Source organism: Chelmon rostratus, chromosome 16 (assembly GCF_017976325.1).
Source record: "Chelmon rostratus isolate fCheRos1 chromosome 16, fCheRos1.pri, whole genome shotgun sequence".
Lineage (NCBI taxonomy): Eukaryota > Metazoa > Chordata > Actinopteri > Chaetodontiformes > Chaetodontidae > Chelmon > Chelmon rostratus.
The window spans coordinates 21,463,434-21,535,522 of record NC_055673.1 but is presented as its reverse complement, the minus strand read 5'-3'; the positions used below and the strand labels follow the sequence as shown (position 1 = coordinate 21,535,522).

The window sequence follows — 72,089 nt, the reverse complement described above, 5'->3', positions numbered from 1 at the left end:
AGTCAAATCAAACTACTGAACCGACATTCAGGTGGAGAGGTGAAGCTTTTGGTTGAAGTGGTCGCATGGAGTGTTGCAGCGTCAAAGTCGGTCACATGACACGCACTGGTCCTCATTCCCAGATTACAGTTATGCATGATCTCATTAAAAGCAGTTCTTTAATCAAAAACAAAAACCAGTAATGTCTTGATGGAAACCCTTTATAATTAGCATCAATAAATGTCCACTGTTGCTCTCGAGCCATCTCTCCTCCTGCACATGCATGCCCTAATCTATCAAACTGAAAGACTTTTAGCATATTTAAAGGCTCTGAATTCCCTCAAAGAAGAAAACTTCCAGTTGTCAACATTTATCACACAGTCAAACTGCTACAAATGTGGAAAACTTGCTCGTCAGCAACTTCTGCAGCCAAGTGAAAACCACTTTGGGCAGTCTATCTCTTCATCCTGTCATTGTTATTTATGAACAGAAATAGAGCCTTCCTCTGATTAATGTTTATTTAAGGGGTTCATTCGAACAGAAACAGCTAATTGGTTACTAATCTTGTTTGGTCTTACTCGCAATTTTTTATTAATATTGCTCGCCAAGATCTTCCATCTTGCCTTCGCCTTCAGCCTCAACATCTGGTGGCTGACAAGCACTCACTGATTTATTCATGGCCACAGCGGAGAGACAGGCGCAGGATGTGGGTGACATGCTCAGAGCATATGCAGCAATGCAAACACGGCACGCGGTGGAACTGTTTGCAGTGTCTGAGCCAGGATTGGCCAGGAGAAGGTCAAATACAGCCGGTACCTTTCTAGGAGGTCACTGCTCCATCCATGAGACCTCTCTGTATTCAAATCGACCACATCCAGCACTGACCTCACCCTGGGTTTTCTGAGGGACAGCTGGGAACAGGAAGCTCACATTTGTAGGACATGTTATGTGCTAAGTGGGGGTCATTGTTGCAGTGGTGCGCTCTGGATTTAACCCTGAGTTTTCATTCTTTCAGACTGAAGTTACTGCTGTTAAATGCAGGAACCTCAGCACAAAGAGCCTTACTTTCCACATGAAAACCATTTTCTAAAGAGCCACTGTTTCATACATTATGTCTCAGGTCTGTTAAAAGTTTGCTTTTCAGCAGAGATTCAACATCCTTGTAGCTTTGCTCTGCTCTATCATGCAATTACAATTTCCCAGGTTTGTTACTGATTGATGCTTCAGCTAAGATGTACCTCAATAAGCGTTTTGATAAAGTAATTGAGTTTAAAGGTGAACACGCTCCCTGAGACAGCTCTGCTCCAGCCTTGTATCCTTTCAGTTTGCTGCTGATTAATGCTGCGTAAGACCATGGAACACAAACAAATCCTCTCACTGCAGCAGGAAGAAAAGTGTCATTAAAATCTACTGTTTAATATAGATCCAATACTGGAGCAAGATAAACACAAACATTTCCTTTGTCATTAAAGGACAGATGAGAGCTGAATGTTAATTTACTCAAAATCTATTCAGTGATCGATAGAAAAACTCAAAGGTCAATCAAATTAACTTGCTTGCTTGGAGCTGCTCCATTCCTCAAAAAGGATATAAATGCACAGAATCTACATAGGTTAGCTAAGCTAAGCGTCTGCTATTTAATTAGCAGAAATGCCCCCGCATGCTACCGTCAGTATTTGGTGAGCTGGTGGAGTTTGATGCATGGGGCACTGACACCAAAGAAAATCTGATCTCACCTTGAATTAAATATGTTATGCTGTAACGCCCAAAGCTTTATGGCTCCAGCAAAAAGCTGTGGGCAGTTTGCATCCATTAACACATTTTATTGGAGGGCTATGCATATGTATTATAGAATATGACTGGATTTAAGTCTGGCACACTCAGACGACTGCTCCACAACTCCTGGCATCATTTATGTACCATGGCGAGGACTTATAAATGATTCATGACGCTTGATCAAGCCTTTGATGTTATAATGTGATTTGTGTATCACTGAAGGTCATTCTCACTACTATTGATACTGTGTAGATGCCTCACTTGTTAGGTTAGACAATCCTTTAGCATATTCTGTGTTTTTTTCTCTCAAATTGCAACGACTGTCGGAAGCAGGAGTCTAACACTGCTGGCGTTTAAAGATAAATGAGCGTACCGGGACGGAGAGAGTGTTTGGGAGTCGTTATTTGTACATGAAAGCAGGCAGCATTTAGTGTAAAGCATGATGTGAGATTTCTTTATAGCACTTTTGTTAAAACCCTCGTTGAGCCCTTTGAAAGGTTTTACGTGTCAGAACTTTGAGAGGGGAAAGAAATCAAATAGGTTTTGTTACAATAACTAATAAGACAGGCTAGCACATTCCAGAGAAGGAGCAAGAGCACCAACAGCTCTCTCTTAAAGATACTGTAGAGAACCGAGGCTTTTATGGAAAATGTCATACTGATTTACAGCCTGGAGCTGCTCCGCTCAGTGGAAGACTGGCTTTTGGGATTCGTACAATGTTTGTCAGGAATTTGACGACCAAATGAGTTTTATAATGCGCGAGATTTATCAGTTCTGATCCAGTAAATTCCGCCCCCACCCGTCGTCAGGTCTCTGCCATGGATGCGTAGTCGACTCTTGCATCATCGGGTAGAGCCGCATGGTGTTCGTGCCACTGAGCTAAAGCTCCTGGCAGTAGCTTGACAACAGGGAAGAGAAGAAAAACTACTTGGAGAATCATTGATCCTACTTTTGGTTTTGAAATTGAAAATTTAAAGCCAATTTCGGTCAGTTTTCAATTTAGAATCAAAATCATGACATCTCTAGAGAGATGTTGTTCAGTACTCACCCAGTGGCGTGGTCTTCATGCACCTCCCAGTCCCTGGCTGAGCCTCAGATTAGCTGTCCCCATCTGCAGGTCAACAGCTGGCTTTGGGTCGAATGTCTCCGTGGTCGTCTTTGCCCCGCGATTATGCCCTAGGGCTGAGAGACGAGATCTGCACCTGATTTTAATTCTGTGAAGACGTAAGAATCCCCTCTCACATGCTGCACTGCTCAAAGGCAGTGGAAGAGACAATTTAACCACATTGCTAATGTTGGAGTAACAATCGGGATTGCTTGTATTTGCTGATTTGGACCAAGTCACATAAAGAGGATGCTGCCAAGTGTTTTCCCGCTTGCTTTAAGCACGTTCATTCTCTCACACTGTTATCACTCGTAGCCAGTTGCATCTGAATTGCTGGCAAAAGCCTTGATATGTTCAACAGTGCTTCATGCCTCCATGCAGACCATTTGTTATTGTGAGTCTTCAGCAGTTTCTTCAGCGTTGCAGTACCTTAGCTCCAACTACAACTGCAGTAGCTTGACAATGGCCTGACTAACATCTCACAGTAAGGAAGCTTGTGATCAGCTCTTTGTAGTTCTTGAGGTTTCAAAAGTGGACACATCGTGCACAAGAGAACTCCCTCCTCCAAGTTGCTGTAATTACTTGTAAGCAGGCAGACGCCACACCATTCAAGGCTTTAAAAGAAAGAATTAAAATGTTAAAATCAGTTCTAAAACTCACAGGGAGCCGGTGAAGGGCAGCAAGGATTGCTGGAATGTGGCTGCTTCTCTCAGTTTGTGTTAAAGCCTGGCAGCATCGACTGCAGTCTTCACAGTCTTTGGGTGTTACGCCTGCTAATAGCTGAATAAACTGCGCTGCAATAGTTGAGTCTGGAAGAGGCCTTTATAAGTCTGCAGAGGAAAGGTGTGACCTGCTCTTGGTTAGCTGTCTCAGTTGGGCATCGAAGGACAATTCTGAATCAAAAATTACTCCCTGGCTGTGGGCTTCTTTTCCAGCATTATAAGATAAGGCACCCAGACGAGAGAGAGGCTACGAAAGCTGCTCGTGCTGGGGCCACAGGGGGTACTTATAATTACATCTGATTTTGGGAAATCCAATTGCAAGACATTTTTGGACATCCAGTTTTTAATTTCACCGAGGCAGCATGGAATACAGATCCCAGGCTGTGCTGAGACACACAACTAGGTGTCATTCACGTAGCACTGGAAATCAATGCCATGTCTAAGCAGGATTTGCTGCAGGGATAGTATGTATTTGGTAAACAACAGGGAACCCAAAATAGATCCTTAAGGGACCCCAGAAAATAGAGGAGCACAAGAGGAGGAGGCATTACAGAGAAGAGTCTGTTCAACAGATCACAGATAAACCACATCACTGATGGTGGCTGATTAAAACACTATGGTCCACTGTGTCGAAGGCTGAGCAGAGGTCAAAGAGAATTAAAATTAAAATAGACTAAAGGATGGTGTCGGCTGCAAGCGGTAGGTTATTTGCAACCAGATTCACATTTTTCAAACATTTGGTTGTTATTCATATAAGAGAAGATGAAAATGACAGCTTGGAGATTGGTCTAAAAATGACTTCAAATAGAGGGATCTAGATGGGGGCCTCTTTAAAGAACAGGTAAACAGTATGTTTAAAATTGGTATAGATCACAAATAAAACAGAAAAATGTCAAAACAAGACGTGTTGAAATTGCAGTCTCATGTAGCATTGAGTAAAAGCTGAGGCAGCGACGTGGGTGATCAGTCTTTGTGAAGAAGACCACAGAGCCTGTCTCTATAACGTGTGAGGTAAAGCGCTCCATAGTTTCCACACATGAAAGGAAAGGCTTGACATCATGTTACATTAGCCACTTTTGAAAACGTCTGAAGGTCTGTAAGAGAAGTGAAGAGCACTGTGTGCGATATAAAGGAGCAGACGCTCCGATATACCGCGTCCTCTGACCCATCACCGTCCATTCAAACTTTTAAGAGCCATAAATATTATACTGCTGCTCTTTTGTGGATGCATTTTGTCACTGATATCAAAAAGTGGTGCTGCATCATTCACCTCGCTGACATCCATTTTGACTTGTTTATTTGAAAGCTGAATCTGTGTCTGGACAGAAAGCGAACGAGGCACAACTGCACAACGATCTTGAGGAAGCACTCTTTCAGCAGCACTGACCGTGGATACCTTAGATATATGCTGCTGTGCAAGGCCTTTAAGTTTCATACTGGCCATGAAAGTTCAGTGAAAGGTGTTGTGTCTTGTATTGATGAACCCAGGAGATCATCCCCTGACTTTTGAGCTCCTCCGGCTCTGCAGTGCTTCTTACAATGTGTCAGCTCATTTTGGCTATATACTGCTGGCTGCAAGTGGCCAAAATCAGTTCATGCAGGTCTAATTCAAAGTCAACTTATTAGCTACATTTCCCCACAGCTTTCAACAGCATCTCGCAGTCCTCATCAGGAAATGGAGCTTGCTTAATTGTCAAGCATAAAGATTGTATATGGCTGCTTGATATCACATGACCACAGTTAGATCACGTGATCAGTTAGATCAGTGAGCAAACTCCCTACATATGTGGTTTAAAGCTCCAGATGAAGAGCTGGTAGTAGTGGTTTTTATTCTTGCCTTTTGTTTTGCTAAGTGGCCCATTAATTATATTGTATCAAAAATCGCCTTGCAACGCTTCTTTATCCATGAAGGAGTGGCAGAAACAAACTGTTGCCCAAATTCTAATGCAGAAAAATGCATTTATGGTTAACAGATTCAATAACAACGCAAGCATGAAGTTTATAGTGGCTATTTGTGCAGTCACAGTATCCCAGACATGCAGCATTTTGTTCAGTTTTTTCCCCCGAAGCAGCAAGCTTCATTTTTATTTTGTTTTGTCCCTGACACTCCTGACACAGCGTGGCAAGTCACGACCGCTGGACCGAGACATTTGTAACTTTTCACTTGTTATGGATGAACAGGATCAGAGGAAACAAATGAAGAAGCCACGGTTTGTCGAACGCCGCGCTGCTGCAGAGACAATTCAGGTGACGGGAGAGATATGAGAGGGCTTCACACCGCGTCGGCTGGACTGCGGCGGTTGCTCGGAGCAAAACCGCTCGTAGAGCGAGGGAAGAAAAGGCCCAGACTTTTACATATACTTACTGATCATTCCCTGCCTGGCTCTGAGATCTCCGCTTTTTCCAGCCCTGTGCAATGACACACTCTTCCCCCACAGGACACTTCTACTTCTTATCTTGACCTGTTTGCTCCCCCTTTTTTTTTACCTCACACCTTTTCTTTTAATGCAAGTTCATTTATCCTTGAACTCCTGCTGGGGGGGTGTCTCGTCTTTTGCAGCTGGACCCATGAAAAGATCCCTTGATCCTTATCACAGAGAACATTTGTTCCCACTAGTAAGTGCTTCCAAGTAGTCTCAGTGCATGGGAGGAGCTGTGGCATCATGCAGGGGATGAAAGGAGAAAACTCTCGCTCTGAAATGTAATTCATTCAGCACTTCCTGTCAGTACTCTGACAGGCTCCCCACATCAGCTGCAAATGAATGTGTAAAAAATTTAAAAAGTGAATCGCTCAACCTTGAGGGGAGAGTCGAGATGGCGTGCGCATTTGCTGCAGGCTGACCAAATGGAGGCTGAGTAAAGTTTTCACTTCGCATTTGGCTTTCCAGCAAACTGTTCTCACATGCAAGGCTTTCGCTACATTATGCATAATCATGATGCGTATTGCATCTGTGTAGTTTGCTGTGCGGCAAACTGGGAAACATAAAAGCCTGGTCGCATAACAGATTTTCCTCTCGCGTGGTGATTTCTTCTCGGTTTCGTAGAATCTGCTCAGCCCGCGACGCCGCGTGCCGTGGCACACCATCAAATTTAAGTCTCTAATGGCAAATGAGACGCGCGGGCTAGTCTTTAAGTACTCTGTCTCCCACCTCTTTCTGAATTGTCTGTCTTCAGCAGAGATTTCCTTTTTTATTCATTCTCAGATAGCTCAGAGCCACAGCTTGAGCAGATTCACTTTCGACAAGATAAAAATTCATGGCAGGCAAGATCCAGCCCACAGGCCTGGAGATTGGCATGTGATACACAAGTTGAGTTTATAGAGCGCATCCCGCCTTGGAAAATAAACTGCTGATTTTTTTTTTCATCAAGTTGTTTTCCTGACCAAAAAGCAGAAAAATTGTGTTGTTTTTTTTTTTAAGATTTTGAGGACGTAACTCGAAATGACACGGTGCTGCTCGTGCCTCGTGCTTAGTTTAGGCGAGTGTGGTGCATCTGATGAAAAACACAATAAACAACAACCCACAGAGCTCCAGAGCTCCTGAGCTAGCTGTCAGCAGTCACTATGTGGAGCGACAGAACACATGAATCATTCTGTTGTCTGTGTTCTCTTCCGAGATGAATGAAATCTCGTTTTAAAATGAGTGAACTGTTTAACGAGAGTTCAACCTGATACATAACTTCATTTTGTAGTGTGAGTGAGTGCATTCCCACTTCTACAGTGCAAACAGTTTCTATCCAAATGTGTCCAGACCAGAGAGTGAATTCTTTCTTTGGGTTTTTATGTTCTTCGAGATGTAGCTCAATATGTCATTCTGCTGCTTTTGACTAACAAGTATGTTTTTTATTCATATCCTGGAAGCTTCTTTTATAGCAGAGAATTGAATAGCATGAAAAATCACACACATTTCTGTTATAGCTCAATCAAAGCACATACTCCTTGACCGTGACTTTAGGCGGGGACACACATTAGGACTGAATATAATTTGGGCTACAACAACTGATGGGACCAAAATAAACCGGGACTGTTCCAGTCTGGGTCAGCTGGTGTTGACTGTTGGCAGATCAAATCATATCGTGTGTGATGTGTAAATATTCTAATCTGAAGTTTTCAGATCTAGTCGTTGCCGGTCTGTCTTTTTAGATGTTTTCCTCCATCCAGGATCTCACCCAAACTCTCTTCTTTTTTTTCTCTTTTTTTGGCCTTTTCAGCACAAACTGCACTGCATATAAACAGCGCAGGCTGCTGGTTGCCGTCCATGTTTATTTTCGTACAAGCGCACGAGACAGTTGGCGTTCTTGCTGAATCTGTGGGGTGGTCCACTGCCAGGACTGACAGAGGTTCAGTGTGTTGTCAAGTGTATTTACTCAGTCATAAGGTTTCCTTCCTGACTATAAAATCGGTGTACAACTAACTCCTTGCAGTGGTACCGTTTCTGTGATGCACGTCACAAATAGAGATATCTATTTATGCATAGATGCTGCAAAATCATAAAAAGCACTGCTCCTTCTAACTTCAGACCTGACCTAGTCATCACGATGTGTCAGCGTTTTCCAGCAATCATCATCTGTGTGTCAGTGGTTACAGTGCAGACAGCATGACTTTTCTTGGTGCAAATTCGGCAAAATGTAAAGAAATCCACTGCATCTATTACACAGAAGAGTGGGAAACAAGTCTTCCTGTTTCCTGTGGAAATCAAAATGAGCACTACAGAGCCCAAGTGAAACTGGAACTTCTGTTCTAAAACAAATCGCACTGACATTTATAGTAACACAAATAACAAAAAAAATCCTGCCCTGGAACATAGCGCCACTCAGCAGTGCGTCATAGCTCATGTCTTTGACTGCATGCATTCTGCAGTAGGTGGGGAGAGAGATCTGAAATCACTGTTTATTCAATAGTTCTGTTTTTGACAGCCCACAATTCAGATTTCTGAGTTTTTAGTAGTTCCAACAAAGATGTCAAAACGGTTTGGAAACCGCTGGACAAAATTACCTGCACAACTGGCTCCACCTCCACCAGCTGCAACAGTAACATCCTGCTTACTTATTCATGCATTAGTATGAATAACCCTGTATGATAATAGTCAAAGGGGTCATTTCACTGCAGAAGCAGTAGCTTTACTTTCATACTTTGAGTATATTGTTCCTATTATACGTCTGTACTTTTAGTAAAGTGGGATTTAAGTGCAAAGCTCTTTCCAGGGCTGGAAGATAGAGATGGGGGACGATGTCCGGGGCTTGCAGGAGGGGAAGAGAGATAACGGAGGCCGCCAGAGCGCCGCTGGACTGGAGCGAGGCAAGGGTGAGAGCGTGGCTGGCTCGGGTGAAGTAGAAGCGAAGAGGCAGGTTGGCGAGCAGGCAGGAAGTCAGGCGGGAATACAGTGATCCTTTGGCACAGGGAAAAACGGCGAGTGTCAGCATGGGAAAACGCGGAAACAACAAATTCACAAAATGACTAGTTCAAGTGGCATGAGAGTGAGTCCGCCACAGCAGCTGAAACTACGATCAGCGGAAAAATGGGTGAAGAGCAGGTGAAATCTGCAGGCTGATGAGCTGATTGAAGGAAGGCGTGCAAGACGCCGGGACAGTAAGGATGGGAAAGCAGTGTCCATGCCGACCCACAGAGGGACACACAGCGGAGAGACACAAGAGACACTGGGAATATGCTGTGACAATGACATGCCAGAGGTGAGACTGAATTTTAAGTTAGGCTTCTTCTTCTTCTTCTTGAAATGCTATAGAGAAGCAGTAAAAACAGAGGAATGAATTAACAGCATTGATTTGACCTGTTTTATTATTAATGTCATAGATGTCTCTCAAATCCACTGCTGGTATGAAAATATTAAGAGTTGGCTCCTGGAGGTAAACAGTTGGTGGCACTAATTCTCCAGTTGGGGGCCATTAAACCATCGCAGAAGAGCAGGGTGCAACATGATGATGTCTTTAAAAGAGCTCCAGTCAAAAATGCTCCTTTGGAGAAATATTTTGACCATAAAAGCCCAAATTTGGACACCTGTGGCACATTCTACTATTCCACTAATCAATCATATACACTGACTTAATTACTGCATATGCTAGTGGGCTTTTCTACCCCATTGTAAATATGTAATGAATAATTAGTGGTGAATTGTAGTCCACACAGTCTGTAAATAGTGATTAATATTTAAAACAACACCTATTTTTTAATTAAAAATGATTAGACCTTATTTATCATTTTCATCATCATTTATTTATTGACAGGTCCATTTGAGGGCTGTGACTTTGACAAAATGACTTGTTTTAGTGTGAACACCATCAACTGTGTGGCGTACGTGGGAAATGCAGTGCTTTCAGGAGACTTTTTAATGCTCACTGTGCAACTGTCAAGTTGCTGCCAGCAGTGTTTTCTGGTGAGGAAAGTGAATAGGCAGCACTTCCCCCCTCCCTCCCTGCTACCACTGACGTGCCCTTAAGCAAGAACCTTAACCCCGACTGCTCCGTGGCTGGCATTTCACACTGTGGTTGCACTGAGCACCATCCAGGTGTGAATGTGTGACAGTATGAACGTGATCAGGGCGTCCCTGAAAAAGAGAGCATTGCTGGCATGCTAACATTTGCTAATTAGCACTAAACACATAGTACAGCTGAGGCTGGTGAGGAAGTCATTGTTTTTGCAGTTATTTGTGCATTAAGTAAGGTGCTGGACCAAAATCATTTTGATGTGATGATAACACCAGATGAAAAGTTAGGGATCGCTGAAGTGACTATGATTCATCCTCATGGGGACAATAATGTTAATGACAACTATTAATGTGTGTGCAAATGTCATGGTAATCTATCCAATAGTTGTTGACACGTTCAGAACCACAGATGTGAACCTGATGATGGTGCTGCAGGAGGAATCAGATGATCTACAAAAACATTAAGATTCATCCTCTGTGGACTATGCTACTGTGCCGATCCATTTGGTAGCTACTGAGATACTTCACAAGATAAGTGAAAACTCTGACCCGCTGATGGACGGAGAGGGAACTGTGGAGGATAAGAGAAGTCAGTAGGGTTCATTCTCTGGGGACCTAGAATGCTTGTACAAAATTTCACGGCCATCTACCTCACAGTGGTTGAGATATCCCCGTCTGGACCAAAAAGGTGGACCAGCTAGTCGACAGACTGACGCTGCCATCCGTAAAGCTGATGGAACAGCTACAAACACTTTTGCCTTTAGACGTGTTTGGACAACCTTTGTAAAAGTAGTTTGTTTCAAGCATACCTCAACCACGAAGTCTCTTTGTCTGACTGGTTACGTCTCAAAACAGAGACTTTAACCAGCTCATCACATTAATCACAGCTGCTACCTACAGAATCCTGGCCGCAAAGTGATGTGGAACACTCTCCACAGGTAGACAATGCTGCAGTCTGAGCACACACTGCAGTAATTGCAGGGGAGGGGAGCTGCGTGAGAGGTCCTTTAGGTTTTAATTGGTGTGCAAGTTTTTTTTCTTTTTTTGCAGCATGATGGTTTATCAGAGGGACAGATGAAGGCAAGCACCGTGTGGCTCGCTGAGATTGCAACGGGGAGCCTGACACAAATATCTTCCATCCAAAGGGCACTTCAAAGGCGCGCAAAGACAGTGATGTTGATATTCATGAATTATTTTTCTGCTGGATAAGCCCACCGAATGTTGCTTCGAAGAATGTTTTATATCATGCCAGAGGGGTGTGTGCACAGAGCTGACACATCTGAATGATTGATACAACTTCATCACGAGCATCTTGGATTGGAAAAATAAATGCGAGAAGAGGGAGTCGGAGGAGGTAATGAATGCTTTTTGCCCAAGGTGTTGACAGGTGTGTTCCAGGTGGTGGAGGCAAAGGCTGGACAAAGACTACATTTACTACATTTCACAAAGTGTGCTATTAAGAATATATTGTTTAAAAAACATAAATGCAACGTGTCGATGTTACATTTAAAAAAGCTGTCAAAAAGCCTATTATCTGGGCTTTATTCAACTTGTATTAGCACTTATCATCATTTATGTTATAGAAGTTTACATTGACCGGCAGCCCAGTTCAGTTCAGTTGGTTACACATTTGAATGGTTATTTTCACGTTTCCATTGGCAAAGGTTGTGATACAATGGTAAATGGGCTGCACTGATTGGCCACTCAAGGTGCTGTACACCACAAGCCAGCATTCACTGTTCACACACACATTCATACACGCAAGGTGTCACCTGCTCATCAGGAGTGATAACCTCTCACAGGTACACTCTCATGTCGATGGCACAACAATCGGGTTCAGAGAGAGTAAAGCACACTTGTAGACCACAGGGGCCAAGGATCACACTATACTGACCTGATTAGTGGACAACCATGCTACCTCCTAAGCCACATCCGCTGGTTGGCACAGGGTCAAACATTTGTTGTTGGGTCCCGACTGACCCCCTACCTACCGCCCTTTGTGCATTGTGTATGTACTTTCACTTCCAAGTTCCCATTAAGCACACTGTGCACAGCAGACTATTCATGGCAGCCCTCATATACAACCCACAAATCAGCCAGTTAATTTGTTGTATTTTTGAATAAACCCAGCTGTGTTTCCCCACCATCTCAACACAATGCTTGTGATTCCACCAGGTGCGCTGCAGCCCACTTCAGAAGTGATTCTCCACTCTGCTCTGCATAGAATACAAACCCAGTCTATTTTTGAAGGACGCCACGTCAAGCTGCACGAAACAGATCAAGACCGACACAGGAACGGCATGGGAATCTGATCAATTTTAAAATGAAAACCCCCTATATAGCCTCCTGATCATATATCAAAATTAACACAATGAAAGCAGACTAAAAACTAAATCATTAACTAGCCTACATACTTGTGGTAGAAGCACAAATATCAAGGAAAAATGACAAAATCAGCAAAATCTGAGCTAGGTCGGTGGTTTGATCCCTGGCCCCCGCAGCCTACACAGCAAACTATCCTTGTTCACATACTGAACCCCAAATCACTCCCGATGCTGTGCCATCAGTGTGTGAGTGAGTCAATGCTCATAATGAGCAAGTGGCCATTGTATGAATGTGTGTGTGAACGATGATTGCACGCTCGTGTTGTAAAAAAAACATTTTGAGTGGTCGTCAGACTAGAGAAGTGCTATATAAATACAGTCCATTTACCATTTCATTCATTCTGTCCATTTACCTGCTTTGGCCAGCTGGAAATCCAGCCTTGGACACACTGCACTATATAATAAGACACTACGCACCCGGATGTTTTTATTTATCATGCCTGATTTCAGTGAGCTAGTATCAGGGTCCTGTGTTGTGGATGCTGGCTCACAGGCATAATGTACAGTGTGAAATAAGATGTACATTACATACAGTACATTCAGAGGGGACAAACAAATAAAACTCTAAATCTAAATGAAGGTTCTCCAGGCAAGCTCCAATCTAAGAATAGAATTATAAGAATAGTGTTAGAAATGTTCTTTAAAATATGCTGGTTGTTAGACACACTACTACCTGAGTGCAGCTAAAGATATCTGTAAGGGGACGTCTAATTTTAGTGACTGCAGATGTTGGTTTCAGGGCAGCAATCAAAGCAAACAGCACAATTTTGTCTGTGGGGCGGAAGATTCAGATCCAGAAAAGGACTTTATATATATGATGAAATAAATGTATGATTAAAAAGGCAGAAGATTAAAGTCAGAATAAGATTGAGGAATTGATTAAAAAAAATAATAATTTCATCTCTGAATTTTAAAGTACAACAGACAATTCATCAGTACAGCAAAAAAGACACAGAGCAACAGACGTGAAAAGCCGACAGCCAGATAAAAACAAGAGGCAGAGAGAAAAAAAAAATTTAACAAAAGCAAATCGAAACAAATGGCTGTTAATCTGCTTTCAGACTGCTCCAGCAACTCAACAGCCTGCAAACCCTACTGCTATTACACTGTTCCAGTAGCTCTAGTGGGCAGGTGCCCAAGAATTACAAGACTCTTGAACTGGATTCTGAATTTTACGGGAAGGCGGTAGAGCAGAAGGTCATCCAGTCTGCGTGCTGTAGTGTCCTTGGGCAAGATACTGAACCTCTGTCAGCATCTTGGCAAGATACTGAAGATACTGAACCCCACATTGCTCCCGGATGCTGTGCCATTGGTGTGTGTGTGAGAAAAGCGCTATATAAATGCTGCCCATACTCAAAGACATCAGAGTTGGTGTTATACAAGACCTCTTGGAGGACTTGGTCAGAAGCTTGGCAGCAGCATTTTAAAGCATGTTAAAGCAGTTTAGGGATATCTTACTGAGACTGGTGAAAATAGATTTCCAGTAATCAAGAAAGGAAGAAATAAATGCACGTATAATCATCTCCATCTCGACTCTAAGCACAATGGACCTGAGTTTAGCGAGATTCCTCAGCTGGTAGAAAGAAAATCAAACCAAAGAGTTTAGATGCTGGTCAAGACTCAAAGCCTGGCCCATAGAAACACCTAGATTACAGAAAAAATAAAATGCCAAGACGCTACATCACATTGAGGACAACAATAAGAACTTCTGTTTTATCAGTATTTGCTGTAGACAGCTGTTTGCCATCCACCTCATAACAGTGACAGAGAAATGTGAGAAACAGTAATGTCTCGGCATATCTGTTGATCTGTTTTGTTCACCGGTGTCTTGTCATACACTTCCTGTTTTATTGTGAAACCCTAACTCTCCTCTCGTTTCAGAGCCTGACTTCCTGATGTGTTTCCCGCATGTCTGATTGTCTGCCCCGCCCTGATTGTTTCCACCTGTTCATTGTTACCTCATGTATATATAGTCTGCGTCTCCCTTTGTCCTGTGCCAGATTGTCTTGTGTACCTTGTCTAGCGTCCGAGTCAAGTCTAGCTTTGTGAGAAAAACCTTGTCTACCTGTGAGTGTTTGTTAAATCAAGTTTCTAGTTTTGTACATTTTCCTTTCCTGGGTGATCTAGGTTGGTGCATTTGAGTCCTGAAAACCCGCGAGCCCAACGGGCCCTGATAGAAACCACCTAACAGAAAAAATGACAATAAAAAACAGTGACTGGTTAACTCATATCAATGAATGTGATGTGTGAATGAACATTTTATGGACATGATGGTGAAGAGGCAGACTGGAAACGGGGAGAGGGAGTTGTATGACATGCGACAAAGGTTAATGCCTCCTTCTGAACCGGCGACGGCTGCATCCACGCATTAAACTTAATTAGCACATTTGTTTTATAGGCTGCTCATACGGTGTATTGCCACAGTATGCTATTTTGAAAGCGGTGGATGACATGAAATTTTTTAAGCCTGGGTGGTAACGAGTATTTAATTTCTTTCTCAGACAGCGCTATTGTTTTTAAGTATTTCCTACACTTGGTCTTAAATTAGTCTAATATGTCAGAGCCATAAAAGTCTGAACAAAGTGGGGCATGAAGCTGCTTATTTTGCAGTTCAAGACAAACAGGGTGCGCTTTAGATCTCGATATCTCGTCATTTTTTGTTTTTGTGCTGCTGTTGTTTGCTGTAGCTTATGATGCTTCTGATGCTTGATGATTCACTGAATATGTTTTCTTGACTACTTGTTGATACAATTGATTGCCCCCATATACACAGAAATACATATAAATACAGTACCGATACTACATAAACATATGTAGTGCATTCAAATTGCGCACATACACGCAGGCATATATAACAATATAATATATAATAATAACAATTCTGATTAGTAAGATCTATAGGACGCACAACAAAGTGACAAAGTTGAGCTTGACAGCTCATTCTTGACAAAGGACACAACACATCAATGAGCATGTCAACGAAATTTGCATTGCAACCCCCGTGTAGATAATAAGAAAGATAACTAGACAGTTCCGGCGCCACTGAAATTTTGACAGTGGCACGAGGGGGCTGCTGGTGTTATCTATACCACTGTTTCTCAAGCCTGGTCCTGGAGTACCACTGCCCTGCATGTTTTAGATGTATCCCTGCTCCAGCACACCTGATTCAAATGAATGGCTCGTTATCAGGCCTCAGCAGAGCCCAGTAACGAGCTCTATAGCTCTTTTGAGCTATAGAGGCGAGTGGCTCGTGCATTGCCTCGTGCCACTAATACAATAAAGTAAAAATAAGGGAATAAAATAAACTTGTAGTAAAAATATGCGTAAATGCAATAAAAAAGAAAACATACCAGAAATAAAATATACTAAGACAACAAAAATATACTAAAACAATAAACAATAAAATGTACCAACAACAGCTGAAAATATACCAAAATGTATATACTAAGATTCAGCTGACAATTAGGTAAGTGTGTGTGTACTTAAATGTTAAGTACACAAAGGTGCAGGTGGAGGTGGAGGTGTAAAGTGCAGTGGCTCATACTCCTCACAGTCTCTCACTCCAGTGAGGGGCTGCTGGGGGTGATAGCTCTGACAGCTCTGGGGAAGAAGCTGTCCCTCAGTCTGTTAGTGGTGGTGCGGATGTTCCTGTACCGCTTTCCTGATGGAAGCGGGACAAACAGTCTGTGGCCCCGGATTCCTCACCCGGCCTTCATATATAGAGTCTAGGTCAGGAAGGGGGCAGCCCACGATGCCCTGTGCAGTTTTAACCACCCGTGCCAGTTGTTTCAACATGATGTTGTCCACTCCATGAGGAGTGTAGAAGGTTAGACTAAGAGAAATGGCAATTTAGAATATTCAATTCATATTTAGTGGATTTAATCTTCACAGTTCTGTGACAGCTGAGCAAACTTTTTCTGCTCTTTAACATTATGTGATGCGGCTGAAAGAATAATTGAGCAAATCTGACCGTGAGATGTCAGCAAAGCGACAAAGTGTGAGAGGAAAAAAAAACAGAATCATACAGAAGTTCATTCCCCTAGTAAAATAAAAGTATCGGAGTAAATTCATCCAATAGGATAACAGTAGACAATAACCTGAATGACAGTAAAGGCTAAAAGACGACAACCGATTCTAGAGTTTGTCAGGCACCTCGTTCCAAAACCTGATGCCAGCAAATGCTTGGTCCCCATTGTTCTTATTAATAGACTTTAACTGCAGCATTTGATGCTAATGAAATACCTCCAGTATGGTGCAGAGGTCATTACTGTTCTAAGTGTTGGAAAATGGATATTTGGGCTGGGGACACACTAGAGAATCATCACCCTGATTTCCATTAAAGACTTCCCATGCTAGCAATCAGAGGGGAAATTTTGAACAGAGCATTGGTAAGGACCTGTGGCCAGCTATAATGATGTCATATTGTGAAGGCCTGGGGGGAGGGGTCTGACGTTAACAGCCTGATGTGAGTCATCAGAAAATGATCAAACATCTGGCGTCATTGCCGTTCTGTTGTTAGTGACAAAGCCTATTCACATGCAGCTTGAGCTTTAAAAAGAACACATTATTGCCATCTTTCTGAGCATTTCTCCCTCACCTGCCCCCTCACTCTTTAAAAGATTCCACTAGAAACACAAATTGCAGACTCGATTCCACCCTGAGTGGTCTCAGGTATTCAGCCCACCGTGATGACGTCAAGCCACTCTGTTCCCTGCCGGGCTGCCAGCGAATCTGTGACGAGGAGGACAGCTGCCGAGAGGCGAACGACACCTTAATAAATGATAACTGGCTGCCGATCAGCCTGGGAGAGCGGCACACATCCAGGTCCACACTACTCCAGACTGACGTTATGGAAACAGACAGACGTGACACGTCCATGCACACAGGGCGGGATACCACACGTGCTAAATAGGAGTGCTGTTTGCACCAAGGACTAACACTGCTGCTGCTTGGACTTTTCTTTAGCAGTGAGAGCTGGATTAATCCTGCACTGCTGCGCTGAAAATGAAAGATTGTGCTGTTTGGAGAAAGATTATGTAAGATTGAGTCTAGAGCAGAGGTGGACAGGTAGCCAAAAAGTGCACTCAAGTAAAAGCATTAATGTTACTTCATAATAAGTACTCAAAAGTAGAAGTAGCAGTGTTTTTACTGTGAAATGAGGGCTGCCTGCTAAATGTCAGTGAAAATCACGTCACCGTTTTTTTAAGCTGCATCGCTGCACACGGAACAAAGCGGGATCACAATGCGGCAGGCTGTAAACTTTTACTACTGCTCAAAGTAATTAACTAACTTCCAAAGTAAGTGTGCTGGAAACAGAGAGGGGTGATGGGAGTGGAGGGCAGGGTGACTCGTTTCTGTTTGCTGCTCCCACGCTCTCCACTCCAGTGCTCGATGTTAGCAAACCGAACTACTCTTGAGCCAGACGCTGATACATCTGCTGTCCAGCAGGAGAGATGCTCATGACAAAGCCGTGGCCAGGATGCTCACTTTTATTATCATATTATTATTATATTGTACGTGTTTGACTGTGGGGAAATGAGGCTTACAGGTAAGTTGTTGTAGGAGTTAAGTGTGGAGCAGCTGCTCGCTAAGTAAGGTGCATTGATGGAAAAAACGTCAGTAGCGATGTTGAATACATGAGAAATTTACCCACCAACACCACCACACTCAGAAAGTTGAATATTTGGTCTAAACTGAAAATGCAACCCCGATTCCATCGAAGTTTAGATGCTGTCATGTCTCGCCGTGTCTGATGTGTCTGTTCACAGTGTCAAGTCTTGTCGTGCACTTCCTGTTTTATTGTGAAACCTAACTCTCCTCTCGTTTCAGGCCCTTGACTTCCTGATGTGTTTCCCGCCTGTCTGAATGTCTGTCCCGCCCTGATTGTCTCCACCTGTTCATTGTTACCTCATGTGTATATAGTCTGCGTCTCCCTTTGTCCTGTGCCAGATTGTCTCGTACGTCTTGTGCTCCTAGTATCTCGGCTAGTTAACAGTCCTGTTCGTCGTGCCACAGTGTTTGTATTTTTGAATCCTTAGCGTCCTTAGTTTGCATTTTGAAATCCTTCGCGTTTTTTGTTCTTCCTTGACACAACCTCTGCGCCCTTTTGTTTGCCTGTAAAAACATTTTCCTTTTTGTAAATAAATCAGCTATTGAGCTCACCCTTTGTTGGAATCGTTTGTGTCCTGCTTTTGAGTCCTGACTCCTCCGAGCCCCACGGGCCTTTCAGATGCTGTGAAAATGGAAATAAAAACAGAATGCAATCATTTCAAGATTCAAGATTCAAGATTGCCTTTATTGTCATTGAGCATAACATGTCAATGAAATTTGCATTGCAAACCCCGTGTTAGAAACAAGTTAATAAGAAAGATAATAAAATAAAGATACTAGAATAAAATAAACTACTAAAATACTGCATAACATGCAGTAAAAATATGCAATACCAGAAATGAATATATACTAAGACAGTAAAAATATACTAAAACCAGAAACAATAAACAATAAAATATACCAACAGCAGCTGAAATATACTAAAATGTATATACTGAGTGCATCATCATTTGCAAATGAACTGTGTTAACCGACCACAGTGTTACAAAGTCTGAGTCCATGAGCTCATGTAGTAACATCCTTTATCCAATCATGTGTTCACAGAGTGGTGAACCTCCCTTCATCCTGAGCGACTGAGCCTTTCCAGGATGCTCCTTTCATTCCCAATCATGATGCTATCACCTGTTACCAATCAACCTGTTCACCTGTGGAATGATCCAAACAGGTGTTTTTGGAGCGTTCCACAACTTTCCCAGTCTTTAGTTGCTCCTGTCCCAACTTGTCTGAAACATGTTGCTGCATCAAATTCAGAATAAGCAGATATTTATAAAAATCAATGAAGCCAATGAGCTAAAACATTAAATGATCATATTCTGTTTTGATTACGTTTTACACAGCTTCCCAATGCTTTTGGAATCAAAAAAGAGACATTTGATGTAATGGAGTGAACCCACCCACCTCTGGTCAAGAGTAAATGATACATGGAGGAAATGTGGCTGTTTTGTTGTACGCTTGCTTTCCCTCCATTTTTTTTTTTAAACAACACCACTATCAGCTTGGCCTTTAATAGTCGTCTTCCCTGCCCAGCAGCCTCAGCTGTGAGATCACATTTTACGGAGAACCATCAGTGATTTTTCTTCACTTTTTTATGTTTTTCTGTAATAGCACACGAGTCAGGACAAAAGCTAAAAGAGACCTCCAAGGGCCAATAAAAACAGCCTCTTCCGGTACGGCCTGTGACTGAATTACCACCCGCCTCCCCAAAGCCGGCTCCTTCGGCCCCGGCAGCCGGGCCTCTAATGCATTTACCAGCAGTGACAAGGAAAGGGCACACCAACAGGGGAGAATCAGCTTTCTCAGAGATGGTAATGGGGGGAAGAGCAGCCTCCAGCCCAGTTCCAAATCCTAATGTGGAGGGCAGAGCTGCCAGAAAGGAGACAGTCATGGTGAGAGGCTGTGGGATTGGTGGGATTATAATGGCTTTTGGAGAGGATGAGAGGTGCAGATGGGCTGTGAGAGGAAAGCGGGTCCAAACCCAGTGCCGGCAGTAGACGTCAGCGGCGGAGATGGTGGCGTTTCGCTCAGCGGTGCATTGTAAATCCAATTAAGCACTCAAATCCAAATTAACACATGCACGAACATGCACAGAGGCACACACAGGCAGCAGGACCATACTGCAAGTACAAAATATTTGTTCTGAGATGCAAAGAAATTCATCAAGCAAATTGGCATCTGTATTCCTCGAGTATTAAAAATCCAAGCGCCAACAAATGTCTTCTTCTGTCTTCGTGGCCTTCTTACGAGAAGTTGTTGCTCTCCATAAAGTCAAAACAAGCTGCGGTTCTAAATCACGGACATGCACAAACAGACACAAGCCCCCAGACAGACTCATAAAAGCCAGAAAAGTCTAACCTCAATAGTTTCATATCATCTGAGATCATAAACCCCCACAAATCGATGCTTGACGTTTTTCCATCTCTGACCCTGCTGCTGCAGTTTCATGCATTAGCTGCCAAGAATCCATCTGCAGTGAAACTCCAAAAAGTCTCTGACGAGTTCCAAGTGATGGAGTTTTGTTCTTTACGTGCACGGATGTAAACATTGTTTACGACGTGCTGTGGCTGCCACGCTGGTGCTGGATTTCTGCGTCAATTCAAACCTGATACTGATACCATGTTCACAGTGAGCTCTGTGGATCGTCCTGAATGACCACCGCACTGCTTTTGGGAAGAGTATTCAAATGTCATTTCACATCAATGCTTTGAGCACCACAAACACAGATCTCAAAGGCAGAAATGAACGGTCAGGACAGGAAATGAATCCAAATGAGTGTCACTGGCATAGCGAGTTGGGGTATTGGAGCTCCCCTTACTGGCGACTGAAAGCAAATTAGCCAGTTTAGCCATGACATATGGATGCTGAGCTCATGACCTTGCACACACAGTTAATATCTGTCGAGTTTTGTACTTAGTTGAACCAAATAGTTATCAGCACATGTCATTTACTTCCAAGTAGTAAAGCCAGAAGTCCTGAATCTTGAATTCTGCTTAGCCACAACTTATTTCTGTAGTTTTGATCATTGATATCGGTCGTACTAACATTGTACTCAGCAGTTTAATTGCTGAGAACATTGCTGAGTGACATTGCAAAAGGGAGTCAGACATCTCAGACGATGTCTGAGTATGTTATTATAATAAGTGATGGCACCTTGACGTAATGAACAGCAGTACAATCGCTCCTGCTTTGAGTTTTGAGTTTTGAAGACTGCTGCGGGCATGATGCATTGCACTCCCTTAACACTGCTGGACTCACGATGGGCAGTTTTATTTTTTTTTTTAAATAGATCAAAATTGATGCGGCAGGGCCAGAAATAGCTTTTTTTAATCCACTGATTGTTCTTCTTGTCAAAACCTGGTGCCTACATCACCCACAATGCAACTCGACCGCCAATAGTTCAGCTGGAGTTTGCGGCATGTCACGCTAGGCTAATGTAGCCTTGAGCTGCTAGTTTGCCGTCTTTGTTATGCATACGTATATTCTTCACCATTTTCACATCATGTATGGTGTTACAGTAAACAAAATACCTAATTATACATTAAATCCACCACCGCCAAGTTGTTATCAGTCAGAGAGCTGTAAAGTTTCTAAAAAGGCACGGAAAAATTCTGCCTGAACTTCTAAAAGGCTGGAATAAAAGTAAAAATGTGTCTGAAGTCTAAACCTGTCGGAAAACAACAAAATACAAGAAAGACCATAAGAAAGGCTGCATCTCATTTTCCTGTACATTTTTCCAAGCCGTGTGCCGCTCTTCCCAGCACGGACGGGAGTTGTTTTGATATGTGATGACAAATGGTGTGGTGTTTGCTGAGAACAATTGAACATCCTGCTAAATCGCAGGGAGGGAAAGCAGCTCAGATCTTTACAGCCAGCAGCCAACTATTCTCCCATCCCTCACATGTCTGTCAGTTTCACTGTACGATGATGCTGCTGTGCCAGGGAAAAATACTCAGCTTTATTGCCTTTCCAACATCAATTTAATGTCTCACGAAAAAAAAAAAAAAAAAAAAAAAAGGCAGGCATAGCAGGCTGAAAAATCACCTCAATGCAAAATGCAAAATACACTCATGTTTAATCCCCCCTGCCTCCTCGCGGGTGTTTAAGAACATCCAGTCCTGATGTTGGAAAGGTGTTTTGCATTTCCAAACCCAAAAAAAAAAGGTGTTCTGTCTCTGTTACAGAATTGGTTAGATTGATTGTACATATAGGGGTAATGCATTGTTAGGTAAACAACCCTCGCCAACACTGCAATTTAATCACACCAAGAGTAAATGTATGAATTCCTGCTCCTGAACGCTCATTAAGGATGCTCACCATACGGCTTCTTCCTGGGAATGAGGCATTTGCAGCTTCAGTAGCGAGAGTAATGACCATCATTCATACTGCCAGCTTTCATTGCCTGGTGGCGTGTTTAGCTACACATACTCGAGATTTGGAGGAAGGAAAGGCAATTGTATTTAATCATCCCCGGGGGGAAATTTGCCTGGAGAATCACGTTCAAGTGAACAGCGGCAGACCAGCAAAGCGCTCCACGCAGGCGTCGCTCTGCTTACATCTCTGTCCAGCGCTTGTGACACCTGCTTTCATGTGTACATACCGTGGGATGAGATAACTGTGCATACGTATGTGTCTGTCGTATAACATTATTTCAAGATAAGAGGATCCCTTGTGTGAGGAAATTAGCTCTTTACAGCTGGAAAAAAAAAGAAAACAAGGAATGTAATTAAACATCCCGATAAATAAGACTTGTACTTACTCATAATGATAGCCTATCATCATAATATATCTGCAGCTACAGTGACTCAGCAATTAATGGCCACCATTACACACTTCACCCCTCTCCGCCTCATTCAGAAGTGTGATGTACGGCCTCTCGAGTAGAATGTTCTGTCAGATGACTTCTTCAATTCCTCCTCCCGCTGACTGATGTTTCTCAGGACTGACTGACGTCACCTCGCTTCCTCACGCCGCAGTTGTGTCAGTCGACGGAGAATAGCAGCGCTGGCGTTCCCTGACACGAATGATCCAGGCTGCGGCCCCCAGCCCGAACCTGTTCACCACGAGGCTGTCAGTCATTTCCTTTATTTCCACGCTGTTGGCATCATCACTACATGTTGCAGGCTGCGTGACATGCCGCTTCACTTTTCCTACATGCTTGAACACTATCCATCAATTGGCATGTTATGGACTGGACAGAAATGATTGGCTTCCCTGTGATATGGAAAAACACTGCAATGTCCTCCCTCCACTATCTCAAAATAATATGTGCTCTGTTTCCATTTAAGAGGGTACACCAAGCTAAAACTAATACATTCCAATGCAGCAGTCCTGCAATTAACCAGTTTTGGTTAATGACCGAATGCAAAATGAATGACATCGCCATCAGCATTAGCTGTACCTGCGTTTTGTTTTTTGTGCTAATTAGCAAACGTTTGCATGTGGCCATGGCAAATATTATAACCAAAGCTAAACATCATGACATGCTAACATTGTGATTGTGAGCATGTTAGCATGCTGACATTTAGGTCAAAGAACTGCTGCCCCCCTAACAGTCACTGAATTAGCACTAATGAAGGCCGGCTAAGAGAAGGGCCTGCTGTCCTCTGCATGTGGTCAAGAACACATTTTTAAAACGTAAATCTCGCAAGGGGAGGATGAAATGTGGGATGAGAGCAAGTTAAAAGATCCTCCTCTGTGCTCTCCAAACATTTCAGACTGCCCTCCCTTGAACAAGGAGAATATTTATGCTTACAGTGACTGCATTATTTATGTCTGTAATAGCTGTACAGAGACAGAGACAGAGAGGGCCACTACGATCGGATTGTGCATAATCAAGGTCGTTTGGAAAAAAGCAACAACTATCCAGTGGTTCTTTTTTGTATTTGTTCTAGGAAAAGTCTTTCCTGGAGATGTCTTGATAACCAAAGCTTTTTGGCACCACGTAACTGCAGCAGTTCCAGCTGGGGACCTTTGTTGCATGTTCTACCCCAACAAATTACATTTACACTTGTTACTTTAAGTTTTTTTTGTGGACCTTTACTCGTATTTTTGTACTTTGATTATTGTACTTGCCTTCCATTGCAGAGTAAAAACAAAAGTCACCTGAAAAAGGTAAACTGCATAAACTGCAGCAGAGAAGAAATGCTGGTGTGTCTGTGGCTGCAGGAGAGCTGCCTTTAATCTGAGTGCGTTTCCACACAAGTAATTTATCTTTAATCGACCTTACCTCCATCCCTGGTTATAGCCCCGTCTCTCCATATATTTCCTGTCTTCTGCTTCTACGCTTCCCACTGCACAATACAGGCGAAAATGCAGATTAACGCTAAAAATAAGAACAGCGCTTCATGAGTTAAGGTAATCCTGTAATGAGAGCAGGACTCATTGCAAATGTGTGAGTCAAGGCTGAGAGAACAAGAGGAAAAGAAGCTGAAACTAATTCAAAACACTTGAGGACAGAATCTGTTGATTTGCCATATCCACAGAAAACAGCGATTTATGGCAAAACAGAAAGGACAATGATTTCACGCAATTCTTTCCCTTCATGGTGAGTCCATTTGGTTAGAATGTAATTCAGCCCTTTTCTTATGCTGCCTTATTAAAACATGCCAACATGGCATCTGACATGTCATGTCGGTGCTGTCAGGGGTGTGTAGTGCTAACAGCACAATATCCAAAGTAGTCAAGTACATATGGAGCATTTATACAGTACAGGGTCACTGGCCACCAGCTATTATCACATTCCATAACCTCTACCACAATGTTTTAGTCATTTGCTGTGGTAGAAAGTCTTTATTGCATGGTTTCCCATAATCCTGTCATATCATTGTTCTGACTTGTTCTGCAATGAGGTTGACATAATGCATCTAGCAAGCATAATGTTTGTTTTGAGGTGTGTGTTGGGCTGCGTGCTGCTGTGTGTGCTTCTGCTGTAGGGGCCACGCAGTTGAATTATTCCGTGTACAGCACTTCAAACTGCATTTGTATAAAACCGCATCCTTCAAATTGAACCAGCTATACGTGTTGTACCGTGTTCATGCCCACACATGCAAGTGATCAAGGCTTCAATATCATTTCAACACAGGGAACATAGTTTGTTTTACTCCTATTAGAGCTCTCTGAGAGGGAACCCTTTATAATGACTGAATAAGCTGTAACTGTTGCTCTGTTTGTGAAGTCAATGGTTTACATTAATACAATTTCTCACTTCATAATAAGCCTTAAAGTCTGCAGTAATACTTTTAAATAAATTGCAGTGTTGATCAGCTCTTTCCTGACGATAAGTGGTCCACCCTCACCAATTCAAATTAATGACTCAGCTGATCTGTAAAGAAAGAGTGAGTAACCATTCATAATGCGGTACCCAGCTCAAAAATGTAATATGAAATCAAATGCAAAATGAGCTGAAACAATTAGTCAGCTGACAAGAAATGAAGCAGAAACAATTTATATTGAATCAGTTAATTGTTTTACTGAAGGTTTTTAAGATAAATTGCCAAAAAATACACTAATTCCAATTCCTGATGTGAATATTTGCTGCATTTCTCTGACATTTTTCACAACATTTTGGAGACCAAATGAATAATCAAGGAAATGATCTGCAGATTAATTGAAAATGACCAGCCACGGAGATGTGAGGCCAGTAAGTCAACGCAAACAATAATGAGTCTGCGTCAACACGTGCTGCACATGATGCAGAGAAAATTGCAGTTTTAGTCCAGTGGATGCATGAATTATTAAATCGGTGATGTAACCGGTATTTTGCACTCCCACATTTTGTAATGATGTTTGTTTCCTGAGCTCACAGCTTGACCTTAGCCTGCCTCTGCTTTGACAGGGATACAGTATGTAGGGGCGAGGGTTCAAACGATTTCGCGAAGAAGTAAACACAGCAGCTTTTCTGAGCACAGTGTACCACCGCACCTGGTCAAACAGCACCTGAGGGCTGTTTTCATCTCCTCACTTCACAAAGTTGTTTATCTCCCTCTGCAAATCTGTTTTTACGTCTGTCTTCCTCTGTGAAACCACACAGGTGCTGCTGTGAATTGCTCACCGTGAATCCACCTCACCTACTGTACTCTGTAGCGTGTACGATCCGTAAAAAATAAAGGCCGGGTCCGCCCTCTCGGATTTCTGTGCTTCAGGTTTTCGTCGTCAGGCGGATCTCAGTAGGAATGAGTCTTTCTCCCTCTGCTTGATTTTGTCACACGCAGTGCTTAATTGTGGCTGATTGATGTATTGAAGAGCGACGCCCTTTATCCTTTTTTTGTGTTTGCTGCTTCTGATGGCGGAAGAGCCGCAGGAGCACCCTTCATATCCTGGCCCGTGTAAACGCATTGTCACAAAGCACCCGAAGCATCAACAATCCACTGGCAGACGATCAAAATCCCTCCCCCGGTGCTTCCCCCGCAGCGAGCTGTCGTCAGAGAGAGTGGGTGTTTGTGAATGGAACAAAGTGTGTTTCACAAAGCCACCTGAGAGCTCAAAGCACGCCTCTTTAAAGTCTCCCTCGCGGCTCCCTGAAACTTTCCCTCGTGGAAGGACGGGCAGCGTGAGGCTACCCACGCTCTGTGTTGGTGCAGTCCATCTCCCCGAGGCTACTGGGGTTAAGATCACCAATCAGAGAATGGTGATTGAGCCTTTGAGATGAGAAACAGCGCGAGCCTCCCGAGATCCAATCAAGAGTCCACGGGCAAGATAGTGTGTAGCTAACTCCATCACATTGGGATTCAATCAGGTGCTTTGTGGGGAGATGGTGAGCCCTCTCATGTCAAGGTTAGAGATAGTGAAAGAGCGAGAGATGGACGCATTAGAGCAGCTATTTAAAGGTGTTAGCGCCGACGAAACAAGGAGCGGCTGATCTTCCCTTTGAGCGACGTCCAAATTGGCCTGCATGTTATCCCGGGGTAAAGTCACATCAAAGTTTGTCCTTGGGCTGATTGACTGGAGAGACTCGCATTTGAAAGTTGTCAACGCGTCACTTTTCTCTCTCTCTCTCTCCGTCCCGTCTCTTTCAGGCGCTCTGCTAAGCCGGACAGATTGGCGCTCCCTTAATTTCCCATTATTCTATGCATTTTCAAACAGCCACGTGGACACTGCAGGTGAATTTCAACCACGGCCACGGCCGCCCAACACAGCGCCGCTTTGTCTCCTGCCTGCTGCTTGTATTGATTTTCAACTTTTTCTGAGCTTGCTTTGTTTTGGACTGAGGCAAGGAGCATCAAGGGCAACCAAAAACATGTTAAGGGTTTCCATGACAACGAGTGCGAGGCTGGTCATTTTTCTGCCAGCTGTGTGTGGGCAAGGGCATGCTGTCACAGATAGGTAAACCCCCCCTGTGGCATAATGATCGTTGTTCAGTCTTTATTAGCTCGGAGCACACACACATACCCACATGAGCAAACAGCTCAACACTAACATATTGAAACAAGAGAAAATATGCAATAGATGAAGACTCGACAAATATGAAACTGCAGTTCATGAAAAAATCCAACACTTGAATTCAAGTAAAGACAATTAAAGAGAGTTTTTGCTGTTGTTTCGTCTTTTCAAAACAGCAGCAAACCAGATAGATGGTTTATATTCGTAGTAGTAAGTAGTCATCCAGCTGTTAACACAACATCGTCATGTCATCACCTTATAAAGTTGATATGACAAATAGCAGCAATAGCATAGCATCGCGAAGCATTCATTTGGAGTCATGTCGAATATTAACTCTCCTTGTAGCTCTGTTTTTGGTCCCCACCCACTCCTTTCGGAAACATCTGGCTCTTCAGCTGCTAATTGCTGCATATCGATCAACAGCTTGTTGCTACCTTTCTATGTCTGCAAACTGTTGCTGGACAGTTAGTGTACAGGGGGTTTATCAGAGCTTTTTCCCTGTAAACAGCTGCCTGCCACTGCTGGAAACAAGGTTGCATCCAGTAAAACCACAACAACGGCTGAAAGGCTGCAGAAAATTCTCTGTATGTTTGTCATCATGAGCAACCATATTCACATTATCATAGTTCTTTGATCCATTGTTAATATAAGAATATTGATTAGTGCAGCTTGTAGTTTAATAGTTCAATTTCCTCACTAGGCATCAACTTGCTTACATGATTCATATTATTAAAAGATGTTGTTGGCTTCCATATTCATGGTCCCCAGTGGATGAATCCCTGGAGGTCTGCTGACCTCCAACTCCATCCTCGAACAGCCTTCCTTCCATCACTGTCAGGAAAACAGTTTCACTCTAACACAAAAACTCAAACAGGCAGATCAACAGTACATGAACTGAGCACATTCATCCTCCCCAGATGACCGCCTGTTTCCATTTTGGATACTCCTCCAGTGCTGCCCTCAGGACAAAATGTGCACCTTGCACAGAAGACATCTCATGATCTAAGAGATGTCTTAGGTCATTAGCTAGGAATCAATGTATTTAATAGGAGGATTGCAAAACCAAGGTTTAGGACTAGGGCTGTTGTTTTTGGCTTTTCTTAATTCATTATGTTTTTTGCCCCTAGAAATAAGCCCTTCAGCCATTCCTAAAACACTGCTGAATAATTCAACATCAGGGTGGTTTGACAAGCAAAGTCTTATGACAACTAAATAAAATCACAGCGACTTTAGACACACAAACAACCATTATTAATTATGACAGTGCAGCTCTTCATATTCTCATGAAATAAAAGTACACTATGTAAAGAAAATCTGCTCTTCTGAAGTGGAATCAGTTAGGTAGGATCAATCCGTTTTTATTTGCCTGCAGTAATCAGAGTTATCCTTCTGCTTGAAATAATGACCTCTGACACTTCAATAGAAGGAGACCTCTGGGGTGTGAAGCGATCTAAAAGGAAAGTTTGTGTTTCAGTCTTGTCTCATCAGCTGAAAAAGGGCATGGCCACAGTCTTTCAGAAAAGAGCTGAAGGACTGAAAGGAGCGTGCGGGAACAGAAAGGACATTTTTCACCTCCAGGTAATCTTCTCCTCGCACTGCAACAATTATTCAGCCTGATGAGGTTATGGACAGAGTAGAGGACACGCAGAAAGCCTGCCTTCAGCATTTTGGAAGTACAGAGGAAGCCTTTCTGTGCTTTGCAGCCTGAGCGAGCTTTTGTTCCAGCGCTTGTTGTTTATTCTGTCGCAAGCCCCTGAACTCCCTGTAAACATCTATGAGGAAAACATCATTAATATTTGCTGGTATTGACTGAGAAGAGATTTGAGCTGAATAGGCTTTGCCATCCAGTCTAATCACACACCTGAGCACAAGGTAAACAGCGAATAGCAAACGCGGGGAGAAAAGTGATGGAGGTGCTTCGCACAGTTGAATTACTCCTGTTAGTTTATCCAGTGGATGGATTAACAGGAATTCACCAGATAATGTAGTCCAGAGAAATACAGATGAAAACTGAGATGCCTCACTCACAAAAGCTTTGATTTCAGAGCTGCTGGACTGGATTACATTATGTTGCGCTATCTTTGTGTAATTGTACCAAACTTGAGTTGAGTATTTCACAGAGAGACACAGAGGGTCTTAGACTGAAGGGAGAAGACTTTGTGTGATGTGTGGTCAGAGAATAATGACAATATTTTGGGGCAGCATGTGACACTACACTTCTGCTGAAAGTAGCAAGATGCTCAGAAAAAACAGTGTAACATACTGAAGCTTTTTCATACATCAAGGACCGTCCACTGTGAGTAATATAATAAACATATTACTCATTAGAGGCTGCAGTAATTCCATATGTTTTACTGATAAATCAGTGACTCAGAGAATTTACACAATTACCAAGTAAAGTTTTCCTTCTCTCTTAAAATGAGTTGCAAAGGTCATTATCATTATATAAATTTAAGGCTGCAGTGTTGTGCGTGTTGACAGGTGAGAAATACGATCCAAGAAGTCCAGTTGAAGTAAGAGATTAATGATTTGCCCAGCAGTTGATGATACTCACAGACAAGGCTTAACTCTGCACAATTATCATGGCGGCAACCATTTGATCTGTTGTCACAAACAGTAGCGGTGCACCACGCTTGTCGCACGTGGATGGATCATTACGCTGGCATCTTCACGGATAACGATGACCACATGAAGTGAGAGTCACGCTGAATGTGAAAATGTGTCTATGATGTTTGCATGCTCAGATGTGACTGTGTTATGGCTCCTAGAAGGAGTGCTATTTTTGATGCAAATTGTGGCAATCAGGCGCTCAGGGTTTTAAAGTACCTGAACTGCCTCCATGAGGCGCGTGGCTTAGCTGCCGCTGCATCGCCGACTGCCAAACTTAGAATCTCTCCCTCTGTGCTCCCCCACAGCTGTGTGAAAGCCTCTGTTTTGCACAAACACTCGTGCTTTAATCAAGATGTAATCAAACAAACAGCATCAAATCCAGAGGGGTGGACCATGCTGTCTTTGCAAGGGTCAATACAGGTGTGGAGAAAAACAGGCAGAGGTGTAACTTAAGCCCCTTACAATGAGAAGGATCAAAGGCGAAACTGCACTTTGCTAAGCAGCGAGATGTTCCTTCCTCACCTCCGCGTAAAACTTACTGCGTGCTATTTGAAGTCGTGTCAGGACCAAGTGGCACAACAGAAAGCCACTCTGCAGCAGGGGCAACGTATTATCATTTTGTCAGCGTACGAGCACTCCAGGAACTCGTTTGTCTCTGGGCCGGGAGCCGTCATCTTACCGCAGAGGAGTTGCGCAAAGCTGATAGTAGCTCAAGCGATAGTCTCCCTACAAGCTCTGACAAGTTCATTTGGGTATAATTACTTGCCCCGCTCAGGAATTCTGTCGACATTTGTCACCAAGACACCCGCATTACCCGCTGAGATTAATTTGTCATTTTTCTCGTGTTGGATATTTTTCCTTCCTGTAACCGATCTAATCCTCGCAGCTCAGCAGAGCGCGGCAGGAGAGGGGCCTTCCTTTTACCTGCAGGGCTGGACTCCTTCCTTTCAGCGTGGGCCACCTCCCGGCTTATTTATGCGAGTGGTCCCTGCACCCGTAGATAACGTCATTTAGCAGGACCCAAGAGAGCGGCCCCTCCACTCCTGATCAGACCTGACACCGGGCAGACGGATTTAGCTCCCCTGCCCTGACTCTGCACCACTTAAACTATGGGCCATTCCAGTCTCCATTAAGAGAATCGCTTCCTAATGAACCCTTTCCTCGGGAGGAAGTGATTAATAGGAGTGGCCATCCAGGATTGCATTACCCAGCAACACTCCTCTCTCCAAAATGGGGCACGCACAGGAATACAAAGAGAGTGCCGTGCTAGCATGCTAACAATCATCCTAATTTGTCAGGGAAGCAGAGGCGGTTTTAGCTGAAACAAGTGTGCCTGTGCTCGCTATCACAGCTTTGGATGTCCTATTTCTGCATCACACAAAATGGCGAGTTATCTGGCAGTAGTTGTTTACTAATCCTTTGATTCATGGTGTCTGTTTGAAGTCTAAAACCACACACATCTCAATAGCGATCACATGAGACTTACTTCAAGCACAGTGGAGATAAAGGGATTACGTTGGAAAGGATCATTAGGTCTTTTTAATCAGTTTCACTTCCACTAAGGAAGCTGCTGGGCCTCAAAGAAAGCCCGGCACTGCATCCTTTGGAGTCTGGTGTCGTACAGTGAAACTCAACAACAATTGAAGCCATCAGACGGAGCTACGGGAGCCATATGTTTGTGACAACAGGACGCCAACTCCGCCGCCTTCCCTTCCCCAGGGCTCAAATCACGCCAAACACAGCAGTGTGTTGCCTCCATTTTGCTTTAACATATGGCAAAGCAACGGCTGGAGAAGATCATGTGTTGCACAGGGGAGAGTTTTGACAGTCGCACAGCTCTATTGGCTCTGAGGGGCTTTCGTTGGCTGGCAATGATACAGACGGGGATCAGGCAAAGTCTCCCCGGGGATCCGCTCCATGCTGTGGAGAAAAGCTGTTTTCTACAGTATTAATCTACTGATCTATGACTTGAACAAAAGCCTCATAAACTCTGTAAGGGCAAAAGGCTGCGGGAAAATACAGGTCATTTAGAGGTGTGAGGCGTGTTAACAGACTTAACATTGTGGCACGTCGGTCCGCTGGTAAACTTTGGTGATCTTTGATGTCGTGACCTCCCGCGGTCGCGCAGGAAATGAGTAAAAACCTTTGCCCTGGAGTAGCGCGGGGCTCAGACACCTGCACACCTCCATGGATGGCTTCATCAGAAAGTGAGGACGAACCCGACAGCCTGGACCCTTGACACCCTTGATGAGGCGGCGAGAAAAGCAGCAAAGGGTGCTCAAAAATGTGGAGAGGCTGCCGAGGCGGAGGACAGCAAAGACTGATTACAGCGACCGCGGGGGCTTTTCAAGCTCATCTGAGCGCACTGGCAGCCGCCACACACTCCGCGACCTCCATCACAGCGAGATGCAGCGTGAAAAAACCTCGCTGCTGCACTCTAATTTAACGGCGACCTTTAGCCTGCATGCATGGACGGAGCTGAGCCGGCGATAGACGTGACGCACCAACCTGTTGGTTGCGAGTCACGAGGGTCGCTCTTGCCGAGGCCTTGAAAGAGACGTTTGGCAGAGGGACGGAGTCCATTGTTTGCACTTTATTTTCTGGTCAGTTGTGATCCGCTCTCTGATTAGCTCATTATGATGTGCAGCAGATGTGATGGAGTGTACCGGGCCACGAAAATAGCTGCTATCAGAGATGTGTGTGACATTGTGAGGCATTAAAACCCTGTTAATGAACTACAAATGATGATGACGCTGATGACTGTAATTAGACCCATTTCATACGTACATATTTGCCCGCGGAGAGCAAATGATCTGTTGAGCCCTGGAGAAAATGGTTTTCTGACAAGGGGAGTGACTGTATCTGTGAGGGGGCTTTATACTGTATGGTTTACTGGAGTTATTGCGTGGCTGTACGCCGTGTTCATACACCCTCACCACAACAAACACATACAAGCCCTCATTAGCTCCAGTGAAGTATAAATTGAAAGCTGACACTCCGAGCTTACCCACCACAGCTCCGTCATTCTGTGAAGTCATCTGCTTGCCTCAGAGGAAACATTAAGTAATTGTCAATTCAGAATAGGGCTTGCAGCGCTTGGCGGTCATAACAACATCATTTTCTGCTTTTCAATTTGGAAGCAGCACTTTATGACCACAGAAAACTGTCAAGGAAGGCCATAAACAGCGCCTCATTGCACTGAATGTTTTGTTTTAGCGCCTTATGTCCACACCGAAGCCCGACGACGAGCTTGAATTTGGACTGAAAAATGTCAACCGATTGAGGTTGTCGATCAGACGCCCGCCAATCCGAATGTGATCGATTGCAGCGGAGCCGCTGGATGAGAGCTGCGGGGAGAGTGGAGGCTGGTGAAAACAGCAGATCTGCCCTTGGACGCCGTGTGGGCAGAATGACTGATTTCAGTTTGACCTCCAGTGTTTTTTCGGCGGAGGAAATGTGCTCAGCTCACGGCCCAAAGTCGTCGAGGAAGGTGGAATACGCTCCCTTTGACACTTCACAGAGAGCTTAGCAGTGGAAATATAGATATCCCTCTGCAAATCCTTAAATGACAGTTACTCCTCCTCTCCAAAGTGAAGTTAATCCGCTCCTCTCGGCCCACTGGTCGCTGTCTGGTACATATTAGCACTGCCTGATCACCAGCACAGGTGCCTGCCGCTGCTTCACAATCTGAATAAAAATCCGCTTTTATCCACCGAGTAGGTTACATAAACTGAGAAGCTGCTCTTCAGACACAGAATTTGTTTTCGAGCGTATTCAGGTCTCTGACTGTGGGAAAAACAAGTTGTGTTCAGAGGAATACATAACATCTACCCACTTAAACATGCTGCCTTGCTAATAAAACCGTATTATGCTTGACAGATGTTTCGCTTTTATGAAAAGTCTGACCACGGATGAGAAACACGTCGAGCAAGAAATAATGAAACGAGCCGATTTTGGCTTTTAAGGCTGCGAGCCTATTTTTTCATTACAACTGTATTGCCTGGCCATTCTGTTGACAGTGTCTGCTCAATCCCTCGACACGATGCAGTGTTGGATTACACATTTATTGCGATCACAACAGCAGTTGTAGCCGAAACCTCTGAAATCTCTTGACTCGAACTGATTGCAGGGATGCATTTTAATAAGCTTCCGCATGAATAAACATTAACATGTTAATTATTTGTACTCGGAGAAGTGGTGGGAGTAGTAGTATTCTGGGTTTTGTTAAATAAAACTGGGGGCTAGCCCTCTGATGCTCTCCATGTCGTTGTGTTTCTGAATCACCACACTTCTTTGGTCGTAGGCAGCTTCAGTTACAGCCATTTCGTGTGGGATTTGTGTGCCATTATAGCATCTTTCAAATGACTCTGATGCTGCATGTTAAGTTTTTATTTGCAGGAAAAGGTGAAATTGCTGCGGTCTGTAGCCGCAGTCGTGGATTATGGATGGAATACTGCTGGCTTTGTCTTTTTTCTGCCTTTTGTTTTGTTTTCATCATTCGAACACAAGTAGTGTCCCTTTAATCATAATATCAAGCGAGAGAATATTTTTCTGCTTCCAGGCTGCATCAGTGAACTTATTTTGCCATTGAAGCTTTAATTAAAGACTATTGTGAACATGAAGGACGCTCACCCTGTGCTTCTCACAGTGAAACCCCGCACAAGTCCTGCTGCCTTTTTTTCAGCATCCGACAATGAATAAGCATGAGTGTATAACTGAAGACTGTCTCTCAGTCTCTGTCTGTGTTTGACTTTTGCAACAAGTGCTTTAAATTAAAGGATAACTTTCGTTTTTTACAACCTGGACCTTATTTCTAGCATTAAATACAACCATTACTCACCCAGACAACTTTGGTGTCATTTGGAGTCGTTTTGAAGAAATTAGCCCCAGAGGAGCGGCGCAGCTTCTATATAACACATAATCTGCAGCAAAACTCGTTCATATTCCAATATTTTGTTATGATATGCTGGTGCTATTGCCCTCTGAGCCGGCGGTCGGCCAGTTTAGCTGTAGTTTGGCACAGCTATGGTTCGTTATTGCGTATTTGTAGCCGACCGCCGCAGAGTTAGCCGTGTTGTGGCTGGCTGCTTGCACTCCGACCTCAACTTTACCGCTCTATAATAACATCAGAGTACTTCCTCCTTTGCTCCCAACAGTCCAGGATCATATTTACCCCATATTTACCACTAGAGGTCTTTGTCACGAGGACATACTGTAAATGCACAGTGGGTCCTTTAGGGCACCTGCTGAATGACGTCATGTTCGACAGGAAGAAGCGGTCCAAAGCGTGGCTCCATTTCACAAAGAGAGGTGACAGTAAAGGTTGTCTGTAAAGGTCTGTCAAATAACCGTCTCAAGTCAGGGTGGAAAGTCAGGTTTTTACTCAACATGGGCTCACAGTAAACTCTAGGAATGGCCTGTATCAGACACTCTGATAACTGAGGGTAAATATCCTGTTCTGTTCTGCTTCACACATTTTTTCTCTGACTAAGAAAACTTCATTAAAATGAGTGCTGTACAAATATTCTCTCATTTCAGCCATTTTAGATGATGAAGAATTGAGCAGGATTGATCAGGAATCAATGAGGGAATCAATAAAGAATCAGACCAATAAGGAGAATTGATAATGGCATTGGTGTCAATAAAATCTTATCACTTCCCATCTCTAGACAGAAGTTTAAAAGGCTGTTATGTCATAGCTGGACTAAGCTGGTAGGGGTTCCAAGAGAACCATTTGAGGTTGGACCCTTACCCACACCCCATCTACCACCCCCCACCCTGTTTCAACCAAGTTCCCAATATACTGTGTCCAGTGCAACCAGAATTTCTATGCTATGAGTTTTTAGTAACTAAATTAAATACAACTATATCTGGAATAAGATCCATTTGAGCTTAATAATATAAGTGCAGATAATAAACCTCTTAAAGCTAAGTTACAGGGTTCATAATCACAATATTAGCTAGCTGTTGCAGATTTCAGAATTACCAAAATCAGAACAACCTTAGTTTCCTTGTGGCCCCTGTAGGTCTGGGGTCAGGGGGCAGTTGTAATTCAACCTTGGGTTTGACCTAGTGGTCTCTCTTGGGTCAATCTTATTCGGACACCTGGATCAATTTTATGTATTGTAAAAGTGACCTGTGCACTAATTCAGACAGAAATATGATGCTAAATTGCCACCACATACCAACTATATGCATGTCTGCAAGGGTCTTTTGGGTTTCTTGCCCATTCATCACAGTATCCCCACAGGAGTAGCAGCACAGTACTGCTGCCCCAGTGACCACCACCAGGGGCCAACAAAGTAAAACGCGATTGAAATTCTACACATAGGGGCTGTAAAGGCCTGCATATACACAACACTGTGTCCTGTGCTGAAATGCAAGCAGTGAAAGAAGCGAGGAGAACAGAGGGATGAATGTAGCATTTCATCTGCTCACACACTGCAGCGTAGTACATTCATCTGAGGGCAGTGACAGCACCCAGCTCAGTGACCCCTATCCCCCTCTCTACTCTCAAACAGTAAATTATTACTGTCCATTGCATAATTACAAGGCTAAGTGCAGTTATTCCAGCCCGCATGCACTTATCCAGCAGACAGCGTTGTCAAAGTCGGGCTATGCAGAGTGTGTATGCAGCCTGATGTGTGCTTAAGAGCAGCATTGTGTAGGACGGCGGTATCAGATTTCCTAATCAGACAGCAGCAAGGGAGTATCGTGCGGTGAAACGACAAAAAAAAGGCGACAGAGAGGGGAAGTGGAATGGGAGGATTAAAAGAATAAGCTGAAATGTGATCAAATAAAAGGAGAGAGATGAGATGGAATAGGAGCAGAGAGATGAGGGGGATCAGAGGCTTGTGTTTGGGAAGAATTTTTTTGACAGCAGCTCATACAGCTCGTACAGGATGGGGTAATAAATCAGAAGTCACCCTGCAAGTCCCCTCTATCAGTAGACTTTTCTACATGGGCAGCTCTGCATTGATGGGGGAGCCAAGCATGGAGCAGAGCTGAGAGTCTCATGATGGGATGGCAGGGCTGCGGTTTGCGAGATGACTGATAGGATGAGCTCCCTCAAGCACTCAAGTTACACTTCAGTGGGTGGTGTTGACTAGCTGGTGGAGGCAGCGCTACACTGCCGTGCAGCTCGGTGCAAAGGTATGCTCAGGTACGCCCGAGTTGGAAACACAGTTCAACACACATCTGCTCTTTGCAGTGTGTTGTAACTTTCTTTATATATGCCCCTCGCAGGAAAGGAGGCACAAAGATTAAAGCGATCGCCATAACCGCCGGGAAGCAGGGGTGGCGAGAAGTCGGAGAGCATCAAAAAAAGCGGCAGCAGCTGCGGTGAAAGACAAAGGCACAAAGACAGCTGAGGGACTGCGAGGATTCAGATGCCGTTTGATCGGCCACAAAGTTGCAGAAATCCTCTAACAAGCTCAGCGAGCCGGGCCCGCGGACCATTCATTTTGAACGAGGCGATCACTGGATGTGAAACAAAAGGCGGCGAACTGGAAAAAGAGATGGAGACGCTTTTCCTGCGATGCAACACGACCATTTGTGGGATATTTTCGACCAGTTACAGATGCTCACCAGTAGATGCTGGTGTGTGAACGATTAGATTATTTAATTCAGTGAGCCTTTCTCACAGCAGTGTATGAAGACAATATGGCACTTTTCTGTTCCCTAAAAACCTGCATGCAGCTACACTCCTGCACCTTTGAGCTCCCACGGCGCTGTGATTGAATGATTTAATCACCAAATCAGTGGTTCTTTCAGTCCTCAAGAGGTCTCAAGTGGGACCCCCAGCTCAATTACGCATCTTTTCAGTGTAGTTTAATTCATAAGAAATGATCCCAAGTAACAGTCATGGAAGAATGACTACAGCATCCTAATCATAGTCATTCACCCCCGTCGCTACTATCTCCCTGCAGTTCTACAATCCTATAAAAGGCTAAATAAATCAGTCACACACAAAGATCTCCTTATACAAATGTCTGGGGCTAAAACACAAGTGGTGTCTGTCACACAGGGGCGATGACGCTCATGGCTGTCTGTGTTTGCAGCACGGGAACAAGTGCGACCCCTCGTAGCAAACCAGGTCCAAACTAGTTTGCAGTGGATATTAATGTGGGATGAGTGAATCGTGGGATCTCATCTTACCTTCCGAGGAGAAAGCTTTGACTCTGCTGCGGTGAGAGAGTATTGGAGATTTTTTAACAGGGCTCGGCTGTGCATCCATGTCCCACTACTGCCCCCTGCAGCACGTAGCAGGAATTTCTTGCACTGTGGTTGCATGTTTCCTGGTGTGTTTTTTCATTTGTTTTGCAGTTTAAAATGATGTGAAGAAGTGGGCAAGGTGCAGAAAAACAAGCTGTCTTTCAAGATTACATAGTGCTGCAACTAAGTTTCCCATTATTAATAACTGAATGCGTTCAGAAATATATTATTTTATCCTGTAAGATAAAAAGACAACATAGTGACACGTGCCAATGTCAGCCCAAAGTGAAGCTTCTGACCAACAGGCCCAAACACCAAAGGTTGTAATTTTGCAACGATTTGAAAGTGTGAAAAGCAGGAAATTCTCACAACTAAGATGCTGGAACCAAGATTATTTTTGGGCATCTCTGCTTTATTTAGACAGTGACAGCTGGAGAGAGACAGGAAAGGCAGGAGAGAGAGAGAGAGAGAGAGAGAGAGAGGAGATGACAAGCAGCAATGGGCCAAGGCTGGAGTCTAAGCCAGGTCGCCGTGGTGACGACTCAGCCTTACGATACACACTGTACCAGCTGAGCTACCAGGACGCCCATGTTTTACGTTGTCACCAAATAAATGTCAGAAATGGTTCTGCTGATTTTCTATTGATTCGTTTAGATGTTGGTAATTGGTCTTTTTTTTTCCTTCAAAAGAAAATTCCTGTTCACTTTTTTGACTCATAAGTCTTTTAAAATGAATCAATGTATTGTATTTTTGACTCTGTATTGTGTAGGAGACAAAGTTGCAGTGAGTTGTGAAATTTTTTCTGAGGTTTTTTTTTTTTTTTTTAGAATTAAATTATGTAATATTTCAAGTCAGAATATGCTGTTTACAATTTGCGCTCCAGAACTTTTCCAGTCTGAGGGCCGATCAACAGGACGACATTACATCATCACCGCTGCAAAAATAAAAGCTTCCTGACTTCACACAGCAACAGTTTGGTGCTGCAATGGTTCAGGCATGAAATGACAAATCAATGCTGACCATCTGTAGGTAATGGAGAACGGTCTGGTTGAATGATCTGCAGACTTTGTGGCTTTACAATAATGTCATACCACTTCCTCCTTTGACTCTTCTGTCCATCTGGAGGACAAGAGTCACCATTCACCATTCACTTCAGCGTAAACATGTTGTTTTGTGGCAATTATTGAGACACACTAATCCAGTGCATCTCAACCTTTTTGCCTTCTGACCCCTTAAAGGGAATCAATGTGTTGTGTTTGGGAGCCGAGTACTGACCCTTGGGGATGCCGATGCCGGTTTTCTGGGAAGGACAGTCTGTAAAAATACTGCAGAGAGGGAAATGTTGTTTTTGGCAGTTCTTGATAATGCACTAAATTCAGAACCGTCTTTCGCCTTCCAAAATGTCCTTCCCATAACTTTAAGGCACACTGAGATGAAAAATGCATTTTCCAAGTTCCAATCTTGTTTGCCTGTGGTAACTGTTCATTTACCTCTTTAAATATTAAACATGTGTGCTTAAAAAAGCTAACATTTTGGAGTATTTTTATTTGAAAAATCCTCTCTCTTCCTGTAAAATATTAAAATATTTTTCACAACCAATCTTGTACTTTAGGGGTTACATGAAGATGGGTAACAAATAAAAGGAAAAAACAACATAAAGTGTCTTAGTAAGGTCTTGGGCCACCACGTGCTGCCAGAACATGTTCAATGCTGCTTGGCATTGATTCTCCAAGTCTCCGGAGCTCCTCTGGAGGGACAGAACACCATTCTTCCGAGAGATAATCCCTAATTTTGTGTCTTAACGGTGGTGGTAGAGAGCGCTGTCGAAGTCTCTTGTCTAAAATCTCCCATTTGTGCTCTCTGAGGTTGAGATCTGACGACTGCGAAGGCCACAGCAAATGAGCCACATCATTTTTCACACTCATCACACCATTCAGTGACCCCTCGCACCCGATGGACGGAGGCATTGTCATCCTGGAAGAGATGGCTCCCATCGGGATAGAAATGTTTCATCAGAGGATAAAAGTGATCACTCAGAGCAGCTTTGCATTGATTTGCAGTGACCCTTCTCTCTGGACCCGAACCCTGAAAGAACAATGCCCCCACAGCATGACAGAGCCACCGGATCCCCTTACTGTAGGGGTCAAGCACTCAGGCCTCTCAAAGTCCCAGGTCTCTTGGTGTATGTCACACATGCACTCGCTCACATGTCGAATATGGATGACGCATCGAACCAGATCACGTTCTTCCACGTCTCTGTAAACCAGTGCTTATGATTTCACACCACTGAACTCTCAAATGAACATTCATCTTTGTAACGAAGGGATACTGCAACCCTACTTTTATATTCCCCTCATTCTATTGGTTGACTTGTATGCAGTCGACCATGATTTTCGACTCTGTTTGCTGATGTTTTTCCCATACATCGAAATGCAGATGTCTTTTTAGTCACTGTTCTACCCAGTGGAGCAGTCTGCTGTGACTGAAGCTGCCATCTGTGCTCCAACAATGAACCCTCTTTTAAAGTCATTGAGATGGTTTCTGCTTGCCATCTTGATGCAAAATCACCTGCTCCTGCTCAGCATTTTTATACATGCCACAGAGCATGGCTGGGTATTAATTCAAAATCAAATCATATCAGATTCACACATACAGTACAATCACACAGTACAACCTATAGTGCCATTCTACCTCTGCATTTGGTGCCTCACTGGTGCAAGGGGACCAGCTCCAGTCCTAAGCCAGGGTCAGGGTCGGGGGTCTCAATCTAACATACATGTTTTTGTTGATGGGGGAAATTGGAGCACACAGAAAGGTCCTGCTCCAGCCAGGACTCAGATCCAGGCCCTCAGAGCTGACCTCTGAGCCACTGTGCTGCTCAAGTGTATCATTCAGTGCACATGTGTAGAAGCATGTATGTAACAAATGTACATTTGTTATGTTTTTCCACTCATTTATTCAAGTTTGTCTTTCAGTTCGTCACTGTGCATTTTTCCAGCATGACCCTGAAGTGACAAGCTAACCCAGCCTTGGCCATACTTGACCACTAGCTGGAGAGGGTAGGTAGAAGATATCATAGTAGAATATGTGTGTTTGTACTGAAACTAACTCTGATTTCACTGTAACAAACAAAGCATTGTCCACACACGTCTGAAGGCAAAAGAGTTCATACCTGTTCTGAATGCCCACACTTAAAATTAGTGTGCAAGATGCAATTATTCATACAAAAGTTTTGGCCAGTGTCTCTGTGAAGACATTCATGGTGTTGCACACATGAAAAGTGACAGATTATTTGCATTAAGTTGCGTTAACAATGAAAAGGACAGATAGAGATGTGATGGCTTGTCTGACCACCAATACGGAACCCAGAGGTTAATCAGTTTCACAACAGTCGTATTTCCATCAGGGTGTTTTTATGCACATTTTCAATATCCCATTCGAAAAGCTTGATGGAAACAGCCAAATTCTGACAAACGTCAGGTTTTTTACACTGGGTTTTGCCTTTTTCGTAAAAAGTGTTAATGTGCTTAATGGCTGATAGAAACACCTTTGCCTAAGTTGTGTCGTAGTGAACGTAACTCATACGACTGAGAAGCTGTTTCTTCTGCCATCATCTTCAATGCCAATTTCTGACACAGGTATGCTTTGTGTAGCCTAGTTCATTCACTCCAAACCAGTTTGTACAAATGCGCCTAATTGGCTTTTTTTTTCTTTTTTTTTCTTTTTTGCGACATTTCAAAATTTCTCTTAAAATTCGCTTGACAATGTATGGAAACCAGGCCGATGATATGAAAGTGAGAAAAATTGTGATTTTGAGGCAGCTGTGTATAAATCAAAAACGAAAAGTTTGAGAGAGTTGTTGAAGTTCTGCTTCCCTTCGCAGCTTTGCACACGTGGCCAATCGCTGCGTGAGGTGGGCGTGATTGTCAGATTGTCTATTTCTGAAAGCCAAATATGTCAGACGCAGCCATCAAAGTCCGACTTTGAAAAGTCATGGAGTCATGAAGAGAGTTTCAGACACCAGTAGATGAGTTTTGAAGCATACTGACAACCTCATCATTATTAGATGGTTGAAACTATTTGGTAACACAGTACAGGAGATACATTTGCACCCTGATGATGTAATCCATTGTCCACTGGTGTTCATTTGTTTCCCGGGTAAAATAATGCTGCCTCGCTGCGGCTTTATGGATGTTTCACACCCCGTTAAACACATTTCAACAGATGATTTCTGCTTGAAGTGGCAGCCCTGTCACAGACTGTGAATCTTCAGATTGAACCACAGTTGATACACTTCACAATAGGCAAGTCAAATGTCCCTGCTGAGAGCTCACATCCCTCGGTGTGTAGATTCACTCTAAAATAGAATTCCTGAGGCCATATTTTCCCCAACACCTCAAATTTTAATCATGTAACATTGCGGTGGGGATATTTTCCTGGCAGTCCAGGTGTGTTTCCAGTACGCCAGACATATTCTAACCATGAAATGCTTCCCCTGAGGCGGTCCTCCCTCTGGGAGGCAGAAGTTGGCGTTGTGACAAAAACTTTGAGTTAGTGAAAATGCGAAATCTCGCTCCAATCAAAATGCTGCGTTTTCGTTCCCATAAGGAGTCAGCTTCAGAGCATGTTGGCACAGAAAGGAAAATAAAAAGGGTTTGAACTGCAGTGGTGATTTTTGTCTTGATTTGCTCGTGGCCACCTGAGTCAGCATTTGTTACGGACCCAGCCGAATTTATCTTACCGGTAATCTAATTTAAATGCCTCGAGAGGAGCGAGCGGGCCCTGTGGCGCATACTATCATGGCCCGAGTGCCAAAAAGTTGATTTTCAGACCCAGCTAAGGGGACAAAGATAGAACACAGGCATTAATATTTCATGAGGGAATGCCATTTTCTATGTATAATCAAAAGTGTTCTTATTTTGCAGCGGCATTTGATAAAGCGTTATCAAAACTGTAGCTGCTATGCATAAAAAGATATGTCTCTAGTGTGCATCTTAATTACTGAGTGAATATATTACGCCGCTGCTGTTAGAAACATTCAGAGGATAGATTGCGATCCTTACCCCTAAAAAAATTGTCCTTGCATGGTCAGGAGCGTCAGTGCTCCTCTGAGAGAAGGATTTAACACTCAGATGGATTATTCATTCACATGATAAATTCATCTATTGATTTAACTATAAAAGGCGTCCATAGATGCAGGCTGGCAGGTTTTTGTTTTGTTTTTTTTATTTATCCCTGAAGCAAGTCGACCTCAACTCTGGGTCACATCAGCAGCTCAGCAACAATGTTGTGTGAGAAGTAGTTTAAGTTGCTCATTGCAACGTTAATGTCACATGTTTTCAGCCTCTGCCTCTGCTGAAAACTTCATTAGCTTGAAGTTTGATTTATGACACATTTGTTGTTTAAAGTGTTGCATGGGTGTGTGACTGCGGTGCATATTGCTTCGAGGTGCTGAGGAAAGGGTGGGTGGATGATGTGGGGGGGGGGGGGTCAGGTAGTTTATTGGCCCATCACTGGTAGTGCAACAGTATTACATTCCATTTGCATTCTAATTTTGTACAAATCCGCTGCTTGTTCAATGGGCCTTAGTGAGATGGATGCACAGGTTTATAATAAACAGGGGACATCATTATGCAAATGAGGGAAATATTACACCCAGGAGTCATAAAAACGCCTGTGATGTGTGTGGTGGGCTGTGGAGTCTTGAGGAAGCGTGGCACAACACTGTTCATTGCCTTACGCAAATGTCATTATAGCCAGATTAGAAGGCGAGGGGGACTGAGGGCAGCGGAGCAGCCACTGGCTTGGATGGCAGACTGATAGGTCTGGCATGGGAGTCTGTCTGCAGCACGGCATCGGGCGCTGATTGCACGGAAGATGTACACGGCTTTTAATAATCAGATTTAGTGAGCACAAAGCAGCTCTAATTGGTTTTAAATTTTTGCTAATTGGCATTTATGGAGCGCTGCTCAGCAGGAAAGAGGGATGGCGAGGAGAGGCGGGGCTGTGAATGAGCGGCCTCTGTGGAGTCGCTACGCTCGTAGAGGCTGTCTGTCAGCTCGGCGTCCCTCACACATTAACTCCTCGGCGGTGAAATAAATAAATAAGAATGGCCAAACACTCAGTGGGAGAGACACAGAGGTACTTAGTTAAGAGCCCCTAGTTAGTATTCAGAGAGAAAAGCGTCCATTAAGGTTAATTTTTAGTCTCTCCCCAGAGCCGGCTTAATGGACAGGAGCTCCTAGCAGCCGCTGGCTCTGAGTCCCAAACTGAACTGAGCTCTGACACAAACGCACGGCTGTGTGGGAAACTTAATCTGCATCAAACGGCGTGCATTAAAAGCAGCCTGAGGGAGCCTCCTAAGACTTTATACCCCGGGGGAAGGCGCGGTGCTTTTAGTGGCTTTACAGTGCATCATATTATAGTCACAGTTCATGAAAGTATACACGCCAAGATAACCTCCACTCAGATTGCTTAGTCGCTGCTTGTATTAAAACTATCAGTCATGTTGTCACTGTTTTCTTTTAACACATTCATCTTCATGGTCGCAGTTGAATTGGGCCGTATTAGTCTTTATTCCAGCCCACCGTGTCCATGTTGTATTCATACATCTCTTTAGAAGCGGAGCGGCGGGGGCCCTCAGGCCTGCTCGCTCGGTGGCACGGATGTGATGAATGGCTGCCAGGGGCTGGCACTGCCCGCTGATGGATGGGGGGGAAAGTATGCTAATTGCCTATTGTTTTAAGGCCTTCGCCCGCCGTAACTTATGGCATTGTGAAAGCCTTTCGCCGCAACCCCATCAATTTGTCACTACCCAAAAGTTCAGAGTCAGAAAATAAAAAGGGGATGGGGAGAGGAGCCGCTGGGTGATTTAAAGTCAAATGTGCAGCAAGCAAGCCCACAGAGTGAAGTAGGAGGTGCTGGAATGCCTGGTGTGCCATATGTTTCATGGCATGTGTTAGCATAACATACAGCCTGCTCTTGTAAAATGGATATTTTGTTTATAGTGTGCAGAGCGTCGCGCTGATAAAACATCTGTGCAGATGGCTGTGGGTGATAACTCAGTGGATGTATCATTAGAAAAACTCAGAAATAAACCAGAACAGATTATATTCTCTCTGGAGTTAAAAAAGGAAGAAAAAAAAGTTTTTCTCTCTGTGCAGTATGTCACACAGTGTGTAAGCTGCAGCTTGTACATTAGCCTCAGAGAAAGGGGGGCAGATTGTGTAGGAAGTGGATTTGAACCCGTCAACTTGACACCTCCTCATTTTCAGTGTCAGCGTTGCACCTGCAAGGAAGCAAGAACATTCCCAAGAGGTCGGGTCTCGCTGTCCTTGGCAGGCCTCCCTGCAACATTTATGAGTGGCAGTACATCCATCTCACCTGTTCTGCAGCCCTCATTATTACATATATTTAGCAGCCTTGCACACAAAAGCCACAAAGGTTACAAAGGGGACTTTTGAAGCATCAATTTACCTCAGAGATTCAGAATCAAACTAAGGGGAAGGACTGTGGTGTGACAAGCAAGTGGACACCACAACAGTCGAACCAAGTTATTTTAAAAGCCTAGTTCTGCAAACCTACATTTCTGTTTCATTTTTAGATATTTTTAGGATTTCCAGTTTATTACAATTTGAGCCTTCAGTCTGCAGTCATGTCTGCAGCGTGTTTCTGTTTTGTCCTCCACGCGGCTGCGAACCTCGCCGGGAGCGTTTCAGAAGCAGGAGTTTGCCTGTCTGATTTTGTTGGCTAGCTCAGATTTTGCAGATTTGGTGACTTTTCCCTGATATTTGCACTTCTACAATTTGTAAGTAGGCTTCATGGTTAAATGGTTTCCTTTTTTGTTTGTTTTAACTGCGTTTATTGTTGGTGTACGATTGGGAGTGTTTTATTTTGAAAAATTCTCCACACCGTTCCTGTGTATGACTTCCTGTTAAAGGACTCAAGCATTATTTTCTGCAGAGCAGAATGGAGGGTCACTTCTCTGACACGTCTGAGACGGACAGGAAACGTTGGAGTTGCAGAAAGGCAACGATCAGCTCCGTTGGACACGTCGCGGACAGAAAGCGGACGTCAGTGAAAGCAGATTATCTAAATCACTTGAGTTGGAGGTAAACAGGAAAACGACGGCAGGTCACCTTTGTCTTCACCTCCAAGTAACTGCGGCTAAGCAGAAAGTCGGCTTGAAAGCTGACTGGCCGTTTGGCTGCCCGTCTTCCTCATTACCAAAAAGAAGAATAACTAAAACAACAACACTAAGAACATGAATAAACCTGAATTCATTAGTCTCCCTCAGCTATTCTCATTGCCCAGTTGGTTTTGCATTGGCCTTGCTCTCACATCTCTGGTTTTCCACAGCTAATCCTAAAATTTGCAAATGCAGTAAAAGCTCTGCTGCTTTGTGACTGGTCCTCGTCACGAAGAAAAGATGTCTGATAGGATTGGGAGCTTTGTCTCCGTGCTACATGTCAGTTCCCCCTCTCAGCTCTCAGGAAATCTGAACGGCTGTCTGAATAAACCACCGGGCTTATAGGCTGCGCGAGGGCACGGCGTGTACGGGCCCATTCAGCTGATCACGCCGTACTCGCTGATCTGTGACATCTTCGCTTCATTTTCAATATCCGACGCTTTATAAAGAACGCGAGAAAAGATGGAGTGTTTATAAGAATATCTGCTTCTGCAAATGTATCCCTGTGGAGCCGCAGCGCACACGGCATCAGTGACTAACCAGGATCATATCCAAGAGAAGTGGAAATCATTTCAGGGATAAATTGCGTCGCATTTCACAGCTTTCCATTTTGCGCGAGAATATGCCGCCTTATTTCTCCTGCATTTATCCCCTCGTAAATCTCTCACTTTCAAACCTCCTCCCTTTTCATTTATTCATTTTCTTCTTAATCTTTCTCGTTTTACTATTCACCGCAGACATCCAGATCTGGGCAGATAAATACTCGCCTTTGTGTTTCTAACAGGGAGTTTAGCATAACAAGGAACGTGATATGTGACATCAAACACTGACTGGATTGGACTGATTGATTGAAGTGATTGCTGATAGAAAGCCTCTCTCTCTCTCTCTGTCTCTCTCTCTGTCCTGGTGCTGATTCTGTCTCTGTTGTGGGATTTAAGACCTTGAATCTCGACAACAATGAATGTAAACACAGATAATAACGTAGAAAATCCATTCGGTGGAGCAGCTGTGACCCTTGATTTTCTCCTGGACCCTGCAGTAATCTCCTCAGAGGACAGTGCTGACAAAATATGATGTGCATACCCTCCCTGCGTGCAGTTTATCCGGAGTAGCTGGTGATGTAATTTGCTAATGTATTCATGAGTCTGTATATCATTCTCTGCTTTCGGACGGTGCCACAGATAAGCATTTTCTCTCTGCTGCTCACGTAACCTTGAATGTACAGTATATATTATCACAGAGGACTAAGTTGCATGAAAGTCTTTGGCGTTCTCAGGATTTGTTTCTCTTCTTTGGCAGCAGGAGCTGAATATGATGCAGCTGGCCCTGTTGGTGGACAGCGGCACAGTGACGCTCAGCCACACCGCCTTGTGTAACAGGTGCTGCTGCAAGCTCACTGCGTGACTATCCGTTGGTCTGGAACGTGCACGCTCTAGCCAATCACAGCAGATCTCTGAGCTAGCTCTGATAACTGACAGTTAGCTAGCTCGCAAAATCCAAACCTTAAGGGGACATTAAGTTCATATATTGTATTTAAGAGACATATTTGTACCATCAGCTCCCGTCTCATCACAGCTGTCTGCAAACCAGGTCTTTTTTATCCAGCAGGTTATACTTTAGTTGATTTTTTTTTTTTTTTTTTTGATGAGCAAATAATAGTAAGTTATGTTTTTATATAACTTCAAATGAAGCCACACAGTGTGAAATTAACCACTAATGTTGTCTGAGTGAATGCAGGGGAAGGACCCAAACGCAGACAGTACAGGCGGATAGTTAGAGTTTAGTAATTTATTTAAGGTACATAAGCTCTCTGAAAATGTATATAGACTTACAGTATATATAAGTCCAAAGAGGAGTGACTGAGAATGTACTGGTAGCTGGAATGGGGAAGGGAAAAGGTGCAGACAGGTATACATTCAGATGAAGGGTTCAGTGGCTGGAATGCAAAGGCATATTGCAACATTGACGACCTGGCACTGAATGAGGAAAAGGGGCTGGTATGAGGGCCGACTGGGGAAACGAGACAGCAGGTGGATGTGGGAGTCAGGTGACTGGGACAGCTGGTAAACAGGTAGATGACTACGAGGCCTCATAGAGGAGCGGGGGCCTGGGGAAGTGGGACAGGCTGAACAGAGAGGCAGAGGCTCTGACAGCTAAAATGAATCTATTTTTTCACTCTCTGTCTTAATGGACTCAGCCGCAGCCATGCAATACACACTAATTCCTCATGACCCCACCCCCGTCTAAGAAAAGTAACTGGGTGGAAAAAGGACTCAGGAGACTGCACCCTAAAACCAATACAAACAAACAGCGGGATTCATGAATGATGGACTTTAACCACTGATCCACTCTTTTAAGAAGTATTACATTCAGTCTAATATCAGTACAAAGGGGTAGTTTGAGCTCCAACTTTATTCAACCTCTTGTAGTTCTACTGCAGTAGCCCAGCAGGACACACAACAACCATTACCATAATATTAGCCATGACCCCTCAACCGATTGCACTGTTGACTGTTTGAACTCAGCGTTTAACTTCAGCACAGAGTTCCTTCAGCTGTCTGAGCGAGTCTGCTGATTGCAGCCACTCAATAGAAAGAAACTGATTCCTTAGCACAATTCTGCCTTTTTAATTGCTGATACGACCAGGCCTCTGACCAATATCTGTCTGCCAGATTGACGAGATATTCGGGGTTCTGAGAGGATGAGTCGTCTTTGGTGACCTCCCTGACTTTTCCACTCCAGAACTATCGCAAAGTCAAAGTGATCTGAAAACTACCAAAAACCTAACAGAGCACATTCACTCAACCCGGATTATTTTAATGATACTCTGACCTTTTCCGTATCACCACCCTCAGGCCAAACTGTCGATTTTCATATCCACCACTGCTAAGGCTGCACAGTAATAATAGCAAGTCTGTTAGTTCTGTTAGTTCAGGCTGATAACAAAGCACACTGAAGAGGCAGCACACTTGCAGATTGAATTCATAGTGAAGACACTGGAGCGGAGCCAGCCTCGCTCTAGACCATGCAAACCGAAGCCAAGATGCTTCTGTGCGAGGGTTTGAATTTGACTTAAAAAAATCTTTTCCAGAAGCTTTACGACTCCATAAATCTACAGAGAGAAGAGGAAAACAACAGAAACGACACACATGGCTGGTGCAAGGAACTCTAAGGCAAGAATGATCCAGTGCACGTGAACTGCCTCTGAAAGCATTGTGGGATACCGGGACGCGAAACAGAGGGTTCAAAGGTTGAAAAGTTCAACTTTGTGCAAATGAAGACACAATCCACCCGAGTGATTTGCTGCATTGTGGATAAATTAAGATTATCACTGCAGCACAAAAAGCCACTTCGGTAGCAACCAATACTGCGGCTGCTGACCTTTTTTTTTTACACCAAATACTTCTCCTCAGAAAAAGGCATAATTGTTTGGAACAGGCTGTGAAAAGACTCTCGCTGTACGTAGTATGCATCAGCATTGTGGGACAAAAAGCAACAACAGACGCTTTTACATGAAGTGAATTAAATTTAGACGTGGCTGAGTCATCCCGAGCCTCCATCCCGCCGCTCCGTTCACTCGGGGACTAAAGCTGTCGACTGCAAACTTAAAACAGCGGAGCGCAAGACGCGGTCCATCTGGAGCGCTCACACCTCGCCGCAGATTAAAGTGTATCTACTGCATCGCAACATGCCACAGGAGCAGCGTCCAAAAAGTACAACTGCGCACTGGAAGAGAGACTCACTCCCTCATGCTAATTTGAATCATTTACTTTAATTTCTTCAGATAAATCTTTATCTAAAACTTGCAGATGTAGCCTCGGTGTATTTGGATACACAAATATCCACCGAACCAAACTGTGCTTAATGTAATTAGGCATTCTTCCAGTTTAATCAAGTAATCCCGTCACCAGTCACACACATACTTACTTCGTCACTGTTTGAAAGGAGCTCAGTTTTCAGGCAGAAACACCGAGCGGCGTTTCTGCCTGTAAAGTTCTTCTTCCCATTCACATTTCTGTTTATCTGCTCTTCATTACAGACTCCCTCTATCATCGTGGCTCAGAGCTGCTGCGACTTGACACCGCTTCCAGGAACGCGCTCCACCTCTTAGGGAAACAACTGCATATTCACCAGTCGGGATTTAGTTGACTTTTCCGCAGTGGCTTTGCATAAATCAACTTCGCGAGTGACACCCTGAAAGTTCATCGTGGGAGCTGAACCGCGATAAAAACCCAACAATCGGTTATTATTTTTTCGCAAAAGTGGCGGCAAATTGCAGCAGCAGCTCGCTGTGCCTGAAGAGTGGCTGAGGTTTTAGCTGCTTGGCTGTGGGTCATCCTCCTGTGAGTGCTGAGGCGTCCGGATTAGCTGCTCGTACGCTGCCGTGCTGCAGGACCGCTACGTGTGAAAAGTGTGTGTGTGTGACCATGTATCATGTTTCCATCACTTCAGAGCACATTACATAGACTTCCTGGAGACTAACCCTTACCCTAACCTAAACCCAAGGCTTCACCGTAAAATCTAAAGATTCACAGTGTGGGAACTTGCATAAGGAAGGCGAGTCCTCACAATTAGACTGTGTTAGCATCACGTCCCTACAACATGAGTAATACCAGACACACACACACACACACACACTCTCTGTAGCCCTCTTCAGATGCACGGTGCTGTTGATCAATATGTGCGATGCAGGTTCAAGTGAAGAGATACTTGGCCTGCGAACACCTACACAGAAAGCATTCTGCTGTGCTTTACATCACTTATTTAACATTTATATCAACACTTAACCGAGCCGCTCTGAAGGAGCTTGTGCATGAAGGATGAGTGTTGGACTGGTTTGCAGATTCTACCAGGCTGATAGTTTTCATTGTATGTTATTGCAGTATATGATTGGGTGCACATTTGGAGCACTCCAAACACACGCACATTCAATCGTTGAGCAGAAATGCTCAAGCTTTACGCCACATTACCAGCTAACTCATTTCTCAGAGCTGTGCAGTTTTGGTTTTAGGTGCACCCCAAAGTAGTGGAGGTAAATGGAATTTCTTATGTGCTGCTCAAAGCAAGGCTGTAGCTGCCATTTGTTACACAGAAGTCATGTCCTTAGTATTATTTGGGGGGGGGGGGTTAGACTCACGGTCTCAGTATTTGTAAAATCGGGCTAGAGCTTCGGCTCAATCCAAAACAGCAATGTCTTTCCAAAAACAATGCCCCGATTACTGTGAGTAATCCACAAATCTTGCTGCGGATTACTTTTATCCATTTTTATTAGAGACTAATAAAAAACGGGCCAGCTGGGGCTTTTCTGTGTGGAGTTTGGCTTGTCGCCCCCCTTTGTGCCTGTGTGGCTTTTCTCCAGCTTCCTCCGACTGTCCAAAAACATGAAGGTCAGGTTAGCTGGCCTCAGGTATATGAGCAATGTGAAGATCTGAATTCTAAAGTCAGGAATAATATTCGGGTGGTGAAATAGCGACTCACTGGCTTATTTGTTCTGCTGGCAGGCTGTAGTAAAGTTTTAATTTGCCGAGTCTTTACTGGAATCAGCCAGTTAAACACCCAACCATGTGTGAGTTTGTAATTGTAGAGTGTAAACTGCCTCAAAGGGGTCAAACCTCCAGCAGCACTTGCAGAATTATTGTCAGGCCGACACATTTCATCAGGGTGATCTGATTCCTTGTGAAAATGTTTTGCTGGAGTTCTGCTTCCTGCAGCTGAGAGGTTTCTTTCTAAGATTTTGATTTTTTTTTTTCTATGACTCCATTGACTTCCATTGTAACGGCCATAAAATCAAGCTCAGCACTAAATCTAATGGGGCAGAAAACTGTTGCTGTCATGCTCCATATTTGCTTGAAATGTGCCACAAATGTTCAAACATGTGGGATTTGTGGCTGCAGCCCTATCACTGCTATCCCAGCAGCTGTTTGGAAATGCCTGTTATAGCATTGCTGATTGGGGTGGGGCCAAGTGCAGCATGTCTGAGAGCTTCAGCCCGCAGAGAGCAGCGCAGCCGCCCTTTGTGGTTTAGTCCTGATTTACCCATCAAAAGCAGTTAGCAGTGCCAGAAGAATTTCATTAGCCTGGCTGTCAGTGGAGACTTCAGACCATGGTTTAAAGGCTGCTGAATGCTGACAAAAAGAAGATTGTGGAGGAAAGACTGAATATTTAAAACTTTTGACATGAAGATTCAAAGATATTTAGCAGAACTACTCCTGCAATATAAATGCATACTTTTGGTATTAACAAAGGGTTTTTTTTTCTTCATCTATTCATATTTCCTATTCAAAGATTGTGATTCAGTATCAGTTCAGTGTCAGTTACTGACCAACATTATCATATCCACTGTTTGTTGGTGCATAGAAAGCACTGAAAGCACAGATTTCAGTAATTTCCTTTAATTACAAAACATACTGAAGAAAGCAGTGATGGAAATGTCTTTGCTGTTTGTTTCTGCTTTGAAAAGGGGATTGAAAACAACTGAAAGCCGAACCATTACGTCCTTCAAATGAGCACCTGCAGTTTTTTAAAGATCAGCAGTGAATACCAGCTGTATTGAACTCGGTAACCCCGATGATTCACTCTGAAAACCTTGAGGAAGGACAAATATTTTCTCCCATAAAGCCAAAAAAGTTACAGTTCGAAAGCATAAATCTCACCTTTGTGCGGTGGTCGGGGAATACTGAAAATCTTCTGTACCTGTTGGTATTCAAGCAGAAGTTCATTTCCTTTAATAAAAATTGCTCAAGTGAATTAATATTACCATTTGACACATGTACTCAAAGTACAAGTTATTTTGTGTGCAGGCCAGTGATCCTCACAAGTCAGTTCATGCAAGTCCAAGTCAGGTCTCACGCCTTTGGTCAAGAGTCAAGTCAAATCTCCAGTCTCTCTCTGGAATAATAAGCTTTATATCTGCTGTGCGTCTGGTTAGAAAAAGCCAGTGTGCAGGTCGATGATCTCTAATTTTGTTATTTCTGTTCATTATTTTACTCTTTTTGTCTACATGAAGGTATTAATATGATCACTTCAAAATATTGTACTTGCTATCTGCAGGCACCCAGTACAATATGATTACTTCTAAAGCCTTGATGAACCTAATTCTTCACAATGCAAAGAATCATTGTGGAAATAACACAGGAGCAGCCCACTGTTGAATGAAGCAGGTTAAATCTACATATACACGTAGAGGGAGGGCTGCATAAATGCCAAATGAAGCGAATTTAAAAGGAGGTCACTACCCAAAAATATTCTCAAAAGTTTAAAGTAAAAGTACAGTTTTAAAGGGAATGAGCAAAGTTACTGTGTCTAAAACAAAAAAAAAAAGACTTTTTTTCCTCTAATGTGTTAGTTACGCAGCCCTGCCTTTGTGTTGTTTGTCCAAACAACTTCTCTAATGCGTCTTCGTCTTGTTCAGGTGTGTCGAGCCGTAACGGTTCATCGCCGGCCCCTGCGGCTCGATTCTCCTCCGGATCCAGAAAACGCCCACTGCAACCGTGGGTGGTTGGCCACAAGAGGCAACAATCGCCGGGCTTTCATCCAAATGTAGCGCAAAGTGTAGCCGAATTTCAAGAGAATCGTCAAAAGGAGATGCAAATGAATGTGCTTTTCCATCCACTGTTGCTATGCAATAGTTCTAAACAGCTGGTGGCACTAATTTTCCAGTCGGGTGCCATTAGAGAGGAAGAGGGCACAACCAGATGACATAGTTAGAGCTCCAGTTGAACTGCAAATGGTAGAAAACATAATGCAAACATTTATGTTTGTTTAATATGTTATTTAAGGATGTTACAGTCTCCTCATCACACCATTCAAATCTGATGTTTTCGTCTGGTGCTACTTCTCATCTCCTCAGTGGAGCAGAGGTTTCAGTGGATGGTTGAGTGATGGTGGCAGCCCCGCCTCTCTGCCCCCTCAGCTACGTCCGCACCTGCAGCAGAATGTTAGTCCATGTACATGATTGGTCAGTAGTCAGGTACTCAACACGTGTGGTGTAACCAATAAAAACACAAGCGTGAAAGAGTTCGAAGTTTGTGACGGGACTGGGAAAGGTGGCAGGATTGTCGTTACCCAATCCAAACCGCCCGCCCGACTGGCGCTGCCCATGTGCAGCTGTCATCAGAGAGGACGAGGAAGTACGATGGCTCACTCGCTAGCTACTGCCATCATCAGCTTTGAAAACAAAAAAAAAAACGTGTTTAACTCTGAATGTTATTGATTAGATGTTATTAATATTCTGAATGTTATTAATTAATGTTATTGGCTTGATAGGGAATAATCCCATACATAAATCCGATATATATAAGTAAACTAAAGAGAGTGTATGTGTGTGCACATGTACGACCCGTTGAGCCACAACAGTGACATTAATGGAAAAACGCCAGGTTGAAATCTACCATATGCTCGATCCAGCTCGAGGGAAACCTAGGACAGGGAAAATTGGTACACATTGCACAGAGAATGGAAAGAGAGGGAGTTAATGGGGTCCCGACAGCTCGTATTTTCCCCCCAGCCCCCCGGCAGGTTAATGCAGCCACAGCTCGGTGCATGCTTGCCAAACACCTATGGTGAGAATGTCTATATAGCTCTTGGTATCAGCTGCATCAGTAGAACTAGCAGAACAAAAATACTGTAAGGAAACTATTCATTTAAGCGGAAACATTTCTAGATGTTAAATTACAGCAGAAGACATCAGTTACTGGTAGCTGCAAAGGGTCTGACCCGGATCAGAATCTGCCTTCAAACCCCGCCATTGGTCAAGGCCTGACTAATACCACTGAGCAGCCACGTCGCCTCCTTATCAGGAGGATACCTTTCAAATTAACAGCATCTCTTTGCTACATTAAAAACTCAGTCAGCCCTGTAATAGTATTTTAACGTCTAAGATCATCATTCCACCTCCCGTGCCTCCCCATCCTGCCTTTATCTCACTCTTACTCATCATCTCTGCTGAGCTGTGCTTCTGAGCCTTAATGTGCCTCCGCTGACCCCGCTCAGCTCTGCGGGCCTCACCCTCCCTGCAGTCCTGGCCTCAGCCCGGCTCCATTTGTTGTTTCCCCGCAGACATTTTCATTAAGATGATGTCAGGATAGACTCAACTCATTCTGCATAATGTTTACTCAAGGCCCAAATGACTTTCCTCTTTGTTGTGATCTTACCGGGCTCTGGCTCTCTTTGAATAAGCAGGAATAATTGAAAAAAAAAATTCAAATGGAAGAAGATAAGATGAGCATGCGGAAGGGAAATGATGAAGGTCTTTAAGATTTGCAAAGATATTGTGTGCAAGGTGCAAAATTTATACATTAGAAACGGACACAAATTACCACCTGAGTAATAAAATAAAACCCTAACGCAGTGGTCCACAACCTCCTCAGGGGTCCGAACATAAATCTGAGGGATTACAAGATGATTAAAGGGATGATTACATAAAATAAATGCACACCACTCACCACTTCGGGTGTCTGTAACTAATCATATAAAAGAATCTGAGAAACAGAAGTCACTCTCTTTACTCCATGTCCATTAAGGACTTCAAAGGGACAGATTTTTATAAAGAATGGTCACCACTGAAGCAGCAGAAGCCCAGAAATCATTACTTTTAGCCGCTAGCCTGTGTCCAGCTGTGAAAACACACCTCCCTGCAGGCTTTTTGTCAAAAATTTGTAGCATCCAAACTACAAGCAGAACGACGTCGTGTCAGGTGGGATCAGCACCGCCCAGCACTGATGTGACAAACCACATCAGGGCTGGGCGGGGTTTTTTTTTTTTCCTTTTCGCCCCTGCCCTTCAAAAAGTCTGTGCACGCCACTGCTGATGTCCAAACCAAGGATCACTTCCTGTTCTAGACAGGCATTTTGCAAACTATACATACAACTGAGCACCACAATTCAACCACCTTCTTCAATATAGCGTCATTAGAATTAACCAGAAAAGAGGACAAAACTCAAGAATGGTCGAAAATGACTAAAAATATGGCAGGTACATGAAGAGTTCATGCACAAGTCAAATAGCAGCTCTTCTACAATCAACAACAGAATGTATAGATTAATGCTATATACATTTTTGTTTCACTGTGCTAATAGCTACTTTATCTCTTGGGACAGGCTGATGCCCGCCATATGTAAGGAAAAAAAACACTTCCTGTCAAATGTTGAAGGATTCCGATGACTCACCTTGAACTGGTGGGCGGTAACATAGATTTAGCTACTCAGATGTTATCGGGGTGACTAGCTAACCCCTTCCATCACACAAAGCTACACTTGACCATGTCAGTTTGGATGTCAGCTGGCAAAAACTTTGTCTGATCCAACACCGTGGGTAAGAGGTGTGGGTGGAGGTCAGCAGTCCTCTACAGCAGCGCCTTGCCACCTTCCTGAATGACATTATGCAAGCTTCGCGCTCTGCGAAGTCCTCCACAACTGCCCCTAAGTCCAACGTCTTCTTCTTTATTTTTAAGCCACTCGGCCTCACTTGTCCCACCTCGCGCCTAAAACAGTTTTCAAACGTTGGCCTGTTGGTCTGTGAGTCCACTTCGTCCAGACTGGAGTAATTAACAACTCACTGCTATGAGATTTTGTATGGACATGGTCCCCAGGGTCAAGTCTTACTAAGTGCAGAGATGGGCACAAACTTTGCTGTAGACATTCATTGTCCAGATGACTTTGATGATCCTCTGACTTTTCTCGCGCCACTGTGACGTTAGCATCTGTGGGTTGGACAGAAAAATCTGAACAGCTGTTCCAATGAATCTAATACTTGTTGTTACCAAACTTGTTGACCTTTACAGCCAAATACTAGCAAAAATAATTCCCATCAGTCTCAGCTGTAGTTTGTGTTTATTGCTAATTAGCTTCCAGCATGCTAAACTAAAATAGTATAAATATTATATCACGCTAAAAATTAGCGCTCAGCAGCCAAAGCTGTGACAGGGATTGTCACAACTAGCAAAAAGGCAGGTACTGGAAGGCCCACTGTTAGCATTTTAGCATGGCCCAGCATGCACCTGTTGGTTGTGCATCATTTTGGGCGTGCTGGTGTTGATAACTTCATCAGGATTTATTTCACAAAGCTCCTCTAGAGCCGCAGAAGACCTTATCACAGAATGATCATAGTGAGCTGACCTTTTAGCGTGTAATCATTGCAGTAAGAGGGGCCACGAGCCAAAAACAACGGGAACAACGGTGTGAAAGGCAAGTTACAACGACAGTTCGACTTCAGAGAGTGAATTGCTCTGATTTTCTTTTCAAAATAACCAGGGCAAAGTAAAACAGGGGCCGACTGCAGTAAATGCATGTGATTAGCACTCTGCAGGCTGTGCTTTGGTAGGCACTAAGTCATAATGAGTGCCCAGTCTATACTGTCAACACTGTGCTCAGCTGAGTAAAAACACTCCAAGTCTAAGCCTGCAGTGTTGTGCCAATTAAAGCGAGTTTTACATCAAACTTCACCCGACTAACAATGTGTGTATTTAACATTAAGAACAGTCATTTCGTGTTAATTATCAGGGCACTTGTGCATACAGAGTATTATTGAGCTGTCACGCAGGAGGTTGTCTGGGTTCACTCCCACTGTGGTAACAAAGCCAGATCATAGAGGGTTATTACAGGTCATTTGTCTATAAAGTGGGCTCTGGCTCATGTTAAAACCCCGCAGTTGGAGTTGGTTACCGTTGCATTTCACTTTTCAACCCACGCACTCCTCCTTTCTTCAACAGTGTCGAGTCTCGATAGATTCTCCTTAATTACTCTCTTCTGTGCGGGAACAGCAGAGCAAATCGGGCATGGAGAATGAGTTCCCTGACAAGGACTTTAACAGCTGTGATATTTCTTTTGTCGCTCCTTTTTTTGTTTCAAATTTCAGACAAGTGGCAGGCTTTGCAGTGACACCCTGATTGCCGCCTGCATTACACACAGCATGCTGTCAGCCAGGTACTCTCTGTGAGGAGCCAAGAGCACGGCTCTTATATGGGCTTATAAGGTCTGACAGGAATTCTACAGGATTTAAATGGTATTTTACAGTTAATATGTAAGCTGAGACAGCAGCTCCCAAACTGAGACTCCCAGGGGTTCTTGATAGTGTTTTAAGGGTTTATGAACTCAATGCGGAAAACTTATTTTCTAGTTTCTGCTCTTATGCAATTACCTCTGCACTTTGGTGGAAGGAAAGAAATTCAGTCACATTTTGTACTTAAATACAATTTAAAGTCCTTGAATTGGAATATTTCCTTTTTTTTAACTTTATACTTTTTCTTTTCTACATGTGAGAGAGAAATATTTTATGTTTTACTCCACTACATTCATTTCACTGCTATAATAACTAGTTACTCTGCAGGTTATCATCACTATATGAAATATGATCCATTTTAGTCACGCTAGCGGTGAGGTCCTAGGGATAGTAATGGCGTTGGGTTGTCGGTGCACCACTTTTGTTGAGACTAAAATATTTTGTAGAAACATTCATGGTCCTCAGAGGATGACTCCTACTGACTTTGGTGACCATCTGAGAGTTCTTCTAGCGCCACCAGCAGGTTGTTGTTTCGGCTTTTACTGAAATATCTCGACAAACATTGGATGGATTGTCATGAAATTTGGTTCATCCTCAGGGGTGTGACTTCGGTGACCTCAAATTCCCCTCACTTGCTTTTTTCTGTGATTTCAACCACATCTCATTGTCTTCTTCAGGAGATGAAATTTGTCCAATTGTCATCATGTGACCTCAGTATGTCTGGACATCTGCTATTTCTAAAGTATGGAACTTTGGTCACATGATCCATGACAGCCGGGCAAATCCATCCACTGAGGAAATCTGTTAAACACAGTTGAAAGGTCAAGAAAAAGCCAGTAAGGACCTTGAGTTAAGGTTTTTGTTTATTTTTTGTCAAACAGCATTGTTCCTTTTTGAGAAGCTGCAACAACAAAATGATGCTTACAGTATGTGTTACTGCACTGGTGATAACAAACCAAAGAAATCCAGCATGTATTCAATATATATTAGGCAAGACTTACTCTTCCACCACATTCAGCATGTTGTTTAAACCTACAGTCCAATGCTAAATGAATACTTCAGTTTTTCTATAGGGGTTACTGGATATGTGACCCTAATGTTTGAGAAATCCATAGTCAATTACTCATACAAAGTTAGTAAGTGACGCAGCTAAATAGTACTAATTACAGTTCAGAGAGGTGTTTGGATAATTTTGCGGAAAAAAATTATATTGATTTAATCCAAGATTTCAAAGAAGTCCTGTTTTTTATTTAACTGATGAAATGGCTAGTTTGAGAGGAACAGAGCGAGGAAGTAAAGAACAACATTGCCCTCTACTGGTCGTGGAAGTGATTACTAAACAGAACAACACTACAACACAGAGCTCTGAGGTGTAGCATGAAATCTCCTCATACTCACAGACTATAACGAAACATTTTAAATAAGTGCCATTCATATTTTGTTGTAGTGTCTACATTGTACACAATTGAAACGCAAAGGTGAAAGGTAATGCATTACATTTACTCAGGTACTGTTAAGTTACTACTACATGAGTATTTCCATTTTCTACTTTCTACTTTTCTACTTTCTACTTAAACAATATATTTTATACTCTTTCACAGTCATTTAACAACTGTAGCTTATCTGAAAGTTACCGTCTGTACTGTACTAGAGTATTAAGAATTAAATGATCTGAATACTTCTCTCCTTCAGTACAGCCTCCCATCAGAGCAGCTGCTCTCATTAGTCAGATTTCTTTGAATAAGCTTGGGAGTTTTTTTTTCTTTTTTCAACTTAAGGGTGAAAGGATAGAGGGCAGCATTTGGTGTACAAATTGTACAGAAAATATGTGATAGGTCTATATGATGCTGACTTCACTTGACATGACACCAAGATGGCCTTTGTTTTTAAATGCATCATGAAATCTGTAGCTTATAGTTGCTAGTTATCTTTCAGTTTATCTCAGACACCACCTTAATATACAACTGCAGTATAGCCCTCCCTTTAACTGTGTTAACTGTGTGTGCCATAAAAGTGTATGGCATCTCTTACTGATAAACACCTATTTGATAGCCAGCACTTTAATGAAGCCACCAGCAGAGGGAGACAAAGACTGCAGTTTCTATGAAGCTGGTCCACAGAGGGGACTAGTTGAGATAACGCGTAGTGATGTCACTGATACACATGAACAGTATATCACCACAAATTTGCTTTTTCCTCCAAAATATTGGGTTTCGTAGTTCTCAAAAGCAGCATCACCAATGACTATTAATTCACTGCATCTGTGATGATGAGCCACTGTTTTAAATACATGACAATAGAAAATAGAAAAAGTGATGTGAACTGAGCTCATGATAGTCTTCCCCCTTTCCTCCAGCAGGGAGCAACATACGTGCGATATGTGAGCAGCCTTACATAACAGCCCACTGTAAGGAGACCAGACTCTTATGTTTGATAACCAGAACACGATCAGTTACGCTAACTGGAAGGGAGACAATCATTGACTAAAGGTGGTCATTGCATTCTTTTGGTTCAGTGTCATGTTGCTAAAGCCCATTAAAGACAGATCAAACCTCTAAACCTTGAGTGCACTCTTGTCAGATGGAAGCCTCATAATTTGTCTGCTCAAAACTTTGTAGAAATTAACACTTTAGGCTGGATTTGCTCATCGAGTGCATGTATAGTTGCTCAACAGAACTGTAGCACTATTCATACAGGACACCAATAGTTTAAACAGCCAACAACACAGTGTGTTTACATTTTTTTTATTTGTTTTAGTACAACAGTTCAAGTCAACTAGCCACTGTATCTATTGAGATGCCAAAGTGTATTGCTCATTTGCATTCCATGTGCAGGCCCCTGTTTAGTGATCTTCAAGATGGCATCCATTTACATGTCTGGCATGTTAAATCACAGCTATACAGCAAGAAGTCATGTGCTTTGAAGACAACTCCATATTTTTACAAAAGCGAAGAATCAGCAGCGGCACAAAACATGATCTGCAGGAGCAAACTAGCAGAATCTGAGTAGCGAAGCTGCACTAAACACCTGCATGTATAACAGCCGACGCCTTGCTCAGACCTTGTGCTACTTTTTTCTTTTTTTAATATACAGGAAGTGCCGAGAACAGGTGCGGTTCACAGGAACATTTTCAAACCCACTATGAAATAGGCAGGGATCAAAGACCTATGCATAGAAACATGCTTCCTCAAAAAGGATAATTACACACTGCTAATTTTCAAAAAGGGCAGAAGCTGCACTGACAAGCTACATATCAAATGGATTAGACTCAACAAGGCGGGGGGGATGACCCACATGTAAAACCAGCGCAAGTACACTTATAGCAGGAGAATTGAAAAATTCACAAAGTGGAACTTGTATTTATTTCAAAAAGGTGGGTAGTGAACACAACAAAAATACTGGCCGAACAAAAAATAAATCAATCTTTGGATACGTAAAAAACCCTATACAATCCCCCGTTTGCAACTTTCAGTCTTCCGAAGTTCCCTCTTTGGTTTCCTTGTTCTTTCGCACCTCTTCCAACTTCTTGTCCTATAAAAGAACAGGAAAAGGGTTAAGTTCCAACATCCAAGGGGGGAAAAAAAAGGCTTTTTCAACCATTTATCATCAACTGAAACAGACCTTCTCCTTGAATTTCTCATTCATCGCTGCCATAAGTGCTGTGCGGTTCTCTTTGTTGGCCTCCATCTTCTGGTTGAGCTTCTCCTCTGCCATCTTACTGAAGTTGTTGTTCTCCTCCATGGCTTTCTGCAGCACTTCCTTTTCATGCTCGCGCTTCTCAGCTAAGTGCTTCAGAACCTCGGCTTCATGGTTCTGAAAAACGATGGTTAAAAACTAAAATGTTAGCGTGCAGCCCATCACACCTCCATTGCCCCACCCAACGTCCACTGCAAGGATTCAAATGCTCAGGAACTCTGTGTTTAACAGCTCATAATAAAAAAAAATAAAATAAAATAACAAATATGTTTAGGTTTCTAGTACACCCTGCAGTCACGGCTGTTTATTACAATTAATACGTTTCTACCTTGCGTCTCTCCTCTGCAGCGTCCAGCTTCCTCTGAATTTCCTCCAGCGAGACGTCCTTCTTCTTGGGGGGAGACAGGGGGAAGTCTCCCTTGGCATCTGGAGCAGGAGCAGCAAGGATGACCTCAAAGGCTTGGCCAGAGGCCCGCTTGTCGAGCTCCTTGACCTGGATATCTGAACACACAAAGAGGTAAAACAAAGCATTAAGGCACAGCGAACCATGATGCAGCAATAATTTACATTAGAAGATTAAATTAAGACATAGTTCACCTTCAGAGGCTGCCATCTTCGTCAGTGAGCTGCAGGTCAATTTACCTGTAAGGAAAACAAGAAAAGGTCAGACTGTTGTGATTCATTGTCTGATTAATTTGTATCAGCAGATGGCTCTAAAAGTAGTGACCCCTAGCGGACGCTTTACATCATTTCCAATGGAACCACCTCCATCCATCCCAAGAGGCCAAGACAAAAACATGGCACAGTGGCAACACCTAGTGGCTGTCTCGAGCACTGCAAGCAACCACCGCCCATCAGTCTACACAAAAAAGCAACACACGTTACACACACGTTACACACACACACACCATTGTTTCTTTTAACTTGTGGCAGCAGTGACATTCAGATTAATCTGAACACTTGCACCGCCTCGTCAGACATGAGAGTGGACGGCTTTCAGAAGGCAACCTACGGCCGCCTTAATTGTCAATGAACCAGCCACATTTTGCTGAAACAAAAGGCCGCGATCAGGGTGGGTACGGCGGGCAGTGCCAGGTGCAGACAGGCCTGGAGTCGGCCTGCTCCGACAGCCAGCGTGCACCATCTCAAATGAGATTAGCGAGCAATGAGCATAACCGGGGAAAAACGATCATCAGGGAGCACCTGTTCCTTGCACCATGTGTTTGAGCTGCAGAAGGGGAGGGAGGGGGGTATACAAGTGGACCACCACAGCCGACTGGACACGCAGGGCGAGCTCGAACAGCTGGAGCTCAGATACATTAAAACTTGACCATTTGCATTTGAAGACACGTTGGAGCAAAGACAACAGCTGAGTCTTAAACGATCATGTTATTGAGTGAAAAGACCCCTCCCCTAATATTAGCATATATGCCATTTGCTCTCCATATAATGGCGAAAACTCCACAAATCACCTTTTGACTGTTAATAAGAGTAAGTTAAGGTGAATGCCCACACCTTGCCCGCCACAGCTACACCCACGGCTGGCATTTGGTGAGCTGCTTCGCCTTGCCCATGTCCTCGCTGACAATGACAACACATCCCCTTCATTTAAATTCAGCTTTCGGGGAGCTTTCTGGTGTCATTAGCTCAGGCATAACAAGCAGCATCAAACAAAGGCGCTTTTGACAGCAACGTGACGGGCAGCTGCGAACAAAGACGGCGGAAAATGTCGAATAATAAGGCGCCGCTCGCACACCCGGGCCGTTCAGGGCCGAATTAAAAAACCAGTAGTTCACAAATTCACAGACATGAAAGAGGAGCTCCAGGTCTGTCTGTCTGTCTGTCTGTCTGTGCCAACTGTGCCACCGTACAATAGGCTAACTACCCGCCAACCCGCCGCCACAAAGAGCAGCAACAACCGCCGTCTCCGTCTCGCTTTTTTCCTTCTTGAAATAATCCCAAACGATTACAAAGAGCCTCCAGAGGTCGAAGATTTCCAGCAACAACCTGTCACACATCATTTTTATGAGCTCACGTGCTACGCTTTTTTTTTTCACAACAAAAAAAAAACAACAAAAACGACCATTGAACAAACTGCCCAAAAACACCGACTCCGGTAAAGTTTTGAACGCGTCTCGCCTGCCTCTCTAGGAGCTCACCGAAGTTCGTACTTACAGGCGGAAAAAACAATTCCTGTGGACTCCCTCAGTTGTAAAGATGCCGTCTGTCACACCCACCTTCGACAAGCTGCGGATGCTGTGCTCCTCTCTCCCAGAATCTACCCTCTGCGCGAGCGCACCGAGCGCGCACATAAATGGACCAAAGCGAGTGCCGTCACGCCGATTGCTGCCAGTGATTGGTCGGCGCCCCTCTCCCAGCTGGGAGTTGTAGTTTCTTTTGTGACTTTACCTTTAGACAATGAGCTGCAACTGTTCTACGAGTCAAAATGTATACATTGCGTTTATTATTACAAAGAAGAGCAAACTAGGCGAGGCAGCGATACACGGTAATACAATGGGAAGCAGTTTACAGGACAAAAAACATATGGCGGTCATTTTATCGTCATTGTTCCCTCTTAGAGTGATTGTAGTCGTTGCTCCACCCAGTGCCCAGTATAATGGATTGTGAAAGTTTCACTGTCACAGATGCTTTTATTTTTAGCATTTAGATTGTAATTGATCACAACCGTTGGAAGCCAGTGTTGGTTCAACGTGCAGCTTACAGAAGCAGAAAGTGATGGATGTGGGAAGCATCTTTTAAAGTAAATAGTGGATTTTACTATGAAAAGGGGATCAGATGTTTTTTTTTTTTAGAAATGAAGTCAGTAATTCAACTTTTTGTGGAAAAATTATGTCAAACAAAAATTTTCAAAGCAGATCATTTTTATATGTGTTCAAACATGTATAGCGGAGATCCCAACCCCAACTTACACACCACCCATCCAGATAGAAAACTCTGTCTCTACCATTGCATTTTCCCAATATCTTTAAAATGCAGTGGTTTATTACTATTGCAGGTGGTATTTTCCCAACTCCTTAGAATAATTCTGGAAACTGTAATCATACCCACCATAACTGAAAATACATATTTGGATATATTTGGTGTTTGACATCTTTTCCTTAACCACAAATCCAATGGTTTTAGATTCAGGACCTAGATGTTAGAGCAGTCAATGAACAGAGACAGCAAGCAGAGCTCAAGCCTGGAAGAGACCCCCCCCCCCCAGACCACGCAGGTTCAAGCATCTACCATAATTAAATGTCTTTGATCCCCACCAGCTCTGACGTGACCAGGGAAGGATGATGGGATGTCACTTGGGAAAATATAAGATAAATGTCATCTTACGCCGAATGCAGCAATTCTTGGCTGGAAATTGTGGCATAACTGTTGGTGACACATTCAACACTGGAGCATGTACAGGTTGTTCTCACTGCTTGAGCCTCGACACCTGTCACAATGTTTGACTGAGACATGCAGACAGCAGAGGGCCTGAAAGCGAGCTGTCATGAAAGGAATCTACTGGGAGCAGCCTGCTCCAGCCGACTGTTCCTTTCTGCTGATACACGTCGGTGGCGTCAGCACACACAGCCTTTACTGTGTAAGTTGTACTAACAAAGCTGAATTAGCAATAACAACTGGTGCATGGTTTAAGGGCTGCAGTGCTGCATTCGGTGGAACAATACGCAATACGCAGTATTAGAGGCGCAGAGGTTGTACAAACCCAGTCTGTCACAGGCATTTCACCTCGACCGCTTAAAGGTGAGAAAGTCACATTTATAAGAAGTCAGGAGTTTAAAAGACCAAATGGCAGTCAGACATCACATCCTTGGAGAAACAGCCCGAATGTAATGTTCAGCTTTGAGTTGACAGCTGCCCTTTAAAGGACTGGCAAGGTGTGGGAGAGAAGCTAATACCTGTCGTCTGGTGACATGATTCCTAAACAGGCACAGGGCGAACTCACCTGCTGTTTCACCCTGAGAATCTGTTCATTCAAAACAGCAGAAAACAGGTCACGGAAACAGCAGAATACATGCCCTGCTTCAGAGAAGGAGACGTATTTTAGTCATGATTTCTTATCCCCTTTCTTTTATTTGTCTATATTCTGACAAAGAATTGGTCATAAGCAGGATGTGTGTTTTGTTTTCCAAAAACCTGATCTTGGTCCCTCTTAGATAAAATATTCTGTTCTCTTAAATCCGATTTATTATTAAAACTGCTGTTTGCCTGCATTTCCCAGATGTTAGAGTACCTCGTGTGCCGCAGCCTTCTTCTTCATTTATTTATGTGCAGATCCAATTTAGCGTTAAACTGCAGGTTTTAAGTGATATCTCAGAATCATTTTGGCTTCTGCTCCGCAATTTCATGCAGCTCTCCAGTAAAACTGCCAGGCGTTATGTAAATGCCGATGCTTGGACTCAATTCAGCTTCAATCGACCTAACCCAGACCGTTTGATTTGAGACTATTTTTAGCTTAACGTTTTTTTGACAACAGGAGGAGCAGATCGGGGTTTGTTCAGTCACTTTAACGCTGTGCTGAAACTGCAGGGCCACAGTTAGATCTATTTTTACTGTTGCCGTGCGGATGTCATTTCATCTTCGATCGATTTAGGCCACTGATTTATATTTTTGTTGAAGGCACTTTCAGTGGGATGTTTGGGTGCAGAGAGAGAGAAATCAGCCTGTGCTACACAGTGGAGGCATGTTTAACATCCTCTCCTCCGTCCGGTCACTGAGTGAAGCTCTGGCTGGACGGGTCAGATGGTTACAGACAGTCTGATTCAGCCTCACACTGCACAGTAGCAGAGTCACCAACAGGGCTGCATGGTTTCACAGTCTGAGGGGAAACATAATTACTCACATCAGCGCTCAGACATGATTCTTCATTCCCCAAAGGTCATTCTAACAAATCCCCGGGGCCTGGGTGGGAAAACTGAGAGAATAACACACTCTAAGATAAGGAGCAAGGTGCCTTTGAGGGAAGACACCGCTGTTAATGCAGCTGTTTACAGCAGGACGTGCACAGGGGTCAGCAATGTGGAAGTGCATCTGTATACTGGACAGACCCTGGTGGGAATATGTGACCTGAATGAGTGTAATGCATACATTTATGAAAAAGGGAATGGAAAATAGTTCACAGTTTGAGTTTGATTCATCTACTGGTTCTACTCTCTGATCAACTGTTAAGTATAAAGGTCGGAGAGCTTTTGCAGAAACTCCCATTGCATCCCATAGTCTTCACCAGCAGAACAGCAATTTTAGCCAAAGATGTCGAAGACCACATTTGTAAAATTGCTTATTATACCAACAGGATACTAAGAGCAAGTCAATCTTATTATTTAGGGAATGGTCACCAGCATTTTTTAATTTTTTTTGTGCTGTCGCTCAGTAGATGCCCTAAATAACAAAATAAAAGTTTAGATATGACAAAAAAATATGACACTACTGCTTTGTTCAGGAATGGTTCATTTCCTCTATAGATAACACATTCTTACGTTACATACAGTATATTGGCTTGCTCAGTTCACAATAGCATGCTAGGTGTCACACAGCCTCCCTGCAGTACTTTTCAGCCATCAATAGCAGCCTGTAGCGTCCTGTGTGCTGTGTCCAGTCAGTTCAGCGTGGCCGGGCTGCTCTGTCTTATTGAAGAGGAGCAGATGGTGTTCACGGCCTGCCAGCATCAGTCTCCCCCACTAACTGGATCTGTGGTGCTTCACAGGACAAAGACGGCCGAATGAATGAGCTGCAGGGACTAAGAGACGGGGAGGGCAGGGGGAGGCACAAGTGGGCTGTCTGTCGGCACAGGCCAGCGGCAGCACCAGCCAAAATTTGCAGATGTGTCAGTGTGTGTCTGTGTGTCTGTGTGTGTTTGCAAGAGGATTTGGGTCTTGGTAAAATGTGTGTTTGCGTTGCTGATTATCTTTTCATACATTCAGCCTTGTGGCTAAGATTAAAAAATCAGTTTTGCTATTCAGGTCATCGCTTTGAATTAGGAAATTTGCTTACTCATTTGCATTTTTCAATGACTTTTCCACAACAAAATGTAAACATTTTCTACGCCTCACTTTTCCAAAAACACCTTGCAAAAATGATTCCAATATGATCGTCTGGGAGTAAAGTTTGCTCGCTCAGAGGCTTTTTCAAGTGTAAGATCTAGTTGTATGTTTACAGGAAGTTTAACTTTGACTTATTCATGCCGTCTCCTCAGAAATTAGTCTCCTGCACTGTCAAAGTATTGGAAAACATTCATGCTAAAGATAGACGCTGTCCGAGCAGGGGTACACAGGGTTAAGTGCATGGACGTTTCAAAGCTTTGTGATGAAAGAGAGGACAAGTGGTCGCATGATGGGAAACACGGGGGGGTTATTATTAATCTATGCATCTCCTAGCGAGCTGCCACTGTGTGACACACACATCAGCAGCTGATCCACAGGAAGCATTCCTCCTAAGATGGTGGGACCCTCCTTTCAGAGGCACTCAGCCATGCTGGTGTGTGCTGTGGCTGGAGCTGGAAGCCTGACCCATTTTTAGTCCACACAAACACGGAGCGTGCCACCCCCCCTTCCTCGTCCACAGAGGCAGCGGGATCCAATAGTGAGCAGATCAGGGAACGGGGAACCAGGAGTCCTCCATGTTTCCAGTCTGCACCTCTAACTGTTTGTGCTGTAATTGTCCAGATAGGAAGCCCGGCAGGCGTAATGTTTCCCATTTGGGGAAGAGGGGGCTGTTACATGTGCAGGTAGCCGGAACGCAGCGATTAAGCATATCCCGTTGAGGTTAAAGTGCTGGAAGCATAGATAAAGAAAAACAGACATTTGCTGCTTGTGATGAACTCTGATAAGGTAAGGCCGAGAATTCAACCCTCCGAGTAATCGAGCTCTCATTCACAAGGAACACAAAAGCCCTGTTTGTAAATAAGACATTACAGTGTGTCCCCTGTTACCATGACGCTAAATCTATAGTGCAGTCATGTTTAAGTGTAGTGATAACTTTTATGTAACTGTGGGTTACATAATCACCAACTCAGCTGCTCTTCTCTCCGGGAGGCTGCAGGCTGTCTAGAAGTGGTCTCAACGTCCCTGCCCCCACCCCCTATTTGCTCTGCATGTGTGTACTGTGAGTGTGTGTGTGTAGAAAAGTGTGTGTGTGTGTCTGAGTGATGTATCCTCACGTGCAGAATGTACAGTAGAAACATGTTGTGTCGTTAACTCAAAAGACGGGACAAATGCAATCTTAGAGAGCACAAATGACTGGAAGTCTAATTTTGGGCAACATTTGCAACCTGTCCAACAATATAGAACTTTTGTTTATTCCTATTCTGGATCTTGTTATTTTCCTTGAATCTATCACAACAAGTGCAAAAAGATTGCGCGATGAAATAAGAAAAGCAAAACTGCGTAACACGTCACACCTGTTTTAGGAAGTGATTAGTGATAATATGAATGGGATCAGGCATAAAGCAGTGCCCATAGTGTTCTTGATAACCTCGTTATGAAGAACGCAGTATCAGGCAGACCTACAAGCATCCTGTGGAACTCCTTCCCCATTTAGAAGATCTGGACCTGACATTGCTCCACACTAAACATGACCATGTCCAGGAGGAACAGGTGCGTAATATATATGTGACACTGTGCCTTTCATATGGCTCCTTATTCTGGACAAAAAAAAGTCCAACAGATCAATGATCAGATGTGAAAATCTTTATTGGTTAGGCCACGTTCTCAGAGTGTGTCATATCTGAAAAGTGTCATGAAGACTCACTCCACTTGGGAAAAAGCAAATTGAAGCAAGATGCCAACAAGCCGTGAGGCGACATGTGAGTGATGGTCAAAGTCCCAATGTGACTAAAAGCCATAACAGGGAATACTCATAATGACTGAATAAAAAGAGTTTTTATTTAGTAGTATAACATATTTTACTAGTGACCATAACGTCTGCTTAGTCTGGATACACAGTATCTGTATGTATCAAATAAAACGTTGTGGTTGATATGCTAGCACACGGATGTGTGTTTACACATCAGCACACACAGATAAACATGAACATTTCTCTGGAGTCTGGCCTGATGAGTGCTTTTAGCTGCTAAATGCTCCACCATGTTCACCAGGTGTTCGCTAAGCGTGTTTTTCTGCCGCTTGGCGCTGGGCTTGTGGCTTACAGTTGGTTCATATGAGGTTTTTCACTTTTCGCTGTCTGCTGCAGCTGGAAACCAGGCTGTGAGAGTGTCAGGGCAGGAAACCAAAAGAGTGAGCGCCAAGAAGCTAAAAAGCTCTACAGATAATTCTCTTTGGGTGGGTCGCTACGAGTGACAGCATCTTACATCACACAAAGTCATTTCTGCCATTGTCAGAATGAACCACATTGATTTGTGCAGCTTTAAGTTTAGCTTTGCTCACCTTTATTGTGTAGAGTGCAGCGATATTAAGCTATTTGGCGAGCTAGTTAACAGATGCAGCTGAATTGTGGACATATCATGTAGCCCTGTGCAGGGGAAAGTGGTGTCCAAATAATAAAGCTTCACACAGACTTGATATAGATGACTGAGGATTAGGGACTGACTCAGGGCTGTCGGCCTTGCTCATAAGATGTAGGTGAAATAATGAATACAGGTTGGCCAGTGAATAAGCAGGTGAGTTATAGATGCTTTCACCTGCTGACCCTTAAGGTCAAAGCATTTGCTTGTTAAGATCCAGATCCCCAACCCCAGCTACCACCCCTCCTTCACTGGCTAAAGCTGTTCCATTAGCTAATGCTGTGGCTTTTGCATTACTCCTCCTGCATTATCCCACCAGCCCCACCCACCCCTCCACCTTGCCGTCGACCTCCCACTGTCCTATCACCTCGGTCTGCACATAATGGTCCTTTTTTTGGGGTTTTCTCCTTAATGAGGCCCAACAGATGGGACTCACAGCTGCTGAAGCAGCGGGCAGGGACGGAGATGCGAGTGCTCCACCTTTCTGCTGCACCGGCCCAGAGCACAGCAGAGCAGCATGTTGCTGAACAGTAGTTTGTACAACTATCAAGAAAAACATCAGCCAGGAATTAAGAATCAAGCAGTGGTTGATGTTAGCTTTAAATGACTGGATTAATAATGCATGCTAGCAGCATGGAGGGTAATGGCACTGTGTCTTTGCCTCATCAGCAGTTTTTGTGAGTAGGCATTCATGCGTCAGTATAACAACTCAGCCTTAAGATAGCTATTGATCCTCCATGAGTCATCTATTCTCATATTTCGGTGAAATTTCAAATGTACACTCAGTTACCACATAAACTGCAACGTGTTGAACTCCACTGTGTTATACTGAGAGTTGTTTCTAATAAATAAATTTGATATTACTCTCATGTTGGTGCCTTAAAGGGATAGCACAAGTTTAGCCTGCTAAAAGAATGCCCACCCAAAATAATCAATATCAGTTTAAATGTACGGTATATTTAGAATATTTTCAGCACTTTACCTGGCCATGAGACAGCCCTTTTCCTTTGGCACGCCAGACCACCGCCAAACAAGCCAGAGAGACACTGGTTGAAGAGCACTGCTGTGTGACAAGCCCACAAGTGAATGAAACAACTCCTCAAACAATCTGTAAAGAAGAAGAAGTTTCCCCTCACTCTCTTTCAACCCTTTTTAGTCTCCACCTGCAGATTTGTGCATAGGAATATGGAAGTTGTATAGTTGAGAAAATCTAGTGCCAAATACTGGGCCTATAATAGGCCTGTCTGACACCAAGGTAAAGCACTGGAAATGTTGTATATATAGAGTACACCTAAGCAGTCTACAGCAGTGCATTGCTTAGCTTCCTCCGCTGGTACACCTGTATGCTTCTCCAAACTGGGGGCATGTGGGCTGTGATCAATACACCGACTCATATAACCCCACTTCGAAAAACTACTTACTATCCCTTTAAGTGCAGAGCTAGGGTTGGAAGGTGATTAGCCAATCTTAGCATACTGGCTGGAATCAAGGGAAAACAGTTAGCCTAGCTCTCTCCAATG

The 72,089-nt window shown here is 43.6% G+C and overlaps 1 protein-coding gene across 2 annotated transcripts; it reads right to left on the bottom strand.

Moving 5' to 3' along the window:
- Window positions 1-61,173: 61,173 nt before the first annotated feature.
- Window positions 61,174-64,374, bottom strand: stmn1a (stathmin 1a). Of its 2 annotated transcripts, none has more exons than XM_041955306.1 (5): window positions 64,272-64,374; window positions 62,694-62,738; window positions 62,425-62,597; window positions 62,022-62,213; window positions 61,174-61,931 (listed from the first exon to the last, which is right to left on the bottom strand). In XM_041955306.1, the coding sequence occupies exons 2-5, from the start codon at window positions 62,707-62,709 to the stop codon at window positions 61,869-61,871; spliced, it is 444 nt and encodes a 147-aa protein (XP_041811240.1). In that variant the 5' UTR covers window positions 62,710-62,738; window positions 64,272-64,374; the 3' UTR covers window positions 61,174-61,868. The 2 variants fall into 2 exon arrangements, with proteins under 2 accessions (XP_041811240.1, XP_041811241.1); XM_041955307.1 differs by having other exon boundaries at window positions 64,334-64,367.
- Window positions 64,375-72,089: the final 7,715 nt, after the last annotated feature.

What these genes read in the sequence shown, in the direction of transcription:
- stmn1a (XM_041955306.1), bottom strand. An exon ending in CTGCAGAGGAGAGACGCAAG is followed by an intron (nt 62,214 to 62,424) that starts GTAGAAACGTAT and finishes ATCGTTTTTCAG; the next exon opens with AACCATGAAGCCGAGGTTCT. An exon ending in ATGAGAAATTCAAGGAGAAG is followed by an intron (nt 61,932 to 62,021) that starts GTCTGTTTCAGT and finishes GTTCTTTTATAG; the next exon opens with GACAAGAAGTTGGAAGAGGT.